Consider the following 72,089-nt stretch of genomic DNA (forward strand, 5'->3'; position numbering starts at 1 on the left):
TTTGTTGCTGTTGTTGTTGCAATTTTAGGTTTTTCTAGCCAGAGACATTTGAAGGCATTTAATATCTCTAAGCTGCAATTTCTTTATCTGCAAATAGGGTTAGTAATTCAGCTTACCACCAAATGGGGGATATTGTAAGGGTAAATGAGATGATGAATGTAAAAAGCTTAGAACTATGCCTGAAACATAGTAAGCAGACAAAATATATTGACTATTATTATTACCGTTGTTTTCTTGTTGAAGTGTTTATTTCTGATATATTGGGTGAATATGATTCTTATATAATAATCGGCTAAGTTTTTGTGAGCCTTGAAACTGGTCATGCTATTGAATAGCGTTGATTGTGTTCCCTATCCAGTTATACAGCGGTGAGAATGTCACAGGCTGTGCCCAAAGGAAACTTTATGCTTAGTAGATTCCAGGAACAGAATTGCTCCCCTGCTTCACAGCCCTGCAGGCTGAGAGACTGAGAAATCCTAGGTAAGTTGTCAGCAAACTTATTGGCTTGTAAGAGTTGACCCTGGATTGGACTTGGCCTTCCAGCCTGGGCAGTCCTTCCAGTGAAGTTTGACTTCCCTGGTCATCAGGCACAATCTCCATCCGCTGTCAACTCTGGGTAACAACCTTTAAGAACCAAACTAAATGCCTGAGTTGTTTGTGCCTAATATGCCAAGGTACTCCTTATATGTACACAAAACCCCTTAGACCAAAAAGCCTGGTGGCTCTAGCTTGCCTTGAGGCAAGCTGTATTGTCCAGAATGTACATGGGCCAGTTTCTGCCAGTAGAGTGTTCAAATGCTCTGTCTGTCTGTCTCTGTCTCCAAAGCTTTGTTCATTGTATCTGGTAGAATTTTGGTCCCAAGGAGTAGGCACTTGCCTTGCTTCTAATAGGAAGTATTTGTTATAGTCCAGTGGTATCTCTCCCAGGTTTGAACTCATTTTGACCCCCACCTAATGTCTTCCTATTTAATTGTATTGTGATTGAACATTTTTGTTTCCACAGCTTTTAATTTCTATGTCCTTATTTCTAAGATCATAAAGTTTTTGAACCAAAGTTGATACTTCTTATATATGTTTTCACAAATAATTATAAAAACTGACGTGTCAGATGAGGGAACTTCTAGGAAAATGCTCTTATTTTCTGCTTTTAGAAGTCAAAAGAATGTCTAATTATTCGGTGCTACCATTGTATATAGGAAGTTTTAGAACAAGAAAACTTCTCAATTGATCCTTGTTAACTTTATTACAGAAAGTGGTAAAACAGCTGTGGCATATAGACCCTGTGAAGATGTCACAGATGCTAGAACCGAAGAGGAACTACAGGATTTAATTCAAGTATGTGGAGATAAAAGCTCAAGGGGTACACAGCCAGTGTAGCCATAATTCAAAACAACCAGCAGGATTTGGAAGACTTCAGCATATCTACTCAGTTCTGTCTTCCTTAGGAAAAGGTGAAACTCTGAAACTGGTTTTGAGGCAGGGAATTTCTAGTACTTCTCCAAGTCCCGGACCTTGTCTCTGGCCACTTATTTGAAGTTTCGAGAGCAGGATTGAGGGCCACCAGTGTTCGTCTACGGTTGTGGACACAGGAGAAGACACAGGCCCTTTAGAACTCCCCTCAAATAGAATTGCAGGGATTTGGGAACAAAGTAACTATGGTCTTAAGTGTGATTATGCTACACTGTTTAAAAACTATTCATGCCTTTCAAGTAAGGTATATTACCCAGATCTCAACATCTCATATGTATCTTGTGTTAAATCTTTTGCCAAAGAACCTTTCTGTAAAACAGTTATATGGATGCCTCGAATTAGGGATTAAGTTGTCAACGTAATTTCTGAAAGAAAACATTAATGTACTGCATATAGGATTTTTATTTAAAAGGAGCAAACAATGTGTTTCATGTCATTGAGAGCTTAATTTTTGGCTAGATTTCTGATTATTTAACTCACCCCAATGTTGCAAAGTTTGTTTTGAAGGGAAAAAAGTAGAGAAAGAAAAGGTGGTTCTGTTCTGAAAAATGTAAAAAATTTGAAAGTTTTTTCCTGTACAAACTAATTATTTTAAATCAATTTAAATCAGTCAAGGGAACTTGAAACGTATCCATGTTTGGGCTTTAAGAAGTCTAGCTTCCTATGAAATGTTAGAGGAAAGGGTTCCGTATTGATACTAAAGATTCTGGAAACCTAATTATAACAACAGATCCACTCCTAAATGAGGCCAATCCTGGAATCAGTTCCATTTAGAAACCATCATGTGCTAGGCACTGGAAATAAGGTGAAGCTCATTCTCTCTTGGAGTTTAGGTGTTAAAGGTGTACCAGACGATTAAAAAGGAGTAAAATTAAATGGATTATGAAAAGGACTGTGAAGAAATTAAACTTCGTACTAGTTACAGTATTTCAAGAAAATTACTTATCATGCTGACTATAACATTGTAAGTGTCTTCTCCATATGTGCACACAGGGTAGACCTCTGAAAAGTGACACTAGTTTTTTCTAGATTAATGGCTCTGTTGGGACAAGTTGGGTTGAGGGAAGTCTTCCCATGCCAATGTAAAGGGCCATTCACTTGGTTTTAGGCTCTCTTTCCCAGAATGAATTGCTCACCCGCCCCAAACCCCTCCTGCAGAAGTTCTGGAGTCATCACTGATTCAGTGGTGACCCCTAATAACAGTGGTGTATGAATAATGAGACGTGAATACTGAGAGTTTGGAGGAAATGGCAACATTTTCGCGTAATTGTAAGGTGTGTTCCCCTCCCGCCACCCTAACTGGTGCTCATTTTGCAGGTCAGCTACTTTTCATGTCAGCCGTGTGGCCAAAGGGAGGAAGAATGTCTCTCAGACTTCAGCTTTGTGGAGGAAGAGTTCAGATTGCCAGAACTGGACTAGCACTTTTGAATTTCCCAGAATGCCAGGTCCTTTGGTTTCCTCGGGAAGCTCTGCATCCTTCCCTCCCCACTCCACCCCTGGGCTGCTGGAGTTTGGGGCCACTTGGGTCTGCAGCCCAAATTCCGCCTCATTGTTTGGGGCCAGGGTGGGCAGGGCAGGGTTGGGAAGAGGGCCCGGCAGGAGGTAATTGTTGCCTTTGCAAGGGGAAGGATGGCTGGCGCCCTGGGGACTCTGGGAAAAAGGCCCACTCTGGTGGCGCGGATTGGATCTCCGCACGAGCCTAGTAACTGTGGCGCAACTAAAGACGTCATAAATAACGGGAGGGACGTTAGGCAGGGGCGGGGTGGTCGGTTGCTAACGTGAGCCGTCGCGTAGGCGCTGGCATAGTGGTTCAGCTCGGATGCAGGATGTGGCTCCGGCTCCTCACTGGCCTGGGTCACTGCCCCTGGAGCCGCCGCATGTTATGTCCCGGCTGCGCCATTGGTTGCCACGGCTCTTCCTCACATGGCAAGGATGGTGGCGTCTAGTCCAGGCAGTTCAGCCTCTGGAGTGGGCCCTGGGCCCCGTCCAGGTGACCCCCAACCCCCCGCGGCTGACAGAGGCTTGGTCTTCACAGGCCTCAGACCCTCCTCCCAAATTGCCCCATGCCCTTACACCCCTGGCTGAAGCCGTGGGCTTTAATTACTTAAAGTCCTTGTCTCCAGTCCAGATGTTGGCCCGCCTCATCAGGAGTTGACTGAGACTGAGGTTCCATACCTGGACACGGATTCGGTTAGAGAGCTGCCCCCAGGGCCAGATCAGTTTGCTGTTCCACATCAGGATCTGAATAACAAGCAAACCCAACATCAAAAGCTCCCAGAGGCAGTTCCAGTGCAAGACTGGGATCAGAATCAGCCCTTTGTTCTCCCTTCTCGACACAAAAGTAAGACTAAACACATAGGTCCAGATGAGGCTGAAGGTCACCAATCATTTGAAATACTTGTTCCACCTCTAGGTAGTAACAGCTCAAAACCAATGAAGTTTATTGTTTCACCCCCAAACCTGAAGAAAGATCTAGTTCAGCATCAACGGCTTGACAAGACTATTGTTGGAAGTATAGGCCAATTTCAAAAAAACACTCAGGGTCTAGAACAACAGTTGCAGGGTGATTATTTAGATCCGAGTATGGATGCCATTTATCCTGAGGAGTGCCTACCTATGGATTTTTTGGGGAGAGCAGATGAACCTACAGAACCCCCTGAGGAAGCTGAAATTTCTCCATCCCAGCAGTATGGCCCAGTGCTAAGTTTGATCACTTGATTAAGGTGGTTTCTTCCATATCTCTCCATTGTAAAGTTATTTTTCCCCTTGGTAATTGATAAATCATATGTGGGGTGATACTTTGGGATCAGTGAAGATCCTACTTTCAAACAACTCTTCACCCAACTGTGCATCAATGATAATCTTTGTCTGAATCAATTATTACACTGATAGTTGCAAAATGACACTTTCTTATTCTATCATCCATTTTGCATTTATTAGCTGACATTATTCTATACAGAAGAGCTCCCCTACATTTCATTTTGAGTATCACTATGAACTCATGTGCTTTTTTTTAAATTAACTATGTTATACCTTATTATAATGATAATGTTATTCTTTGGAATGTTCCTTTTGTCTAGATTTGGCCAATGCGATCTCTGTTATTGTTTAACCACACAATACTTTTTTATTACTAGAATAAATTCTAATATATTACTACTCACAAATGGGAACTGAGAAAGGGATTCCAGAAGTTGCGGTCTTATTCAGACTCTTCTTAGAAGTGTGCCTTCTTCCTGTGTACTCTCAACCCAAAGTGAGGCTTTTGGGTTGGAAGGAGGTACTTCTGAATTAAACTACAGATCAGTGTCACCCAATTCTAATCCCTATTCCCTTTTTTCTAGGCATACCATATCTACTGCCACCTTAATCCTTCTGTTGGGCACCTCTCTCCTCCTCTATATTTATTTACAACAGTCAAGAGCAGCAGTTGGCCAACCGGCCCCTATCCAGTTCTGCAGTCCATACGCCCCAAGAACTCCTTTTTGCACTGGTCTGTGGTGGCCTTGGCCTACCTCTTCTACCTTCTCAAGTAACTCTTTTACCACGAATTTAATTATCTGTGTTTCCATTTATAGGAACTTACCTAGCCATATGGCCTGCTGCCTCTGCCAATTTAAAAATACCATTGAGGTTGTCTGTAAGAGAGTCAACCTGTGTTCTGACAGTGGATGCCTGACAGACTTCACACATTGTGGTGAGTCTCAGCTGCGGGATAATAAGGTTTTAATTTTATTTTATTTTTAATCAATGATGATAATTTTTAAAATTAATTTAAAATTAAAATTAATGATGTAATTTCATTATTTTAATTAATTCATTCAGAGTTCCAGCTCCCTAAGTTTCTAAGAACTACCCTGGTAAGAATCAGAGTCTTGGTTATCTTATTAAGCTAATTGTTGCTCAGTTACGTTGTTAGCTTAATAATGTTACTGATCCACATACATAAAGGGACAAGAGAAAGGAATGGATGGGGGAAGGGAATTAACATTAATGGCCTCATATCCTATGCTGTGCTCTGTGCAAATGAGAACTTATTGATATAGTGCATCACAGTTTGTAAACTGATTTTATATACATAAGGTCTCAAGTACCATTTGTCTTATAGGACAGGTGTAAATATATTTTTGTTTGTTTTGTTTGTTTCTGCAATTTTATAAAGAGTACAAGTGATGCTGTTTTATGTCCTATTTGGAGCCTGGGATTTCTGGTTCCATAACCGGAAGCTGCTACCTAGCCCTTCTAATGTATGGGAGAGCTAGTTTATTCTTAGACTGTCCAGCTCTGAACTTGCTCTGGATCTCAACTTTTCTATCCACAAAACACTCAGGGGCTTTCAACTATTTTTCTATATATTTGATTTATTGGCACTAACTTGGTGACTTCCAAAATGTGCTTTCATGCCCACGTAGCTTGAGTACAGGTCTCTACCAGTGATCTAGAGCACATCATAAATAATAACACTTTGCTACTTATATAAAGACAATATTGCTGATTTTTCAACACATTTTCTTTTGTCTGTGACACACAGCTTGTGGGATCTTAGCTCCACAGCCAGGGATTGAACCCGGGCCACAGCAGGGAAAGTGCCGGGTCCTAACCACTAGACCACCAGGGAACTCCCCCAAACAATTTTTTTACTGGTTGTATTACTCCCTTCTCCCCCAGAAGTGGGCAGAAAAGGCATTTTTAATTTCCTTTTACAGGTGAGGAGAAAGAAGATCATAGTTATTAAGTGCTATGCCCCTAGTGCCCCGATCTCCTCTCCCAGTTTCGGGCTCTCTGCAAGCCCATGCTCCTCCTTTCTCATGACCCTTCCCTCCTCCTTTGACCCTCAGGAAAAATACTTTTAATCCTTTAGGAATAAAAGCCCAGCTACACAATGGTATACATTACCTTCACACAGTCAGAAGCTTTGGATGGTTCCCCAAGTAAAGCTGGAAATATTAGTAGTAAAATGAAATGAAAGCAAAGTAGCCATCTGACAGAAGTTGCTTTTTCCCTTCTGCATTTTGGACCTCAAGTATTATTCCATTGATTTGTTGTACATTCCACGTTGGCCTACAATTGGGCAAATCTGTTATACCCCAGATCCCTGCCCAAATTTTAGCAAAGAGCTCAGGCGAACATAGTGATTTTTTTCTGTATAGAGCCTTCTGTTATGAGGGCTGGGATATATGGAAGCAGGGACTGAGCAAAGGACTCGGTGGGTGAGTGGAGAAGGAAATGTCCAGATGACGACCTGTTAATGGTGGTTGTTGTCGTGGTCATCTGTGATAGTAGCAAGGACACAAGCACACTAAAGAGGTGGATAGAGGAAGGCTCACCCTTCTCTGCCTCTGAGGAGGGACAGGATGGGGTATATAAATTTGAGGAGTCACAGTAGATCTGCAGAGAGTCCAGCTGAGTAGGGGAATATTTGTCTTCCAGCCTTGGATTTTCTTCAGTTCTGGCCCCTGGGAACCAGTGGAGTAATCCTGAATATAGTTAGTATATTTCACGCTACAGAATTTCTGAGTAGATAGCCACTTTTTCAAGAGATATCTTTTTCACATTTTGTTGTTGCCAGTCATAGGCTTACGTGTGTGTTCCTTTTTCTCCTAAGTGGCACTGAAACGTTTGAGTGATTCCTAATTTATTTGGCTGTGGACTGAGTAAAAGCTGTCCCATCAGTCTTCAATGATCAAAAACAGTTATTTTTGACAGATGAAGAAACATCTATAGGGAATGCAGAAGGATCGTTGAAGGTGTTGCAAGCCTGGAAGAAGAACAGCAGCGAGCTGACTATTGAGTCAGAGAGGGCATCCTCAGATAAAGTGCTGTCAGCTTGTCAGGCTTCATGAATGAGCAGCTGGACTTTAATAATAGAAGTGATATTATCAGTGCACTGAATTACATACTGCCTTTTATCTCAGAGGGGAATCTAGGAGATGTGGAATCAACATTATCACCATTCATTCAACTTCTTTTTTCAAATACACAAGATGGAGATATGCCACTGGGCATTTTCAAAATCAATACAAGGAGCCCTTCTGTTAAACCTGTACCCAACAATTCAACTAATAAAAATAAATTGAAGAAACTTCACTTTCTGGAAAATTTTTAGATGCAGAAACTGAAGAAAAATTCGATGAGGTTAAATAAAAAGGAAGAAAAACCTGCCACGCATACGCGTTCCACCCATTTAAGTGCCATGTTTAAACTCTGCATCTTTCAAAAGAAATTGGAAGCTGCCCAAGCACAGAAAGACAGCCTAGCAAAGATTGAGATTACAGAGAAACACCTGCTGAGAGTGAACAGGGGCCTCCGGGGCCCAAGGGGCATACAGAAAATGCACCTCAAAGCAGTGGGAGATGAGAGCGTCAGGAGGAAACAGAATGCCCAGCATCTGTGGCGAACACTGCCGAAGAAAGAAGGCTCAGGAGGCCATCCCCAAGAAAGCTGAAACAGCATCTCATGGTGTAGAGGCCCAGGCAGCTGGTGGGAAAGTCGTCCAATGCAGAGTCTTCATTCATAAAGGAACACAAGGCAGCAGGCTCCTCTTCCCTGAAACAGTACTTCAAGGGCAGGCCTTGTGCCTCCATCCCTCCAAAATCCCCATCTGAGGTTAAAAGCAAATCAAAAGACTTATCCCACACTAGTTTTGTTTTAGAAGCTGTAAAGGCTAGAGTTAGAAATATTGAGGCTCCTGAACTAATCTCACCTTCTGGTGAAAAATACATCTTCCATGAAACTCAGTCTCATCGGGTCCACAGAAAACCCAAAGTCAAAAGGAGTCGAAAGTTCAGGAAGAAAAGTTCACTCAATAGAATGATGCTTGCAAGCTGTCCGTTCTCTGTAGCGAGGAGTCTCATAAATTCCCCTCCACGAGAGACTGTTTCACCTTCAAGAGAAGTGACTTCTCAGGAAAATCCTTTTCTAGCATTATTTTCTCTTTCAGACCACTCTACAGAACACACTACTTCAGAAAACAATACTGCATAAAATGTTTCTGATGAAATTATTTCCAGAGGAAACTCTACTCTGCCAGGAGGAAACGGCCCTGGAAACACTACCCATAGGAACGTCTTCACTGCACATTCTACTGTTGCTGTAGACAACAGTATGCCAACTGTTCAACACACCAACAAAACACAATGGGAGTACCACAACACGGGCACTGAATTATCCTCCGAGCCCACAGGCTTCACTTTCCCGGGGCTCACATCCCCAGGTGATGAAGTTGAAACTCAGCTAAACCAGCAGCTACGGTCCCTCATCCCCAACAATGACATGCGAAGGCTCATTTCTCATGTTATCCAGACTTTGAAAATGGACTGCTCAGAGACACACGGGCAGCTGGCCTGTGCCAACCTCATGTCTCAAACAGGCCTCCTGATGAAACTTCTCAGCAAGCAGCAAGAAGTAAATGTTTCCAAAGCGGAATGGCATACGGACCTGTGGAAAACTGACAACTATATCAGTGAGAGCACAGAAACCCAGAGTGAGCAGAAAGAGCAGGAGTCAAGTGAGGTGAGGATAACCCCTGACACATGGGAGCTGGACTTTTACTCAGTTTAGGACATGCCATTAACGTGCCCAAGCAGGAATACCATGGGCTCCTAGTCTGTATCTTATCTTCAGCCATGAAACTGGCTAAGACAGTGATCTCCCACTTTGCTCGTTTAGAGAGTGTGCCACTATTCCTTGGGTAGACGAGAAAAGGCATAACACAAGATAAATAATGTGTAGATAAATAAATTGTAGAAGAAATTGCTAATGATAAGATTAATAACATTCAATTTGGCTTGTTCTTATAGAAGCTACTCGCCTGAAAGGATTGGGTTTTATAGTATTTTAAGAATAGTTAACTATCATTTAGAATAGGATTAAAAATAGTTAGCTTTCATCCCTTCCATCTCCTTGTTTTAAAAAAACTGTTATTTATTATTTTTAGCTCACAAAAGAAGTTCCAGGATACGGCTATAACAACAAACTCATCTTGGCAATATCTGTAACTGTAGTGGTGACGATTTTGGTTACAATTCTCTGTCTCATTGAGGTAAGGACGATAATTAATTCAGATTCAGAACCCACAAACTGAGAATCAAAGCCACCTTTCCTCCTCCTACTACTTGATTCTTCTCTTTAATCATGAGGACTGAATACACTTCGTTCTTTTACTGAAAAGTATATTCCAAGGATTTTTGTTTGTTTGTTTGTGCTTTTGTTTGTTTTTTTTTGTCTGCGTTGGGTCTTCATTGCGGTGCGCAGGCTTCTCATTGTGGTGGCTACTCTTGTTGTGGAGTACGGGCTCTAGGCACGCGGGCTCAGGAATTGTGGTGCACGGACTTAGTTGCTACGCAGGATGTGGGACCTTCCCAGACCAGGAATCAAACCCGCGTCCCCTTCACTTGCAGGCGAATTCTTAACCACTGTGCCACCAGGGAAGTCCCCACAGGATTTTTAAAGGAACTCCACTCCCAGGAGATCTCTATGGAATTGGATCCATGGTAACAAGCCATTGGACTATTTTGACAAGTGAAGTTTATAAGAAGGCCAGAGTTGACATGATAGTAAAATTTCTTCAACACAAAAAACTATGCTGATTTGTTGTACTCACCAGTCACTCTCATTGTACTGTTGATTTCTTTACTTGTTGGCTGAAATGATGAGAGATATAGGATCTCCATACTCATGGAGCTATCAGTCACCCTGGGAGGGCTAAAAGGACATGCCTAAAAGATAAAAATGTGATCTCGTCAATTCCTTAGGTTTACTTAGCAGCTTTCTTCTCCGATGTATTAGGAATTGTGTAGATATGTTCCATTAAAACACTGCAAGTAAAATCCTGCAGCAGGCTACCCTAAAGTATGTCATATTTATAGTAGCCTATTCCTGGAGGTAGCCTGTTTACCTTTTGCTCAGTTACATAATGGTTTATTACTTTTCCCAACAGGCAGTTGCTAACATTAAAAGAGTGACTTTAATAAGCTGACAATCTTGATTCTACCGTACCAATCCAACCTACTTTATTGACCTTTTCTCTTGTAATGGCAGGCCCCCATTCCAGCCAAAGCAGGCCCCCATTCCAGCCAAAGCAGCTCCTCACTATACGCTAGTTACACCATACCCATTCCTACTTTTGTTTGTGCCTTTACCCAACGAAAATTCCTTTATTTTGCTTTGCCTGTGGAAGTCCTATGAATCTCTCACAAACCAACTCAAGTTCAGATATCTTTCTTCATAAAGCCTTCCCTGAATACTCCAGCCCTCCTGATCCTTGTCCTGTGAGGTTTGTCACCAGTTCTTAGGGGCCATAGCAAAGCAGTCCCCTCCCCTCAGAACTCACAAAAGTGGTAAGCAGTTTTTTAAAAGGCAGCCCCCCAGGAGAGAAACATCAAGGTTAGCACATCGTGGAGCTGAGCAGAGATGTGTAAGGACCAATGGCTTCCTGGCCTATCAGACTTGAATAAAACCTGACATGATGTACTAACTTCTCAAGAGAAATGTGTCTATCTGCAGGAGGGTTGGTCAGTAGTGAAAGCGTAGAAAAGGTGAGGAGAGGCCAACATGGGCAGTGCCCATCCTCACTTGCCCGAGAGTAGAGATGGCACCCTAGGCAGCATAACTGAAGAGTCAGGCCCACCAGCCAGGCTGTGCCTGTTGAGGAGCTGGATGGATCCAGCTACCTCAGGCCTTCCCATTAAATTCTCGATTCAGCTGATTCCTTTTCTAATTCTGTTCTCACCAAGTAGCCTTCGATTGTGTGATTGTGCTTGAGTGTGCCACGGAGGCCTGTCTCCACAGAAGGTAATAATTCACTGATTGTGCAGACACGGATGCCCTGTGTGTAGAACAGATGTATTTCTCATTGTCAGGTAGTAATTTGGCATTCTGAGTTTTGATCAATCCTGTGATATTGATAAAGTGAGACCGCCACAACAGGAAGACATGAGTTCTCTCTTGGTGCGGAAGAGGATGATTTCTGAGCCTCGGAGGCTGGGGACTATCATGGGGTCAGCTTGCTAGTCATTGGCCATTGCCCAGACTGTACTCTCTACATCTCCAGCTGGCATATGTCCTTTTGCTTTTTTACAATTTCTGTAAAGTCCCCTTTTTATTGTTTTTACCTTCTATGTAGTTTAACCTTGCATTTGTTTCCTTTTGCTTTGATTTCGCCTGCGAGATCTTAGTTCCCCAAGTAGGGATTAAACCTGTACCCTCGGCAGTGAAAGCGAGGAGTCCTAACCAGTTTTTCCTCTCCCCACTTATATGATAAGCTTTTTGAGGACAGGGGTCATGCAGTGCTCTTCCTGTGGTAGACGATAATGGTGTTCAACGGAAGAGAGATGAGGCGTTATGTCAATTCCACAGTGAGGAATAATGCAGCCGAATATTTATTTGAAGTAGCCTAGAGTCCAGCAATAGACCCATGTTTTCTTAAGACTTTTGAAATGTCATGTTTTAATATTCGAATCAGTGAAAAAAAATGAATTAATGGTGATAGAATAGCTGCCGAACTATTTGGGGGGTAAATAATAGCAGATCCCCATTTTTCATCTTAAATAAACATATTTCCATAAATGTGAAGAAAGACCACATAAAGGTATTAGAAGAAAATAAAAGCAATATTTTTATAATCTTATGGTGGGAAAGAGCCTTCAGAGCCTGATGCCACAAGCAGAGCCTTTGATATATTCCACCATCTTGTCTGTGACACCAGCTTAGCACTGATTCATGCCAAGCGTAAGAGGAAGAGTTTTCCATATATTGTCTGATTTAATGCCCACAGTCCTGTAAGGATGATATTACTATCCCTCCTTCATAGATGAAGGAGATCAATGTAAGGCCCCAGTGGCCAAACCAAAAGCAGAAGCCAGCTTCAGCCGACTGCAAAGCTTGTGCTCCCTACTCCACTCTTTTTCTTGTCTCCTTGGAGACAAAAAAAACTGGAAAGATTCGAAACACTGAAATTCAATGAAAGCCAGTATTTCTTTACTATAATGAGTCTTTTTTTTGTTTCTTTGTTTGTTTGGGCGTGGCGGGGTTTGGCCATGCTGTGCAGCTTGCGGGATCTTAATTCCCTGACCAGGCATTGAACCTCGGGCTGGCCACAGCAGTGAAAGAGACAAGGCCTAACCACTGGACCACCAGGGAACTCCCAAGAGTTTTATAAGTTAACAAGAAGAAGACAAACAATCCAGGGAAAAAGGGGGCAAGGGCTGTGAAGAGTAGGATGTGTGTTGACAGTCAGCCACCATATCTGCCCGACCTCTCCTCATGGCTCGTGTGCGGTGGGTTTTGTTAGCCAGGCCTTTGTCACCTCATGACGTAAAAATAATCCATAATATTTTCTTCAAGTACTTTAATAATCTGTCTAGAATTTGTTGTATTTGTTTTTTTGTGTGGTTGAGGTAGGGGATCTAACATTTTCCCCCTATATGAAGATCTAATTGTTTTCAAACCTTTCACTGAATGGTTTAGTCTTTCTTCCCTGGTCTAATATACTATCTTTATCTTGACTCTATTCTGTGATCCAGTTATCTTGTCCTGTACCAGTACCAATATCACACTGCTTAATTCCAGTTGCTCTATAACATATGTTATATCTGGTAGGGCAAGATCCTAGTCTTTGACCTTCTTTTTCATACATTTCATAACTATTCTTACATATATTCTCTACCAAATGTCTGCTGGCCAGGTTTTACTTAAAAGTTATTTTGGCTATAAATAGATTGCATTGAATTTGGAGGTTACTGTGAAGAGAATTGACCTCTTTACAACCTTCTAGGAGGATAGTATCTCATGCCATGTAAGTACATCTTCTTAATGTCCTTCAGAAAAGTTTTAATATTTTCATCACATAGGTCTTACAAATTTTTGGTTAAGTTTATTCCTAGGTACGTTATGCATTTCTATTGATATAGTAAATGGGATGTTTCTTCTGTTTCTTAGTTAGTTATTTGTGTTATATGGGAAAGCTATTGAGGCTTATATGTGGATCTCTTGATTTTGTATGGAGCCATCTTACTCATGTTGCTTCCAATAAAATTTCGGTTGATTCTTTTGGTCTTTTTACGTTCCTCATTTCACGTGCAAATATTTTTGTCTCTTCCTTTCCAATACTTCGTTTTTCTTATTGTACTGATTAAGACCTCCTCCACAGTGATCAATAGTAGCAGTAATCATGGGCATCCTACTCTTGGTCTTGACTTTAAAACAATGCTTAGGTTTCTGCTAGATACTTTTATTTTCTTTTCCTACTTCTAAGAGTTTTTATTAGGAATTATGTGTTGAACGTCATCTAAAACAGTCAATAAAATATATCGCCTGCTGCATGCAAGTCCCTATGTTAGGTACTGTGGAAGAGTCAAAGGGTTATTAAACAGGGTAGAATTCCTTTCCTTAAAAACGTTATCATCTCACTGGGTAGATAAGATTTAAAGTAAAAAGGAATGAATAAGGATTTGGAAATAGTTGTAATGGCTAATCATGATCACGTTTTCTTTCAAAACAGATTTATTCTCATAGAATTGCAAAAGAGGAAGATAAAAAAAGAAGCAGAAGGTAAATATTGGTTTTGAAAGCAGAATTTTACAACTAGAGGAGAACTTAGAACTCATCTATTTCAATTTCCTGACCAAAGGCAGGAAGAATGTTTAATTACCCTAATGGTTTACCCTAATTTATTTATTAGCAGAATTAGCTCCCCAGCCCAAGCTGACTTAGAACAGGACTGGCACCGATTCATCTGCTTTCACTAGTCCTTTAAGGAAAGAGGGTGGACGGGGAGAGGTTTTGGTTGCACCTTTTCCTGCTGGCCTGATGCCGGGTTCCTAGGCATCAGGCCAGGCCAGAGGCCTTCTAGGAGGCTCCGGGGTAGGGAAGGCCACATGGTTGGGGATGTAGGGGCTGACCTCATTCAAAGCTGAGAAAAGGTAGAACATATGAGTCCCTTCTGTAATTTGGCAAGGAAATTTCGCTTCTCATCCTATGCTTTTTATGCCCCTACTCTCTATTCCCTTTATCCTAACCTCATAGAATTTTAACTGGGAGAAACGTTAGACAGTAGTTTGTCTCTTCCTTTAATAATAAGGAAATGGAGAAGGAGAAAGGGAAAATATCTTGCCCCATGTTCATACTGCTAGTGATTATCAAAAAGAAGTGTGTCCCTTTCCACTGAGGACTTCTCTGCTGATCGCACTGTGCTTGGGCTGTGAGCTATGTTTTATGTCACAATTCAGTATACACATACTATATGGACATAAGTAGTTTCTGAAACAAACTTATTGCGCACTCTGATGTCTTTCTCTTCTATTTGTATTCAAAAAGAGTATTTTGTGTTTCCCTGCTGGTCATGGCCTTTAAACTGATCCCACAATTCACTGACACCTCAGTGACAGCCTGCAGTATGAAAGTCAGAGAGGTATAGATAACTTTGCTCATTGGTTTCAGGTGTTTACTTGGTGTGATTCAACTTATAGGATAGAGCAGCCAGGAAAGTAAAAGCACCTTCTCCCCACACCCACACCCCCAGCAAATGCTGCATGTGCGACTATGTCCGAAGCGGACTGGTGTGAAGCACATCTAGAGAGTAACGTGTTTCTGCCCAGCGCCGTTGTGCAGTGTTTTCTCTGCACGATGGCACTTGGCCAAAGACCAGGAAAGGGAAGTGGGGCTGAAAATCCTGCCTATACTCCATGCTAAGCTACATGTAAAGGTCTCCCCAGAGACACTAGGGGGCCATTTTGGACAGACAGAGAACTTCTGGAAGGCCAGCATGCGTGCAGTGATTTTCAGGATCCCGGGTCTGTTGTGATTTTGCTCATTGTGATTATGGACTGAGGTACCCATTTAGTCCTAATACGACCAGAGATAACACATTGTGAGAGAGATGAAAAATGACATGTAACACTAACTGTATGTTTTCCTCCAAGGGGCTTTTTTCGATTTCTGCTGCATAAGAGAAGCTCAGGGGAAAGTGAGAGTCAGGTAAGTTTGAGGAGGAGAAAGTACTATGGCCAGTGAAAGCAGGGGAGATGCAGAATTAATATTTCCCTTTCTGTTTCTAGGAGGGCTCTTTCGGGAGAAGGCGGCCACTTTGACATAGGGATATGTATAGGCCTCTCAATGCCACATGCAAGGAAAATATGGCACAAAAGCTACATGACAGGGAGTCTTCTGAGGAGGATATTTCTCCATCCCAGCAGAAGGCCCAAACTCGTCATCCAGAGCTCACTGAGGAGGCTGAATCTTTACCCCAGGAGACCCCTGCTCAGCATCCACAGACCCCTGAGGAGGTTGAATCTTTTTCACCCCAGGCAGAGGCCCAGACTCAGCATCCAGAGCCCACTCAAGAGGTATAACCACCTCCACCTCAGCAGGATGCTCCACCTCGAGGAGCCTTCAGAGGCCCCTGAGGAACTAGAATCTCCCAAGTCCTCCAGAGGCCCTCACCCGGCCTTTAGAGACACTTAAGGAGCTTGTAGTTCGATCAGTAGCACATCATGGGGTAAATGAAGCTCAGCAGTCAAACTTGTACAATTTCACTTTTAAACCTATGGATCTGGCACTTACCATAACTCCACAGGTCACTAAATAGGTTGATCCTTCTCCAGTCCAGCAGGAGACCCCATCTCAGCCTCCAGAGAGCCATGAGGAGGTTGAACCTCCAACAGTCCAGCAGGAGGCACCATCTCAGCCTCCAGAGAGCCCTGAGGAGGTGAACCTTCTCTACTCCATCAAGACGCCCCAACTCAGGCTCCAGGTCTCCCTACTGAGTATGTACGTGAAATTCCAGTGAGTGAAGAGGTGGTATCTCTACCTGGCGTTCAGCGTCACGCTCATTCCAACTTGCCCAGTGTTACACTTCAACCTCTGGATTTGGAACTTACCATCACTCCAGAGCCCACTACGGAAGCTGAATTTCCTACAGCTCAGCAGGAGGCCCTGACTCCACCTCTTCAGCATCCTGAAGGGACAGAATCTTCTCCAACCCAGCAAGAGACCTCAGCTAAGCCTCCAGAGCCTCCTGGCGAGGTTGAGCCTTCAAGGGAGCAGGAGCAACCAGCTCAGCCTTCTGAGCCTCCTGGGGAAGTTGAACCTCCTCCAACCCAGCAGGAGCCCGCAGGTCAGCCCCCAGGGCCTCTTGTGGAAGCTGAGCCTTCTCCAAGTGAACAGGATCAACCGACTCAGCCTTCTGAGCCTACAGAGCCTCCTGAGGAGGTGAAAACAGCAACCCAGCAGGACATTCCAGCTCAGCTTTCAGAGTCTTTTGGAGAACCTGAAACCTCTGCTACCAAGGAGGAAGCCTCAGCTCAGTATCCAGAGACCCCTAATGAGGCAGAATCTTCTGCAACCCAGCAGGAGATCCCAGCTCTGTCTTCAGCAGAGATAGAAACCTCTGCAACCCTGCAGGAGCAACCAGATCAGCCTCCAGAGCCTTCTTCAGGGGAGGTGGAACCTTCTCCGACTCAACAGGAACAGCCAGCTCAACCTCTAGAGCATCATGAAATGACAGTTTCACCTTCAAGTCACCCTGATGCTCAACATTCAGACTTATCCAGTGTCATTGTCAAACATGCAGATGTGGAGCTTACCATAACAAAAGAACCCACTCCAGAGGTGGGACCTTCTCCAAATCAGCGCAAGCCTTCAGCTCAGCCCTCAGTGTCCCTTACTAATGCAGAATTTTCTACAATGCAACATGAGGCCCCCACACTGCCTTCACAGCCACCTGAGGAGGTTGAACTTTTGCCAGTTCAACTGGAGGCTTCAGCTGAACTCTAGAAGACAGTACACATAATAAACCTTCAGTTCAAGAGGAGACCCCAGCTCAGTATCCAGAGCATCGTGGAAAAGAGGTTATACCTGCCACAAGCCAGCAGTAGACTCCAGATAGCTTTCACAGGCTTCTGACGTTGTACCTTCTCCACCTCAGCAGGAAGCCACAGCTCAGCATCCAGAGTCTCATGGTGAGGTGGAATCCTCTCCAACTCAGTCTCCAGAGCTCTCTAATGTGACTGTAGTTTTCTCTCCAGAGCATCCTGTGACAACAGTTTCTCCTCTAGGTCAGGATCAAGCTCAGCTTCTGTAGTGGCCCGATGTCACTGTTAAACCTGTGGATTTGTACTTACCGTAACTCCAGTGTTCACTAATGACGTTGAAACTTCTTCACCCCAACAAGAAACCTCGGCTCAGTCTACAGTGTCCCCTGAGCAGTTGGAACCATTGTCAGTCCAGCAAGAATTTTCAGATCAACATCCAACCCCCTGTGAGAATGTTGAACTTTCTCCAGTTCAGCAGGGAGCCCCAACTCAACCTGAAGAGCTTCCTGAGGAAACTGACCCTTCTCCAAGCCAGCAGGAGAGCTCAGCTCAGCATCCAAAGCCCACTGAGTGGGTTGGACCTTCTCCAGTCCAGCATCAGCACCCAACTCAGCCTCCAGGGGCCTCTACAGATGGTGCAGCTCAACCTTCAGTACATAATGAAGTGACATTCTCACCTCTAGGTCCAGGTGAAGTTGAACATCCAGTGTTGCCTAATATCACAGTTGAACCCGTGGATCCTGCGGTTGTCTTAACTCTAGAGCCCACTAATGAGGTTGAACATCCTCCAGTGCAGCAGGAGGACCCTACTCAGACTCCAGATCCCCCTGGAGGGATACAGCTTTCTTTAATCCAGGAAGAGGCTCCAGCTCAGGCTACAGTTCCGTAGGCGGGCTCTGATATATCTCCTGAGGCCCCTAAGGATGGGTGGTACCTTCTCCCACACAGTGGCAGTTTCAGGCTCATTCATCAGAGCTCCCTGCAAAGGTGGAACCATTTCCAGTCCCTCAAGGGACTCTTCCTCAGCTTCTACAGCTCCCTGAGAATATGGAATCTTCTCCAGTCTAGCAGGAGTTCCCAGCCCTACCTCTGGAACCCCTTAAATAGACAGAATCTTCTCCAGCCAAGCAGGAGGCCCCATCTAGCCTCCAGTGCCACCTAAGGAGGTTGTAGCACAAATTCCAGTGCATTATGAGATAAAAGTTCCAACACTAGGACAGGACCAAGCTCAGCATTTAAACTTGCCCAGGGTCAGGGTTAAACCTTTGGACCAGGGGCTTTCCAGAGCTCCAGAACCTGCAACGGAGCCTGAACATTCTGCAGCCATGCAGCAGACTGCAGTTCCTCCAACATAGCCCAAGGTGACATTTCCAAATCCAGAGCAAGTTCAGGCTCATCATCCAACCTTGACTGAGGTCACTATTCAACCTTTGGACCTTAAACTGACGATAAGGCCAGAACCCACTAAGGAGGATGAAACTTCTCCATCCATGTAGGATAACTTAACACAGCCTCCATAACCACCTAAGGAATTTTTTGTAGCTCAGCCTCCAGTATATCAGAACCCAATAGTTCCAACACCAGATCAGGATCACACTGAGCTTCCAACATCACCCAGTGTCACAGTTCAACCTTTAGACCAGGGGCTTACCACAACTCCAGAACCTACTATGGAGGCTGAACATTCCACACCCCTGCAGGAGACTATAGATCCTCCAACATACCCCTAGGTGACACTTCCAAATCCAGAGCAAGTTCAGGCTCAGCATCCAACCTTGACTGAGGTCACAGTTCAACCTTTAGACCTGGAACTTACACTAATTCTGGAATGCAGTATGGAGGTTGAACCTTCTTCAGCAATGCAGCAGACCCAAGCTCAGCCTCCAGAGCTCATTAAGGAAGTTGTAGCTCAGTCTCCATTGTAGGCCAAGGTGCCAGTTCCAGCCCCAGATCAGGATCATGCTGAGCATCGAACATCACCCAGTATCACAGTTAAACCTTTGGACCTGGAGCTTACCAAAACTCAAGCACCTACTACGGAGTCTGAACATTCTACAGCCCAGCAGCAGACTACAGCTCCCCCTCCAAAACACCCTGAGATGACACTTGCACAGCCAAACCTGACTGAAGTCACAATTCATCCTATGGATATGGAACTTACCGTTACTGCAGGATGCAATATGGAGACTGTACCTTCTCCAATCATGCAGGAGACCACAACTCAGCCTCCAGAGGCACCTCAGGATGTAGTAATTCAAGCTCAATTCCAGCAGGAGGTGACAGTTCCAACTTGAAGTAAGGATCAAGGTGAGTATTCAACATCATCCAGTGTCACAGTTCATCATGTGGACCTAGAGCAAACCACAATTCCAGAACCCACTATGGAGGCTGGACATTCTACATCCCTACAGCAGACTACAGCTCCCCTTCCAAAACACCCTGAGGTGACACTTGCATAAGCAAATCTGACTCAAGTCACAGCTCCACCTGTGGGCCTGGGAGTTAACATATCTCTGCAACCAAGGGCATCTGAGACAGTTCTTTTTCCTTCGACTCAGTATTCAGTATCCACAGGTCTTCCTGGTGTAAAATATACCCCAGAAAAGAAGCAGCCAGAACAGAATGCCACCACAAACATCAGCATATGTGAGCTCTGTACCTGCACAAATGAGACGCTGTCGTGTGTTGGTCTCAGCCCAAAGCAGATGCTCCACGGAGTGCCTGAGCCAGAGCCTAACGCCTACAATGGCACCTTCACCATCATGTAAGAATCGCCTCTCCTCATTTGTTCTCTGCATCCTGCCTGACATGGCAGCCTTTCTTCAGGTCTTCCTGGGTCCTCCTTTTCTCCCCAATCCACATTGACTGACTTTCTGTTTACACCTTTTGTTTGTCAATGATTCCTTATCTTCATTCTCCTTCTTACTACTTTTCCCTCTCCTCCAGTCTTTTACTTTTAATTGCCCTTATTTTTTCCTTCTCCATTTTTTACCCCATTATTTAATGCCTTAACATCTACTCTTCTCCCATCTTTATTCCATCCTCTTTACAGCGACATGTCCCTCTCCCCATCTCATTTGTGGTAATACAGCAAAGTGGTTAAGAGTAGAGATTCTGGAGCCAGACTACCTGGGTTTGAACCCAGGTCTGTCATTTATTAGCTTTATGACTCAATTTCCTCATCTGTAAAATGGGGACTATGGTAGTCATCATCTCATAGTATGACTCCTATGACTCCTCAATCTCCCAATGACTCCAATCTCATTGGGAGATTTAGATGAGTTAATATAGGTAAAGCTCTTCTATCAGTGTGTAGCATATATTTTAGTGTTAGCTATTCTTATTATTCAATCCCTCAGTTATATCTAGAACTCATCTTTGTCCCCTGGCTCTCTATATGTAGCACCCATTTTGTGCCCAACCCAGGGCTAAATTCTCTGGGAGCCACAGAAGTATATGGCATTGTCTCCAGAACATGATAATAACAAGTGGGAAGAAAGGGGATATGCCTTAAAAGGGAGGTAATATATAATTAAGTATTAAGAGAAATACAGATAGGTGCTGTAATTCACCAGAACCTGTAATCACAGGGGTGAGGAGGTCACGGAAGGCTGCATGGATAACCTAAATCTTTAGCTGGGACTTAAAGATTAGCTGTGATTTGTCAGAAAAATAAGAGGCAGTACAGTCTAGGCAAAAGTGTGACTGCAGGGATGATCAGAATTTTATAGATTAGTCTGGCTGAAAATAATTGGGTTAGGCAACAATGAAAGGTAGGATTATAAAATAACGTTGGCTGTCGGCAATGGGTGTTTGAAAGTTACGCTCTAAGATACGGGGAGCCACTGCAAGTTTTCAAGCAAGAGAGACAAATGATTAATATAAGAGGCTTATTTTAGATTTCATATGTAGAGGGATCTAGAGAGGAAAGCTTGATTCAGGGAGACCAAATAGAATGCTTTAGCAAGATCTAGGAGTAAAGTGAGAAGGGGCCGAATTAGAGTGGTTGTGGTAGAAGTAGAAAGAAAAACCTGAGAGTACTACAGAGGAAAAACTGATAAGATGTAGTAATTGACTAGAGTTGGGGGACTGTGGTACAGGAAAGAGAAAACTCACATGTGTTGATGGGCACAATGATGGTGGTATAACAGGTGGAAATACAGCAGTTGGGAAGCAGAGTCAGTTTGAGGGAGATGAGTTCAGTCTTAGGCATCTTTTATTGGTGAGTATAAAGCAAGCAGAAGGCTCTGTTTGAGTGAAAATGTCCCTCAGGCAGATGGTCAGACAGGTATCCTGTTTGACTTATTTCTGACTCTGGTGAAAAATGTGCATATAAACTGAATAGTTACATTGTTGCTGAGGGAAGAGGACAAAGCTAAAGCGAAAGATTCAAAGTCATTCACTGAGTTAGTGGTTGAAACTGAACCTCAGGCATTTAACAGCTTGTCTTAAACATGTCTGATTCATGGATACATTCTCACTGTTTAAAAAAGGAAATGTCACAGAAGTATATAGGATAAAATGTGAAAATTGCACCCCACCTTCCCTACCACCAATAAGGTAACTCCTGTTACTGTTTTGATGTGTGTCCTTCCTTCTGATCTCTTTCCTTTGCATTTTGTTCCCCTAATGAGGTAATAACTTTATTCCTTGCTCAGTGACTTGTGCTTTTCCCTATGCAATATGTTGAGGAGATATTTTCGTATTACTCCCTATAATTTCTAATTGCCTGTATCCTTCTAACTCATGGAGAGATTCTGAGGGGACTGAGCCAAAGCCTTGATGCTTCCTGGCATAGGATTTCTTTATATTTATTTGCTGATATTGATAAATGTTTGCCATTTTTCTCATTGATTTGTAGGAGTCATTTTAGACACATAAGTGATTTTGGAAAAAAAGTAATTGGCATGTATCCAAGAAATTGGACAGATAGGAAGTTCAGGTTCTGAGGAGATGCCTCTTTGTTTTTGCCCGTGGCCTCACAGTATGTTTTTATTAATTGTGCACACTGAGAAGCCGATAAGCTGTGGGAACTGGAAAGCTGGTCTTTTCTGCATTTGAATATTTCCCACTCGGTGGCCCCTATTCTTTTCCTTATTCTCTACATTCTCTTCCTACCTATAAAAGGATATGAACTGTGTTTCTTCACAGAAATTTCCAAGGAAACTCTATTTTTTACATTGATGAAAGTATATGGAAGGCATACTGCTGGCCTTAGAAGCTGTGAGTATACTCTCCCCAAATATGAATACAAAAAGCTAACTGCATTGTAAGATCCTTCTTGGTCCAGAATTTTGTGGTCAATACCTGTGAGAAAAGGTATTTCCCCTTCCATATCCCAAAAGCAACCTAATGATTGAAATTCTGTGTTTATTTTAAAAATTAAATTTGGCAGGACCTCTTTAAAACCAGTAAGAGACAATTTAAACTTATTTTCCATTATACAAGTAATACATGATTATATTCTCAATATATAACAATGAAATAACAGATATAGTGAAAACCCTCCTTGTGCCCTAATCCCTCACCCACTACTTTGAGTTTTGTATTAATCCTTCCAGACTCTTTTCCATACGTTTGAGTACATACATATTTACAGATAGCAAAATAGGTTTGTGTGTTTTTCTTATCTTTTTTATACATAAGTAACATCCTGCAACTTGATTCCTTCATTTCGTGATATGTCTTAGATTTCTTTCCTTCCCAGTACATAGAGCTTTACCCCGTTCATTTAAACTCTTGCATAATATTCCATAGTATGAATGTATCACAGTTTAATAATGCCCCTATTGAAGGATGTTTAGATTATGTCCAGTTTTCTTGTTACTTGCATTGCTGCAATGAATATCCTTGTACATGCATTTCTGTGAGCCTGGTCATTAATTTCTATAGAATAGTTATCTAGAAATGGGATTGTTGGGGTGAAGACTATTTAGATATAAAATTTTAATTGCCCTCAAAAATGTTGTGCCAACTTATACTCCAGTCATCATGCTGTGATGACATTCATTTCCCCACACCCTTCCACCACCACTGGATATTCTCCCTTTTTTTTTTTTTTTCTGCTAATCTGACGGGTGAATAAAAGGAGGCCCATCTGAATTTGAATTTTTCTTATTGTGAACTTAAATATCTTTATATGTTTACTGAACATTTGTATTTTATCTCTGAATTGCCTGTCCTTTGCCCATTTTTCTGTTACTAATTTTTTTATAGATTTGTAGAAAATGTCAGTTTAGATACATAAGTGTTGGAAAAAAAACATTCAAAGTAATTTTTCATAACAGTCTGTGGTCATATCTGTAGCTCAACTTGAATAGGCAAGTCATAAATGACTTCTGAATTAATAATAAAAGACATAACAGTCAATCTAAAAACAGGTATTATGACCACCCTTAAAGAGATGCCTCCTTAGTCTGATATCTTATTGGTAAGGAAAAAAATGCTAGAACCAGGCAATTTTTTTAATATACAGATTTCGTAAATATTATATGTAGTTTATATTTCCCGTGATAGTATCTAACTTGGAGATTTTATTTCCCAAACTTGTAAGAAAAATGAAAATCATTTGGCACAAGAAATAGATAACTTAATTTCCTCTGGGAGTGGAGGGGAGTGGTAGACTGAGGGACAGAGGTAAGAGAAAAAGTTTGAATTGTGTGCTACATATTTTTGGAATTTTGAGATGTGAATATATATTACATATTTTTAAAAAATAAATTGAAATTAAAAAATTAATTTTTAAAAAGCACGTGTTTGGGAGGCGATACACTATAAAATGAGTCTGGTAAGGTTTGAAGATTTCTAAGTCAGCTTGAAGTTTATACCTTATAAGCAGAGGTTCCTAACTTGAGGTCAGTAGTTCCCCAAAGCAGAATTCCTTAACCTCCCTCCTGCTCCCCAGTGTATACCTCTTTGGCAAGCTGCAGAAGCTTATGTTCTTGGGATAATGTTTTAAAATGTATAATAAGCCCAACTATATAGAAAAACAAAGGAAACCAGCTATATTGAAATAGTTTTCAGAATATTTTTAAAATTAGTGAAATAGTAATAAATATGCTTCTCTTAACACATTAAAAAACAAGATACAGTGGTAGGTCTAATAAATATTATAACTGCAGGGTAGTGATGAGAATAAATGATATTTTGAGGTATCTGCAACATATACGTGATATGAAATGACCTGTGATTTCTATTGGGCCCAAATTAACTATACTGCTGATCTACTGTGGTTTGCTGCCTACATTCATAATGGAAGGAAGTGCTGATTTTAGTTAGAGATTTGTGAAAACTGAGATGTACTTTTATTTCCCATCCAAGTTTGGCACTCTGGATTCAGTCTTCTCTCTTCACAGACCTCTGCCCTAAAAGTATGATCCACAAGTCGAAATTGCATGCACACTTTTGCGTGTGTTCAAGAAAGTGCAGTTTTTTAGGGAAAAGAATCATTGCTTTTATGAAATTCTCAAAGGATTCTTGTCTCAAAAGATTGAGTCACAAATGTAGGGGAGAAGAAAGACATTTCTTTTCCTGTACTTATCCTCATGAGCGACGATAAATGGATAATTTGTTTTAAATAAAAGTATCTGATAGTTGATAACTTGTCACTTTCTGAATTCATTCAAAAAATATTTTTCGAGTATCTACTATATGCCAGGAACTCTTTTACGTGCTAGGGTTACAGGCCCAAGAATGAAACAGACCAAGTATCCCAGTTCTCAGGGGGTTTACAAATATATAGAAATAAGTATATAAGTATAATAAATAGATAGATATAATTTCAAGCATTGTTAAGTACTTTGTGGAGAAAGAAAGCAGGGGAAGGAGAGTAGATCAGTTCCAGAAAGGCCTATTGTTTGCATTGTATATATATATTTAACTATATATATAGTTAAATCAATCAAACAAAGAAACCCTGAGACCTCTCAATTTCCTAGAAGTTACAGAGGTGGAAAGAAGGATAATTGTCAGTAATACAGAATCAAGAATGAATGTGAAATTCAGAATATTGCCTTAGACTAGAACCCTGGTCAAAAGTTAGACGTGGATCTTTCTTAAATGTTACTTCATGCCTGGTTTTGATATTTTCATGGTGTGAGAAAGTTTTAGATCTGGCTTTAACTCTGATTCCCCATAGTTTAAAAATTTTTTTCTTCAGTCAAAATGAATATTTGGAATTTTACGGATTAATGTATTTTGTTTCAGTTATTCAGTTATTGCTTATTTGAAGCTCCTTTTTGGGTAAATGTTTGGTGACTAACTCATTCTCAGTCTAAACTTTACTTCTAGGCTGAATTTACCGTTGTTATTTTAAAAAGTTGTACTATACTGTCATCCAAACAACTTCAGAGAAAGAAACCCCATTAATTTGAAATACATACTGTTTGGTTACCCCCTGTCCTCCCATGATATTCAAACTGTAACCAGTCTGATATGGGCATCAGCCAGTCAGAGAAGACAGTGCCATAAAGAGTTGAGGATCATCTCTTTGCTGTACTTACTGAATTCTTGTCAGTGTTCAAAGTTATAATTAGTATATATGAGTTCCACTTTTATGTAGTTTTTTTTCATATACCATCATTTCCTGTGATGTTTGTATATCATGTATGGTGTATACAAACAGTTTTGTTACGCAGTATGGGGAGGTAGAGTTTTTTCCTACCTTTGAAGGTATGGAAAGGGTTACCATAAATGTCGTTGGACATATTGATTTGTTTTTCTTTTCTTTTTGGATCATTTCCATGGAAATATGAAACCACTATTTAGAGGTGAGAAAACAATCAATCTTAGCACCATCTGTTGACCATTCCCCCTAACATGTATTCTGAGAATCACTGCGATTCCTTCTAAAACGGTGAATTTCAAATTGAGGTCAGGGTCTTTGAAGCATGCTCAGGGCTCCAAGAGTTCATTGTGGGAATTGAAGTCTGTTGTGTTTTTGTTTTAGTGATCTTATACAAATGTGTGTGACTATATTCTGTATAATATGAACCACCTTAATAACTGAGTTGCAGAGTTTCCAGGTAGTAATATTTTAATTCTCATAATCTATGAGTAAAGAATTAATTTATGAACTGGAATTAAACTATGAGATGGAATTAATATAAATATGTGACCAAGAGACACTGTGAGTGAAAAGCAGAACGTTTTAAATGCAGAACTCAGTGGAAATAGATTCACAAGGCAACATAGCCTGTGCTCAGATCCCCAAGGCTCCTGAAGGATGTACCACTGTTAATATTACCTGCAAGGAAGGGGATTCTTCCAGGCAAGAGAAACCTACCTTTGACATCTTACATAATTTCTTCTGTACTGGCTCTCTCTACCACTCCCTCACTCCACTCTTGGGATACTGGCTATGTTCCTTCCTGCTTATCAGATATAAGAAACAGGTGCAAAACACCACGCCCTCCTCCCCGCAGCATGTTACTAGACTTTATTGTGAGACCAGCAGAAGCAAAGGGCTTAACATTCTTCATGCAGACCCAGGCGTCAGGCTTGACTGTGAATCGTTCCTGCTCCCTTTCTGGAGAAGTCATTGGCTGCCTCTCTCAGTTTCCTAATTTATTCTTTAACTGTCATTTCTGCTGCTCATATACTGAGTTTTTTTTATTATTGCTAACACTTTTCATTCGTATATTCTTGAGTTGATTAATGGATGCGCTATCTGCTTACATCTGTCTGAGGGTAATAATTGTGCTATCCTAAGGTCCTCTTGTGCTTTGTTAACTCTGATTCATTGGCTATAAGCTCTTATGTTTGTTTTTGTTTTCTGTCCTTAATGGAGTTGACTTTCTCACATTGTTTGGTCATTCCTGAGTGTAATTCATCTTTGTAGTTGAGATTCTACTGCATTTCTTTCCTAGCTTTAGGGGAGAAGTGAAATGAGCTGTTGGGGCCTATTACACCCAATGGGTTCCCCTGAGAATAAGGCAGAGGTGGAAGGTGCTTTCTGGTGGCTAGTTAGGGAGTGCATACCTTTCTTCCAGGGTTCTGGGACCTTGCCCACTTTCTAACACCAGTTGTTCTGCCTAGAAGAAAACACCTTTTGCTGCCTTGATCAAGGAGGGAAGATGTGGGGTTGATGTGTGCTGTAGGCTGCTCCTACCACACTATTCCAACTGATCACCCTGTAGGCAGCTCGGGGACGTTTCTGGTAGGGGAGCTGCTCCCACACATTGAGCTAAGGTTGTGATTTTTAAGTTATATCTTTTCTATCATTCTTAAGGATTTTGGTGGAAGTTGAAGGGGTGGAGACATGACATGCTTCAATCTGCCGACTTGAAATAGCACAACTTCTTAGGAAACAATTTTGTATCCCTATTACATCCTAGACAAACTCAGGCAAATATGTATCAGGATACAAATACAAGAAGTTTCAAAGCAGTATTGTCTTTAATAAATAAAAACTAGAAAAATCTCAGTATACACCAACAGTTGAATGAGTAAAGTGTGGTATAATCATACTTAGAAGTCATATACTTCATCAGAAACATAATGCAAGCCACATAAGTAATCTTAAGTTTTCTGGTAGCCACTTAAAAATAAAAGTAAAATGAAACAGATGAAATATATGTTAATATCTTTTACTTAACCCTTATATCCAAAATATTATCATTTTAACATGTAATCATTACATACATTATTAATAAGCTATTCTACATTTTTTTCATACTAAGTATTTAAAAATATCCAAGGTATTATCATATCTGCATGTAATCAATATAAAAACTAATGAGAGGATCTACATTTTTTTCCCATACTAACTCTTTGAAATCACAATTTGGTTGCTAAATTTTATTACAAATACTTGATTGGTATTTAGATTTCATAAAATTTACAGTCGAAAATGTAGTATCACACATGAAAATTTTGCTAACATAAACATTTTCCAATAATTACATTGAGTATCAGTTTTAATTTTAATTTTAAAATAATTGAAATGAATTAAATTAAAAATTCAACTCCTTAGTCACATTAGCCACTTTCAAATACTCAGAATCCTCATGTAGTTGGACATGCAACACTACATATTACAGGCAAAAATAAAATAATTTTACAAAATAATGTTGAATAAAAAGAGCCATGTGGAAAATAATACATATAATATGATTCCACTTATATAAAGTTCAAGAAGAAGCAAGACTAAACTGCGTTGTTTTTGGCTGATAGCGAAAAGGCAAAACCACATTTAAAAAGCAAGGAAATTATTACTGAAGTGAGGATAATTGTTCCCTCTAGGAAGTCAGAGAGAGCGTTGTGATTGGAAAAGGGCACACAGGGGGCTTCTGGGATGCTGGCAGGATTCTTTCTTGACGTGAATGGCGCTACTTGGGCATATGTTTTGTAATTACTAAATAGTTGAGCAGTTGTTCAATTGAATTATTGAACAGTTATGTATATTTTATGCACATTTTAGTTTTCAAAAAGTTTGTAATGGGGGAAAAATCAGATGGCCTCATTTGCCCTGATACAGTTCTGTGTGGGACTTCTCAATAAGGTTTGGGGAAAGAGAGTAGGGAAGGGAAGCGCTGCAACGTTGGTGCAACCAAGAGCAGGGTTTTAACCGAGACTTCCTGATCTAGAGAGTAGGCATTAACTATATGATTTGGTGGGAAGAGTGGGTGGTGTGCGTGTGTGTGTGTGTGTGTGTGTGTGCGTGTGCGTGTGTGCGCGCGTAAGCACATGCATGATGGAGAGAGATGGACACAAAGGAGGATGTGAAAAGAAGGTTTAAATGGAAACAGAGCAGAAATCACCATCCCTAAATTAAATAAGAATTATGTTGTTTAGGTGGCACCATTACCCAGCTTTCCTCCACATATAGGAGTTAGTCCAATGTAGTATATAGTTGTAGTTATTTTGCATTTTGATCCAGAAACAACCTTTTCATTTTTCAGAATTCTCAGTGAAAATGATTTGACTGAATTACATAAGAACTCATTTGAAGGCTTGCTATCCCTCTAATATTTGTAAGTTAATCATATTTATTTATGAGTTCTTATCTATAAAGTAGATTATCTATACAGTAATTAAGGGGTTCAAGTGAGATAATGTCTTCAATTTATTTTAGCAATTAAATTCTGCAATTCTGTAAGTCTGTGTAGAGCCCCAGCCCATCACTAGCGCTAAATATCTCCTATTCATTTTTAATTTTTTAACTATATAGACAAGGTATAGATAGAAAAATACCCTTTAGTTGTAGAGGAAAAGTGGTAATGAGGTCTCAGCAATTATAGACTCCCATATGAACCTTGTTATATAAGTGTTCATATAGTCTCCATCTGTATTTACATTTTGTTTATGACCTATGGATCAAATCTGGCCCACAGTCCATTTTTATACAGCCCATAAGTTAAAAGTGATTTTTAAAGGGCTGTAAATGAGAAAAAAGAAAAAAGAAGAAAACTATGTGACGGAGACTGTATGTGGCCTGCAAAGCCTAAAATATTTACTTATCTGGCCTTTACAGAAAAGGATTGAAAAAGTTGGTTTAGTGAAATGAGAGGAATTAAAGTTAACCTCAAATTGTCACCTGCAGGACAAGAAAATATAGAACATTTACATTAATATGAATGCCATTAACTCATAGCTTTGATAATTTAATCTAAATTAAATTAACATTTAAGTATTAAATATTTAAGCAGATGAATTATGTAAACAGTATTGTAAAGGGACTTCCCTGGCGGCTTACTGGTTAAGACTTTGTCTTCCAATGCAGGGGGTGCGGGTTCGATCCCTGGTCAGGGAGCTAAGATCTCACATGCCTCATGGCCAAAAACCCAAAACATGAAAAAAAAGAAGCAATATTATAACAAATTCAATAAAGACTTTAAACATGGTGCACATCAAAAACAAATCCTAAAAAAAAATCAGTACGGTCAGGAACACATTAAGTTACCACAAGAAAAAACTGTTGTTAAGGATTTCAATGTATGAACTGTGATACTGATATTAAGAATGTTTAAGATGATGGTTAAATGGTATTTAGAAATGTTCACGCTAAATAAGCATATCAGAAATGCCCCTAACAAAAATCTCTCCAGCCTTTTGTTTTCTGTTTTTTTTGTTTGTTTGTTTGTTTTGTTTTTAGGGCCACACCACACGACTTGTGGGATCTTAGTTCCCTGACCAGGGATTGAACCCACGTCCCCAGCAGTGGAAGCACCGAGTCCTAACCCCTGGATCGCCAGGGAGTTCCCTCTCCAGCTTCTTTATCAAAGAGGAAACGCTTGCCTAGTATTTCTTTTTATTTAGGGATAAGGAGATAACTGTGTTTTTTACTATAAAAGCTCAGTTCTTGTCCTTTGTCCATGGCATCCAAAGCTGTGTATGTCATTATTCCTTATTAGGCCAATTAATGATCCTCTTTAGCAAATAGATTCTTCTTGCAAATATAAAAGGCTTAAGGGAAATGGGTATAAAGGGCCTCACATGACCCGAAAAATAGTTCTTTTAATTTTCAAACATTCCAAGCATTAAGGGGCAATCACCTTTATATTAGTCTCTTCTCTGCCATCTGGGCTCCAAACCTTACAAACACAGTTTGCAGAAAAACAAATAAGATAACTGCTCAGTGGACTAGGCCCTTCATTACTTCTACTATGAAATACTTTATAATCTGATTATTTTATGTTAGCATAAGTATTCTCATTCTTTAAAAAAAATGCCAATCAATAAAAAAGCGAAAAAAGATTATGCTAATACACACCATGCCTACTGTTGTAAACATGAAGATGGGTAAGACAGGATTCCTTTTAGCAACTCATGATCTCATAGGTAAAATGAACATATAATAAGCTCAAACCATAATGACAAAGTGCTATGGAGGCACCATGAAGTAATAAATCTACATTTCTTTTAAAAGAGTCATTTCCTCCTTCTATTCACTCCCCAGCTATTTGTTGATTTTATAAATATTTGAGTTTGCTTCATGTCCACGCATTGGCTTTAAACATGATAGACGATGTACAGAAGCAGGATCTAGTCCATACTTTGAAGGAGTTTATGCTCAGAGGAAATGGGTTGCAAAAATAGCTATATTTAAAGAAAGGAATGAATATGGGGAAAGAGAGCTACAAGTTGGTATTGGAGCACAAAAGAGGGAAAAAAAGACTTCAAATTGGATCAGGGAAGATGTTATTAGAGCAATGCTGTTTAAATGGGAGCACGAAGGGCCATTGGGTATCAATGACAGACATCTTGGGAAGAATAAGGTTGCAAAAGGAAAGTGGGAGAAAGGCAAAACACAGGAAAAATATTCTGAGTACCTGTAGAGTACAAGTGGGAAGAGTAGGAGATTAGAGCCAGATCATCTAGGGCTTTGGAGGCCAAGCCAAGGATAACATGCCAAGCTAGCATGTTACCACAGCAGTGCTTTAGGACAAGCTTTAGCCTGCAACAGAACCAACCACTTGGAGGGCTTGTGAAAACACAAGTTCCACCCCTACGGTTACTGATTGAAGAGGTCCAGAGTTGGTTGAATATTTGTATATTCAATAAGCTCACAAGAGATGCTGGTATTTGAGAACCGCTTCCAAAGAGTTAATCTGGTGATCGTGTGGAGGATGGCTTAGAAAGGGAGAGGGTAGAGATGGAAACACCAGTCAGAAGACAGTTACACCTATCCAGGTGAAATGAGAGACTAAGCTGGAATCAATGGAAATATGATAGTCAGCTATTGTCCAGAGTAGGTATTTTCGAATAAAAGTCAATATGATAGAAAGTGTAATCCTGAATTAACATTACATATTAATGATAGGAGTAACTTCCTTTCAAGTTGTGTGAAAGGTTATCTTTTATTTCTTCTGGTAATGAATTGGCCTAGAAAAACAACTATACTGGGGAGTGTGTAAATATAAGAATATTCCTTTTAATATGAGAAATTATAATATATAGAGATGAAAACTTTGAGCTCATAATCTAGAATTTGATGAGACTACAAAAGGTGGAATCTAATCAATGTTTCTGCCCTCAGAAAAGGTTACCTCCAAAATCTATTGATTTATAGCTGTATATTTAATTTATGAAGATCCTGAAGGTGAGACTCTTAAGAGAGGTGAAGGCAGGGTTAGGGGCTCTGGAAGGTTCAAATAGTAATTCCTAAGGTTCGGAGATTAGACCAAAGCTTCTTATTTATTATTATCATTCTAACTTCTACTAGTTATCGCTACTAATTAGATATCTAATAGCTAATTGAGGCAATATTTTCCTTTTACTTTTCCTAGAGATTTATCCTGCAATAAAATACCATCTATCGAAAGATGTACATTTGAACCACTACCTTTTTTGCAGTTTATGTAAGTTGCAAATATAATTCACTATGTTTGCAAATTTTATAAAGCTTAATTTTTTATAAAATTAATTTGTTACTCATTTTGAAATATTAAAATTACCAGTAAAATTTTGTACCAAATCCTTTTTGTTTCTAGCAAAGATTAGTGTGATAATTATTACACAGATCAGAGTGAATCATTATAGAGCAGTGGTTCTCACCCAAGGTGATTTTGCACGCAGGTGACATTTGGTAGTGTCTGGAGATATTTTTCCTTGTCAGAACGGTATATGCTACTGGCATCTAGTGGACAGAGGCCAGAGATGCTACAAAACATCCAACACTGTACAGGAGAGCCTCCCACAGCAAAGAATTATCCAGCCAAAAATGTCAATACTGCTGCCTTTGTAGAGAAATAAAGATCACTTAACACAAGTATTTAATAAGCATTTACTATTTTGTATCTAATGCACCACATATATAATCATGAAAGTATAAATCATAATATCTTCCACAGTGAGATTTCTTTAGTGTATGGAGAGAGTAGTGATGTTATGTTTCATCATATATAAATTAGAATTATTGCCAAAGGATAAATGTTCTGAAAGAATATATATTTTTCTTCTTCTTTTGCTTGTGTCTTTTTTTGTAGAAATCTTGGTTGCAATTTACTCACAGAACTGAACTTTGGAACATTTCAGGCCCAGCATGGAATGCAGTTTTTCCACAAGTAGTAAGTGAAATAGAAGATGAATACATGTAAAAAACTGTGTGTAAAAGCATCATGCAGTTATTGGTTAGCTGGGTGTAAGCCCAGTATGAACTCTGGAAAGTATGTCTTGAGAGCCATTTATTTAGTTTTTTCAAATGAGGAAACTAAGGAACAAAGAGGCCATGAGACTTGTTTAACTCATATATATGAAACACTCTGCTTTCCATAGTACTGATCTTTGGCATGGGCAATAAAAGGCACCAAGCAAATACACTCAAAGTCGCATTGTCAAGGAATCCCACTGATGCCTCTCCAATATGCGAATGGTCCATGAAGTTCCACTTTTGAATTTAACTTTGATTCCTGCTCATGTGCAAAGTTCCTAACTGCATGAAATGTATGCAACACAGAGCTGCAAAGAACTAAGTTTAGCACCCAATTCTTCAGGGAGCAAAAAGTGTGGGTGCTTCCCCAACATTATTAGCTCTTTTAAATGGTAAAGCAGAAAGAATTCCTGAACACACACCACAGGGCTCTCCCCAGCCACCCAGAACATTATTTTTCAAAAAGCATATATCTCTGAAGTGAATTATCTATGGCCAATAGGAAACTTTGAGGTATGGAGAAGGACATTGTTTGTGTTCAGCTGTAGTGTGAAAAATTTATAGAAAATACATTGCTGTAGCCTAATTCAATATACTTTCTTTGCTGACTACTCTTCAATAAGAAATGTGGGTTTCACACCCCTTCAGCTCAAAAATTCTGTGATTTCTCTTGACACAAGGAAATGATAGTGGGTACGTACAATGGCCCGAAGGTGATTTCAGACTCAAGGTAAAAAGAGCTCTTCTACACCTGGCTTTGGAAAAGACTCTCTTACCTGTCTTGTGGGTCAGAAATCCAGTTTCACGCAGTTCACACATTTTGGGTTAATGAAGGTGTTGAGGCTGTGTCTGGAGCTGGATTAGCAATTCCTACAGATGCCTATTTTTAGCGGCCTCCTTCCTTTCCCTTGTTAGGTTGCTGATGCCTACCTTGGGGAGATAGCACCAAGGGTCAGTTGTTCTTTTGCCTGCACACCGGAGAGCAGGCTCATGAGGTCTCTTCACTAGGAGGTTTTAGTAGCATCAGTACAATGTCTTAAACTCACCACCTTTCCTAAACATCCAGTAACAGCAAGAGTTCCTTATAAGAATCAGTTTCACTATAGTTATGTAGGCAACACAGGACAATACATTGTGGAAATAAATAAATAAATAAATCGCAGTTTAAAAATTAATGAATTCATTCAAAAACATTCACTGAGTGCCATGCCCACTGTGTGTCAGCAGTGTACTGAGTGCTGGGGATACAAAGATGCATAGGGCAGGGACTTTCTCCCCCAGAAACTTTCATACTGAAAGGAGAAAGATGGATGTTGATGGGAAAGCATAGATGAGAGCCATTCTAGCATCTATGCAGCAGGGTAACAAGGTGAGGGAGGTGGGTGATGAAGTAGAAAATGGGTGGTAGTTTAGAAAAGATGTGTAATGGAAGAGGCACCAACTCGTTCCTTTTGTATTTGTGTTCCTCTTAAATGACAGAAAAAGGTAGGGAAAGAATCAACTATCTGGTGTTGGAAATAAATTAGTACTGTACTCCTAAAACTCGTTCACAGTTACTTTCAAAAGATTGTCACAGTATAGTAAGTTTTGGACTAAGTCTTTCTAATAGACAAAGCTAATTTGATTCGGGAAACATTTGCCTTGGTGAGACATAAGCTTTATCGCATCTCTTTCCAAAGGCAAGCCACCAAGGGAAGACACCACCCTTGAGTTAAGTCATTTTACTACCTATAATGACATATTACTCGGGTGTTTATAATTTGCCTGCATTAAATAAGTTTGGAAAAGGGCTCCAGGTTAGGTGGATTTATCATGAATTAAATGAAGCTTAGGGTTCAGGGCTCCTCACTTGCATAGGTCCCTTCCAAGGTCTTGAGAAGGGTCCTAGCGATTTTTGTATTCATAACTTTGCATGTTTTTATTAGATAGGATTTCTCAACGTAGATGAGCCTCAGGCCCCACAAAACCTTGATTCATCACCGGGTTTCAGGTAATTATAAGTCAGCAGGTTTCTGGAATGAAGCCTCTATGTTATTGACAAATATCAGGTGAAGTAGTTAGCAGTGTGGTAGTCTATTTTAAATCTGAAATCTACTTCAAAAATGAGCCAAGAGCTTATTAATTAATAAAGTACCACTTTTTGAATGTTGGTAGTAATCATATCTCTTTCAGCTAAAATCAGGAGTGAAATATATTATGGAAAACCAGCAGTGGTTGATAACCCTAAATGTTAAGTATACTTTTTTTTCTGACTTTAAAATGTTTCTCCTTCATTCACCTATGCAGGTCCAGACTGATGGCTTATTTTTAAAATTCTTTTAGTCACTTCTTTGGTTCTAACAGTACAAGCTCCTAGATTTTAGAAACTGAAGGGCTCTACAATGTACAAAGGCTATATAACTTAATGAGACAGAGAACATTCACATGCTGCCTTGTCTGTGGTACATCAATATTGTACCAAGAACATAAGGAGTAAGAGAGAATAAGAGGAAAATCAAAGCCTTATCCCTATTAAATTATTTACCCCATTGTTGAGAATATCAATGAGGGAGGTGTGGCCACACTATGAAGGCAAATTGAGCTGTCATCACAGAGCAACCCTAATGATCCCCCAGTCAGCTATCATTGGTTTCCTTTAGATAGTTATGTACACACAAAAGCTGACACACTTCAGGGTGCTGTCATCACATTTTGCTATGTAGTAGAATCCTGGCAGCTTCTCAGATTTAGAAAGGCATAAACACTAAAAAGAAAAAAAACTTGGGTCTGCCCTTTGGGGTGATTTAGGGTGGCTGTTTTATTTGTAATAGTTCAAAATTTTGAGATTGTCACACCTAGCAACTACTATGCTTTTCTTCTCCCAACTGCATCTTATTCTTCCCACCTGCAGTATTTTCTCCCATTCTATATGTTTTTTCACTTTCTTGATAGTGTCCTTTGGAGCACAAACTTTATAAATTTTATAAAATCCCATTCATGTATTTTTCCTTTGGTTCTTTGTGCTTCTGGTATATCTAAGAAACTGTTGTCTAAAGCAAGGTGATAAAGATTTACTCCTGTGTTTTCTTCTAAGAGTTTTATAGCTTTAGCTCTTAACGTTTGGATATTTGATCCATTTGGAGTTAATTTTCATATATGGTGTGAAGTGTAGGAGTCCAGCTTCATTATTTTGTGTGTGGAGGTACAGTTGTCCCAGGATCATTTGAAAAAACTGTTCTTTCCACATTGAATTGTTTTGGTACGCTTGTTGAAAATCAATAGACCAAAAATACGAGGGTTTATTTCTCTACTGTCATTTCTGTTCCATTGTTATACATGTCTGTTCTTATTCCAGTACCACACTGTGACTGCAGTAGCTTTGAACGGAGTTTTGAAACCAGGATGTGTGAGTCCTCCCACTTTGTTCTTTACCAACATTGTTTTGGTTATTCTGTTTCCTTGAATTGCCATATGAATTTTAGAATTAGCTTGGCAATTTCTGGAAAGAAATCAGCTGGGATTTTGATAGGAATTGCAGTGGAACCATAGGTCGATTTGGGAAGTAGCGACATTTTAATAAGATTATCTTCCAGTCCATGAATCCAGCATGTCTTTATATTTATTTAGCTCTTCTTCAATTTCTTTCAACAGTTTTGTACTTTTCAGTGGGAATCTTGCACTTACTTGGTTAAATTTTTCCCTAAGTATTTTATTTGTTTTGATGCTGTTACACATGGAATTGTTTTCTTAATTTCATTTTTGGATTACTCATTGCTGGTGTGTAGAAATAATGTTGATCTTATATCCTACAAACTTCCTGAATTCATTTATTAATGCTAACAGTTATTTTCCTACATTCCCAGGAATATATCTTGTGGTCTACCAGTTTCCCAGGAATACATTGGAACATTTAAAAGTCTTTGTGGACATCTCATTTCTCAGCTTTTCTTTTTAAGCTTTTTCGTTGGACTGTTTTTTGCCGCAAACTGATATCCATTGCCTCATGGAACCACCATGTTAAAATATTTGCTTGAAAATGTTTTCCAGTAATGCCACCTGAGAAGCGGCTTTTCTCACTAGACAGCTCTCAGTCAGGTCACAGGCAAGCCTTTCAAGTGAGGTCTTCCAGGGACCACAAGACATGTAAAACAATGATAGTTCTTGGGGAATGAGGCTTTGAAGGCCATCCCAGTCCATGCTTCTCCTTCTGGTACCAGGGATGTGGGCTGTTTTTCAAGGCTACCACTGGCATGGAGATCAAAGGTCAAGGACAAGTGCAAGCAACACAGATCTCATTGTTCTAACAGAAATTAATTTGTTTTCCTTGAATAAATTTCTTCCCAATGTGCAGCAACCTGTTGGTTAAATTTCCAGAGTTCAGAAGAAGTTGATTCTGACCATTTTTGCCAGTTTTGTTGTTGTTGTTATTGGTATTGTTGCTTCTATGGAGGGATGAATTTTCAGATGTCCTTCCTCCATCATTTTTACTGATTTTCCTGCAATGTTTTTTAAAATCTCTGAAGTCTCAATGACCATAGGCTAATTAAATATTTGTCATGGGAGACGATTAAGGAAAAAATAAAAAGAGAAATAAATAAAAAAATAAAATGAGAAAACATAATTCTCATAGAGGCTTTCCCAGATGGGTAGATGAAGTTTGAAAAGGTATTTCTATATTTAGTGCTCTCAAAATTAAGGTTCAAGTAACAGATGTTTAAAACACGCCGACTTTTTTTTCGTTCAGGTTGAACACAGGCTTTAGAGTCAGAACTGAGTTCAAATTCCATCTCTGCTTCTTACTAGCTTGATGACATAGGACAAGTTATGAAACTTCTCTGTGCCTCAGTTTCCTCATTTGTACAATGGGGTAATATATCTATCACATAAGGTTACTGTGCGGATTAACTGTTAAATGCTGATCACAGATCCCTGGCAACCCAAAAGATACTAGTTTTGATAGTTATCTTTCTAATATTCTGGAAAAATACGCTAATAATTCTTGAGTAGAGTTAACCTAAAGTTAGATATTCTTTTCTTTCTTCCTGTTTCTTTTGGGGTTTATTTTCCCCTTATTTGTTTTAAAGAATTAAGAAAAAAAAGAAAGAAAGAAAGAAAGTACTAAGAAGAAAATCCATCCCAGCATTTTGGAATAAAATTTTGCTCCCCAAAATTAATTTGTTTATTTTATTGATATGTAAACAAAATGTTATTTATTTATTCGGGAAACATTTAGTAAATACCTAGTAAATATTAGGCACTGTGTCAGGCAGAGGAATAATAATGACAATAAAGTGTGATCCCTGCTCTCATGTTGCTGACAGTCTAAGAGACTGACAAGTAAACAGGTGATTACATACACAGTAACAAAGGCTGTGATACACGTATACACATGGGAGTATGTGATGGGAGTATGGCTTTCACCGGTTCCTCTTGGATTTATCTCTTCTTCTTAGGCTCCAGAACCAAGGAATTAGCCCTATTTTTGTCTTTAACTGGGTAGTTTAAATCATTAAATTTAAAAAAAAATTGTAGAGTGAAAGAAAAACACCTTGAATTATGGAGGACACTAGAAATAGTACTTTTTTACACAGCGAGGGCTTCCTACCAGCATAGTCACTTTGATGGTTTTGAACCTGAAAAGTTCTTTGGCATATTTTTTCTTTGCTAGCCACTTTTTTCTATTTTCTTCTTTGTTTCTCTTCTCCACTTTATCATCTAGAGACCTGGGTGGTTCCCAATGAAAGAGTGTTTTAAAGATTCTAAGGGTGATTTAGAGGTAAAGACAGAAAATGATTTTTTTTTAACCTTCAAGTTCCATACCAAAAAAAATCAATATAAGCTTTCATGGAAGTAATTGAAAATGCAGATAATTTTAATTCCATTCCATTTTTCAGAATTCTCAATCGTAATCCTTTGACAACAGGTGAAGATTCTTTTTAAATTGCCAGCATTAAAATATTTGTAAGTATTGCAACAGTTTCATGGCTCAAAATATAATTTCTGCTGTTTTTTACTTTCGTCAGAGATTGAGTATTTTGCCTAAAACGTCATAATTTAGATTTTAACTGGGTTATTGAAAATAAGAGTTATTGGCAAACAAAAGGATTAAGAAAGAATATATACGGGTAAGACAGCCAGCAGAGAATGAGGACAGTGTTGAAGAACACATATAGTTATGGAAGATGTAGATGCGTGTAGGAATATTATTTAACCCAGAAAGCAAAAAGGAATAAGGGGTACATTATTTTTTTAACTGAGTGATCAGAGAGGTAGATGCAATTGAAAATGAGAAGTTTGGATAATAAAAAATGATTTTGCTGTTCAGCACCATGGTCATTAATTTGATGATGCAAATTTAAATTTCTTCAGTAAGGGTTCTTTAGAATTATCATCTATGGCAAGTCAGAAGCCAGAATTGAAGTAATCACATGTTAAGTATCTTCTTAAGTTTAGAATTTTTGTCTTTGGGTTTTATATCATGCATGTTTGGGCTTCTCCTTCAGAGACATGGGAACAACACAAGTGTCACTTACAACAATTGAAGGCATCCTCATGATGACCCTTGAATTGGAAGAACTGTAAGTTGATTTTTCTGACATTTATTTTCACTCAATTGTTTTTATAGGTTTGTTTTATTATTTTCTTAAGTCAGGTTTATTTATAATTTTCATTTCACAAAATTCACTATTTTTAAATATACAGTGTGATGTGTTTTGACAAATGTACACTTCTGTAGCCACCACCACATTTGAGGTAAAGAAGACTTCTGCACTCCCAAAAGACCCCTCATGTCCCTTTGTAGTCAATCCATCCTCCTCCCACTACCAGCCCCTGGCAACCAACAATCTGATTTTTGTCCGTATAATGTTGTCTTTTCCAGAATATCTTATAACTGAAAGCATGTGTTATATAGCCTTTTGTTTTTGGCTTCTTTCACTTACCAGTCTCTTTGGAGATTCATCTGTTTTGCTGCACCTGTCAGTAGTTCATTCTTTTTATTGCTGAGTAGTATTCTAGTTGTGTGGATACACAGTTTGTTTACACATGCATCGTTTGATGAACATTTGAGTTTTTTCTAGTTTTCTGGCTATTATGAACAAAGCCTCTGAAAACACTCACATGTGTGTGTGAACATATGTTCTGTGCGATCATATGTTTTCATTTCTTTGAGGTAAAATACCTAAGGGTGGGATTGCTAAGTGCATATTTAACTTTTTAAGAAACCGCTGAACAGTTTTCTAAAGTGCCTGTGCCATTTTGCTTTCTCACTAGCAGTCTATGAGAGTTGCAGTTGATCCACATCATCACCTGATCCTTATATATGTTTTTTAAAAATAATTAGCATTTCTAGTAGGTGTGTAGTTGCATCTCGTGGTTTTTGCCACATTTTGCATTTCTGTAATAGCTGATGATGTTGAGTGTCTATTCATGTGCAAATATCTTTTTAAATGAAGTGTCTGTTCAAATCCAGTTTTTAATTGGATATTTATATTGAGTTTTAAGAGGGCTTTATATAAAAAGCAATGGAAAAAGTCCTTTCTTTCAGAGATGTGTTTAGTAAATATCTTCTCCCAGATTGTGACTTATCTTCATTGTATTAAAGTGTCTCTGAAGACTAGAAGTTTTAAATGTTTGATGAACTCTAATTTAGCAATTTTTTTCATATTTATTTAATTTATTTGGTTGTGCTGGGTCTTAGTTGCAGCAGATGGACTCCTTAGTTGCGGCTCATGGTCTTCTTAGTTGTGCATGTAAACTCTTAGTTGAGGCATGCATGTGGGAACTACTTCCCTGACCAGGGATCGAACATGGGCCCCCTGCATTGGGAACTGGGAGTCTTAACCACCAGGGAAGGCCCTTAGCAATTTTTCTTAGATGGTTTGTGCTTTTCTGTGTCTTATCTAAGAAATCTTTTTCTGAGACCCCATTGTGTAATCCAAAATCATAAAGATTTTCTCCTGTGTTTTCTTCCAGAAGTTGTATAGTTCCATTTAGGTCTATGATTCATTTTGAGTTAATTTTCATATATGTTTTGAGGGAAGGGTCAACTTTCATTTTTTTGCAGTTTAAAAAACTATTTCTGTAGGACCCTATTGTGACAGCTTATTACACAACTTACTGCACCTTAAATTGTGCCATCACCCCTCCAATATGGCAAGCTAATAGAAACTTTCTCTTATGCCAAGGCTAGTTAAGGGGATTGCATGAGATTAGTATGTGGAAAGGGCCCTGCATTTAGCAGTCTGTTCCAACCGTCTTTGTCAGGTCAGCTGACAAATGAGTGTCTTCACCACGCCATCACACATTGGTCACTGCTCTAACCTCATCTTCCTCAGCCTCCCACAGCATCTGCCACAATTGCGATCCCTCTCTTGTCAGGTAGATACCCTCCTCTCTGGATATTAAAACTTATTTCCCTATGTAACTACAATACTGTTAACACACAGTATTGAAGAAATTAAATTCCTACACAATAATATTACCTAATAAAGACTTGCTATTCAAATTACCCCAATTGTCTCTCTCATATAATATCATTTGTTTTAACAGCTTTTTGAGGTATCATTGACATACAGTAATCTGTTTTCACACACACACATACGTACACACCATGAAGACATCACCAAAATCAAAATGTCCATCACGTCAGGAAGTTTCTTAATGTCTCTTTATAATTCTTCCTTCCTATCGTTCCTTGCCCTTCCCAATCGCCACGCAACCATTGATCTGCATTCTGTTTGCATTTTCTAGAATTTTATGTAAATAGAATCATACACTGTATACTTTTTTCTAACTGGCTTCTAACTCAGCATGATTATTTTAATCTTCATCCATATTGATGTATATATCAGTAATTCATTTCTGTTTATTGCTGAATAGTATTCCAGTATATGGATGAACCCCAATTTATCTATTCACCATTGATGGACATGTGAGTTGTTTCAGTCTTTGTCTATAACAGATAATATTGCTATGAATATTTGCTTACAAGTCTTTGTATGGATGTATACTTCCATTTCTCTTGGGTAAATACCTGCAAGTAGAATGGCTGGATCATTGGTAAGTGTATGTGGTATTTTTTTAAAAATACCTGTTTTCCATACTGGTCTGATCATTTTACATCTCTACCAGCAGTGTATGAGAGTTGCATTTTCTTCACGTTGCGGCCAACACTTGCTATGCTCAGTATTTTTAATTTTAGATAGTTTAATAGGTGTGTAGTTGTATTTCACTGTAGCATCCCTAATGATTAATCATGTCAAACATCTATTCATATGCTTATTTTCCATGTGTATATCTTTGAATCTTTTATCTATATTTTTCTGGAGTTTTGAGAGTTCTTTATATATTCTGGAAATTAGTCCTTTATCCAATATGTAAGTTGCTAAGTATTTTTTCCCATTCTGTGACTCATCTTTTCGTTCTCTCAGGAGTGTCTTTTGCAGGGCAGAAATTTTTAATTTTGATGGTGTCTAATTTATCTATTTTTTTCTTTTATGCATTATGTTTTTGGTGTTGTATCTAAGAAATTTTGCCTAACTCAAGGTCATAAAATTTTTCACCTGTTTTCTTCTAGAAGTTTTATGTTTTCCATTTAGATCTCTGAACCAATTTCAGTTCATTTCTGTATATGGTTTGGATGGAAGTTCTTTTTTTTTTGGTTTGGTTTTGCACCTGGATATTCAATTGTTCCAGCATCATTTGTTGAAAAGACTATCGTTTCTCCACTTAAATGCCTTTGAACCTGAAAGTCAGTTGTCCACATCTCTCTACTTTTGAACTTTACATTCTGTTCCTTTGATTTTTTTTTTCTATCTTTACCCTACTATCACAATGTCTTGAAAGTGTAGCTTCATAACCCTTGAAATCAGTTACTGTTAGTTCTTCAACTTTGTTCTTTTTCAACGTTGTTTTAGTTATTCTAAATTTTATTTCCATATGAATTTTAGAATTAGCTTGTCAATTTCTATAGAAAGGCCTACTGGGATTTTGATCTATAAATCAATTTGGGGAGAATTGATGTCTTAACAAAATTGAATCTTCAGATCCATGAATACATTATATCTCTCCATTTATTTAGGTCTTCCTTAATTTCCCCCAGCAATATTTTTCAGTTTTCAGTGTGCAAGTCTTTTACATCTTTTGTCAGATTTATTTAAGTATTTTATATGTTTCATTCTATTATAAGTAGTATTAAAAAACTTTGATCTCTGATTGTTGGTTGAGATAAATTAATCTTTTTGTATGTTGATCTTGTATGCTGCAAACTTGATAAACTCATTTATTAGTTCCAGTAGCATTTTTGTAGTTTCTATCAGGTTTGCTACATAATCATGTTATCTGTAAATAAAGATAGTTCTACTTCTTCCTTTCCATTCTGAATATCTCTTATTTTTTGTTGCCCTATTGCACTGGCTAGAACCTTCAGTGCAATGTCAAATAGAAGTAATGAGAGTAGACATCCTTGCTTTTGTCCTGATCCTGAAGAGAAAGTACTTTGTCCTTCACCATTAAATATGATGTTAGGTTTTTTTGTAGAAGTCATTTATCAAGTTCAGGAAGTCTCCTTCCATTCCTATTCTACTGAGAGTTTTTTTTTCTTTAATCAGGAATGGATGTTAGATTCTCTTTTCTTGCATCTATTGCAATGATTATGTGATTTTTCCCTTCTTTTCTTAATTTGTTTATTTATTTTTGGCTGCATTGGGTCTTCATTGCTGCATGCAGGCTTTCTCTGGTTGTGGTGAGCAGGGACTAAACTTTGTTGCAGTATGCTGGCTTCTCATTGCGGTGACTTCTCTTGTTGCAGAGCACAGGCTCTAGGTGAGCAGGCTTCACTAGTTGCGGCACATGGGCTCAGTATTTGTGGCTCACAGGCTCTAGAGCACAGGCTCAGTAGCTGTGGTGCACGGGCTTAGTTGCTCCGTGGCATGTGGGATCTTCCCGGATCAGGGCTGAAACCCATGTCCCCTGCAGTGGCAGGTGGATTCTTAACCACTGCCCCACCAGAGATGTCCTGCGTTTTCTTTTTTATAGTGTACTAAGTTAGGTAAATTGATTTTCAAATATTAAACCAACCTTTCTTTCCTGAGATAAACCCTACTTGGTCATGATGTATCATCTTTTTATATATTACTGGATTTGATATGCTAAAATTTTATTAAGAATTTTTGTCTCTGTGTTCATGTGAGGTATTGGCCTATAGTTTTCTTGTAATGTCATTGTCTAATTTTGATACAGTGAAAGTTGGCCTTATAAAAAAGTTGGGAAATATTCCCTTCTCTTCAACTTTCTGGTAAAGTTGTTGTAGCATTGGCATTATTTTATTCCTTAAATGTTCGGTAGAATTTATCAGTTAAGCCACCTGAACTTGAAGCTTTCTTTGTTGGAAGGCTTTAAACTGCACATCCAATTTCTTTAATACCTTTATTCTTTAAGAAACTTCAGTAGTGCATGTCTTTCAAGGAATTTTTCCATTTCATCTTGAATTTATTGGTATAAAGTATTCTGTAATATTCTCTTATTATCCTTTTAATATCTGTAGTATTTTTCTGTTTTCCATTTTATTTCTTTCTACCTTGATCTTTATTGTGTTCTTTCTTCTCTTACTCTGTGATTAATTTGCTCTCGTTTTCCCAGATCAAGGTGGAAGTTGAGGAAGCTGAGTACAGCGTTAGCAATATCCCACATGTTGACATATTAGGTTTTCAGTTTCAGTGAATTCAAAATAGTTTCTGATTTCCCTTTTGATTTCTTCTTTGACCACAAAGTTATTCAGAAGTGTGTTGTTTAGTTTCCAAATAGTTGGAGCTTTTTCAGATTTGTTAACTTCTAATTTATTTCCATTGTGTTCAGAGACATATATTGAATGACTAAAATCCTTTAAAAATTTTTTTTAAGTATTTTTAAAAATTTATTATTTTGCTGCGTTGGGTATTTGTTGCTTTGCCTGGGCTTTCTCTAGTTGTGGCAAGCAGGGGCTGCTCTTCGTTGCAGTGCATTGTCTTCTCATTGGATAACTTCTCTTGTTATAGAGCACAGGCTCCAGGTGCATGGGCTTCAGTAGTTGTGGCACACAGACTTTAGAGTGCAGGCTCAGTAGTTGTTGGCTATGGACTCAGTTGTTCCACGGCATGTGGGATCTTCCCAGGTCAGGGATCAAACCTGTGTCCCCTGCATTGGCAGGCAGATTCTTAACCACTGAACCACCAGGGAAGTCCCTATTCCTGTATTCTTAATCTTCTGTGTAGATCCATATTCCAATCTGGTGTCATTTTCCTTCTGCTTAAAAATACTTATTTTAAAATTTCTTATAGTGAAATTCTACTAGTAATGAATTCTTTCAGCTTTTGTATGTCTGAGATAGTCTTTATTTTGCTTTTGCTTTGACAGATCTGGGTATAGAATTCTAGCTTGATAGAATTCAATTCACTACTTTAAAGATGTTATTCCACTGAGATCTCATTTACATTGTTTCCAACAAAAATTCTGCTGTCATTGTTTTCTTTCTTCCTCTGCATGTATTGTGTAGTTTTTTCCTCTGGCTGCTTTTATATTTTTCTCTTCATTGCTGGTTTTGAGTAATTTGATTATTTTTTGTGCCTTTGTGTAGTTTTGTCCATATTTCTTATGCTTAAATTTCATTGATCTTCTTGACTTTGTGGCTTTATAGAGTTTACCAATTTGGGAAAATTATGGCTATTATTTCTTCAAATTTTTGTATTTCTCCTCTTCTTCATGGACTCTAAGTACACATGTATTAGGCGACTTGAAGTTGTTGCACAGCTCACTGATGCTCTATTCATTTTTGTTGTTGTTTTGTTTTGTTACTCTTTTTGTTTTATTTTGGATAGTTTCTGTTAACTATGCCTTAATGCTCACTTACCGTTTCTTCTGCAGTGTCTAATCTCCCATTAAGCTCGTTCAATGTCTTTTTCATTTACACATGGTTTTTCACCTCTAGAAGCTCAATTTGGGTCTGTTTTACATTTTCCATGCCTATACTTAACATTTTCAGTGTATAGTCTGGGTTTTTTTAACATATGAAATACAGTTATAATAACTTTTCTTCATGTATAATAACTTTTTAAATATTCTTTAACGTCACTTCTAACATCTGTATAGATTTTATGTTAGTTCTGATTGATTGCCTTTTCGCCTCAGTATGGGTCATATTTTCCTACTTCATTGCATGCTTGACAGTTTTTCATATGATCCCAGATATTGTGAGCTTTAGTTTATTGTGTGATATATATATTTATATTCCTGTAAAATGCTTGGGCTTTGTTTTGGGTGAAATTAAGTTACTCAAAACAATTTTATTCTTTTAGGTCTAGCTTTTAAGATTCGTTGGGTAGGAGTCCAAGTACCCTTTAGTCTGGAGCACATTATTTGCAACTACTGAGACAAGTCCTTTCTGAGTATCATGAGGTTTTCCAGTCTGACTTGTAAGAACAGGTACTATTCCTACAACCTTGTGTGATATCCAGTTATTCTTATTATTAATCCTTTCATGTGGTCCTTTTCCTGGTATCAAGTAATTCCTCACACAAATGTACTGACAAATACTTTGTTGAATTCTCAAGAGATCCCTCTGCATATCTCCAGAGTTCTTTGTCTGTGCATTTCTTTTGTCTCTGATACTCTGCTTTTTGAACTCTAGTTACCTTGGTTTTCCCAGACTGTCAGCTCCATTTCGTCAGTCAGGGAGTCCACCAGTCTCTGCCTGGACTTCTCTTTCCTGTACGATGACCAGGGCACTCTCTCAGAGAAGTAAGTTAGGGCAATTATAGGGATCACTTCATTTATTTCCCATTTCCTGGGGATCACTGAACTTTATTGCCTGAGGTCCAGTTTCTTGAAAACTGTTGTTTCATATGTTCTGTCTGATGTTTTCATTGTTTCAGGTGGGAGGTTAAATGGTCCTTGTAACTTCATCTTGACCAGAAGCCAATAACATTCCTTAAGTCTGTTTTGTTTTGATACAGGGTCCAATTAAAGATCAGGAATTGCATGTCATGCCTTTGTTTCCTTTAATCTGGAATATTTCCCTAGCACTTTTTTTTTTTTGGTCTTTTATGACATTGGTGTTTTTGAAGAATCTAAGCCAGTTGTCGTGAAATTGCCCCACAATCAGTATTTGTCTGTTTCATCATTAGGTTCAAAGGAAATATTTTGGGGAAGAATACTATATAGGTGATGTATTCTTCATACTTCATCACTTCAGGTGTCCCAGTACTAAGTTTGATCACTTGATTAAGGTGGTATCTTCCATATCTCTCCATTGTAAAGTTATTTTTCCCCTTGGTAATTGATAAATCATATGTGGGTTGATACTTTGGAATCAGTGAAGATCCTACTTTCAAACAACTCTTCACCCAACTGTGCATCAATGATAATCCTAGTGTGAATCGATTATTACATTGATAGATGCAAAATGACATTTTCCTAATTCTATCTTTCCTTTTGCATTTATTAGCTGACATTATTTTATAAAGAAGAGGTCCCCCACTTTTCATTTTGCGTATCATTATGAACTCATGTGCTTTCTTTTTCAATTAACTATGTTATAACTTATTATAATGGTAATGTTATTCTTTCGAATGTTCCTTTTGTCCAGATTTGGCCAATGTGATCTCTGTTATTGTTTAACCACACGATGCATTTTTATTACTAGAATAATTTCTAATATATTACTACTCACAAATAGGACCTGAGAAAGGGACTCCAGAAGGTGCGGTCTTATTCAGACTCTTCTTAGAAGTCTGCCTTCTTCCTGTGTACTCTCAACCCAAAGTGAGGATTTCGGGTTAGAAGGAGATAATTCTGAATTAAACCACAGATCAATGTCACCCAATTCTAATCCCTATTCCCTTTTTTCTAGGCATACCATACCTACTGCCATTCTAATCCTTCTGTTGGGCACCTCTCTCCTCCTCTATGTTTATTTACAACAGTCAAGAGCAGGAATTGGCAAACCGGCCCCTATCCAGTTCTGCAGTCCATATGCCCCAAGAACTCCTTTTTGCACTGGTCTGTGGTGGCCTTGGCCTACCTCTTCTACCTACTCAAGTAACTCTTTTGCCACAAATTTAATTACCTGTGTTTCCATTTATAGGATCTTACCTAGCCTTATGGCCTGCTGCCTCTGCCAATTTAAAAATATTATTGAGGTTGTCTGAAAGACAGTCAAGCTGCGTTGTGACAGTGAATGCCTGACAGACGTCACACGTTGTGGTGAGTCTCAATTGCGGGATAATAAATTTTTAATTTAATGTTTTAATTTTTATTTTTAATCAATGATGATACATTTTAAAATTAATGATGTAATTGCATTCTTTTAATTCATTAATTGAGAGTTCGAGCTCCCTAAGTTTCTAAGAATTACCCCCTGGCTAAAAATCAGATTCTTGTTTACATTATTAAGCTAATAATATCTCAGTTACATTGTTAGCTTAATAATGTAACGGATCCGCATACATAAAGGAACAAGAGAAAGGAATGAAAGGGGGAAGGGAATTAACATTAATGGCCTCATATCCTATGCTGTGCTCTCTGCAAATGAGAACTTATTGATATAGTGCCTCACAGTTTGTAAACTGATTTTATATACATTAGGTCTCAAGTACCCTTTGTCTTATAGGACAGGTGTAAATATATTTTTGTTTATTTTGTTTGTTTCTGCAATTTTATAAAGAGTACAAGTGATGCTGTTTTATGTCCTATTTGGAGCCTGAGAATTTCGGGTTCCATAACCAGAAGCTGCTACCTAGCACTTCTAATGGAATGGAGAGCTAGCTTATTCTTAGACTCTCAAGCTCTGAACTTGCTCTGAATCTCAAGCTTTTCTATCTACAAAACACTTAGGGGCTTTCAACTGTTTTTCTATATATTAGATTTATTGGCACTAACTTTTTAAAAAGCGCGGGCACGCGTTCTCTGGCGCAGTCCGCTTGCGCCCTGAGCCGCGCACGTGCTGTGACGATAGGATGGTGCAGTTGGTATCTTTTGCGGTTCCCATTGGGGGTGACAAAACCCTGCTGCTGTGGGAGCTGAGCTCTCAACCCACAGCCAAGGCCTTGCAAGTGAGACGAGCCGGAGCAGAGGGAGAGGTGGAGGAAGCCGCCCCGCGCCCCAGTAACTGGGCTCCCTGGGGTACTGCTTCAGTACCTCATTTGCCTGTGGTCTCCGCTGAGAGGAATCTTAGTTCTAGAGACGACCTGAGCAGTCAGCTCTCCCCCATAGACTTTTGAGAGATAGTTCCCAACAGAAGTCTTTGCCTCCTAATGCTTCTCGAAGCTTAGGATTTCAGAGGGAAACTTGTTCATGAAATGAGAAGTGTTTGGAGTTCCAGGCTCACCACAGTTACCTGTGCGAAGGGCTGGGGGAATATAAGGGAATGGGCGGTTTGGTTTCCTGGACCTGAAATTTACTGCACTTTCTTAGCGTGGGACCGCCCTGCAGCATTCTCTCTTCACAGTCTTCTCCCGGTTTGGCCTTCTGTATTCGGTCTGAGTCTTCCCAAACGCAGCAGTGGCCTGTCCTGTGTTCTCTGCCATCATCAAGTTTTATTCAGCAAGGGATGCCCACAGAGCCCAAAAGGCATGCGACCAGAAGCAACTGTTTCACACATCTCCAGTGAAGGTGGGTCCAAATGTGGAATTCCCCACTCTACTGGGATGATGTGCTGAATTTAAAACTAATAGGCCATCGGGAATTCCCTGGCTGTCCAGTGGATAGGACTGTGCACTTTCATTGCTGAGGGCGCGAGTTCAATCCCTGGTCTGGGAACTAAGATCCCAGGGGGAAAAAAAAAAAGGCCAGCGTTTGTACAGCACTGTGGTGTACAGAATGCTCTCAGATGCACTGCTCCACTGATTCCCCAGTTCCCCAGTTGTTTCTTTTTTGCTAGATGAAGAAACTCGAACTCAGGATGGTTAAGTGACTTACTTAGGGTTCATGACAGTAAACGTGGAAACTAGAGGCCAAACCCAAACTTAACTGATGTTAAACCCCATGTCATTTTATGCTGCCCTTTAATTTAAGAAATCTTCACAGGAGTCTTCCTTTTATTTACTTTTATGTGGATTTTAAATGTGTGAGGTTGACAATTTTTTAAAAATTAATTAATTTATCATTTTTTTTGCTGTGTTGGGTCTTGTTGCTGCGTGCCGGCTTTCTCTATTTGTGGCGAGCGGGTGTTGCTCTTAGTTGCCGTGTGTGGGCTTCTCATCGTGATGGTTTCTTTTGTTGTGGAGCACGGGTTCTAGGCACGCGGGCTTCAGTAGTTGTGTCGCACAGGCTCAGTAGTTGTGGCACACGGGCTTAGTTGCTCTGCGGCATGTGGGAACTTCCTGGACCAGGGATCGAACCCGTGTCCCCTGCAGTGGTGGGCGGACTCTTAACAACTGTGCCACCAGGGAAGTCTCGAGCTTGACAAAGTTTGGTCAGATGTAAGATAAAGGAGTCTTCATCATCCTCATCACTCTCAAACTGCCTATTCAGAACTCCCTTCAGATTCCAGAAAATGGTTAAATATTCTTTAATGCATTGTAGAAACCTTATTCCATATCAACATGCCATCCAATTTTACTTCCCCAGAATTAACATTTCATTATGTTAAGGACCTTTTCAATTCCTCTGAATAAGTGAGTGAGGCTTAGATTTCCCAGACCTTTCCCTTTATAATTGTGTGTCTTCTCTGATTGGCTTCTTGCTCTAGCTACTTCCTACTGACCTCGCTGCCTATTCTCACCCATATTTCTTTTCTCACTGATTTCACCTATATTGAATCTGAGAACTCTCCTCAGATGGGACTCCAGGTACACTACCTCCCACCTCTGTAATCTGTTTAACACCCTCTTCAATCCTGGCTGTACTTCCTGGGATTGAAATGATTTTGTGTCAGACATTCTTTAGTTTGCGGACCCTGCAGCCATTTCACGTACCACTCAGATATTACAGATGGTCCTGGAAAGAGTATGAAACAGTTACTTGGTATCAGTTGTGAGTAATGAGTTCTTTTCTTATATTGGACATTAAGACCATTCCAGAAGCATAGGTTGTGAGATTTTCATAGCATAAAGCCCGTCACTGATAGAGTACTGAAGAAAATGTTCTCCAAGTCACTATAGAGTTGAGAGGAAAGGGCATTCGTATTAGATTTCTTTATTTAATGCAGAGCCTTAGTTTACTACCCACACCCCCGAAATTGTTTCCTTATTTACTTATGGGTTCTTTTTCAATTATATTTATTTATTTATTTATTTGGTTGCACTGGGTCTCAGTTGCAGCAGGCAGGGTCCTTGGTTGTGGCTCAAGGGCTCCCCCGTTGTGGCATGTGGGTTCCCCATTTGCAGTAGGCAGGCTCCTTCAGTTGTGGCTTGTAGTCTCCTTAAATGTGGCATGCGAACTCTTAGTTGCAGCATGCATGTGAGACCTAGTTCCCTGACCAGAGATCAAACCCGGGCCACCTGCATTGGGACCAAGGACTCTTAACCACTGCACCAGCACGGAAGTTCCAATTATGTGTTATTTTATTCACTGGCAGCTATTATACATTCTTCTTAGCTTTTTTCCCCTGTGTTTTTTATAAATACAGAAAAGAGAATAACATCTTAAAATGAAATGAAGGAAAGGCCTAATGTATCTGAGTTTTTCTCAGTAGCACGAAGGGAAATGTTTGACAGCAAGAACTGTGGCAAGGTTATCCCAGATGTGAACTGTCTCTACTACCCAGTGGCTCAGAGCCCTCCTGAAGATTCCTAATTGTCCAGGACAGCTCCATTTTGACTCACCGCACAGGACCTAGCGTCCCACGTGACACTCAACATTTAAAAATTAGTCTTCATTTCTCCTTCCCTGCAGGCAGCTTCAGTTGGAGAAAGTAATTTCATTTTCTTATGTATTCATTCCTTCACTCAGTCAACAGACCATCACTCCTCTATTATATGCCAATATGTATTCTTCTTTCTGGTAACAAGGAAAGAATAATATATGGTTTCTTCAAGCACTTAAGGAGCTCATAAACTAGTGACAGAGGAAGATGCACAAACAAATCAATAAAGAATTAACAATGCTTTGACTTTATTTGTATTATTTGAATTTTTATGACTATATTTATATACTATACCCTGTTCAAAATGGAAATAGATATTTAAGAAAGAACTAGTGATGTAAAAAAATCCACAGTAATATGTAAGTTCTTTAGAGAGTTAAGAATGGAAATATTTGCAGTCTCAAAGAAGCTTGTTAATGCATATGAACCTCTAATTCTTTTCGTTGCTTCATTTACATTTATAGAGGTAGAAGTATTCCCTCTTCTAACAGGGGTTAGTAACTTGGGGAGGGGGTGCTACAGATTAAGGTCCTAATTCAGTGGCAGGTCCATCTTATCTCCTCTTCACGTCATATGCTCAAGCAAGAGCTACAGGATGAGACGAGTAAAACAGTCCATTCCTTTGCTTACACCCAGCCCCTTAATAGGCTTCTGCTGGGCTTCCTTGGTTGCTTTCATCATCACTTTCACTACCAGAGGTCAGGGAACCTTCCGGTTAATCAGGGGCCCTGGAAATGATGCAGAAAAGTACTGACTTAAAAATAATAAATAACATTTATTTAGGGCTCACTGTGAACTCATTGCTTAAAATGTCCTACTTAATCTTCACAACCACTCTATAAAATTGGTATTGATAAATCTCAGGTATATCCAAAATAAGTCTCTATGTAGGGTTGTGATATTTTTAGGTCTTTTATGTCTTTAGGTTCATCTCGGCACCAGACATAAGGCGGTTGAACATAATACGCTTGCCCTAAACAGCTCCAGATGCCAAGAATTGGCAAATTACTACTTTGATTTCCATGGGTGGTCAAAAAGGATCATCAAGGTAAACTCTGTAGATTTTCTTTCTCTAACAAGACTCTTTTCAACACTGAACTCCTAGACTTTAGAGAGAAGAATAGAACAGGGCTATGGGGAGGAGATGTGGGAGGCTTCCACGTGGAAGTATCTGAGCGTTGGCCTACCACCTAGAATTAGTGCTAATCTCAATGACTTGGATGGTGGTGTCCATAATTTTCTCCAGTATTTGTATGGTATATCATAAAGGAATAGTGGTCCATATGTAGTCATTCATTTGCAAGTCTCAGTTGATTTTGAAGGGATAGCATACCTAAACTATTACCTGGGATTGCTACAATTTAGTTTTTATTTCTAACAACAGTATATGTTGAAGTCTAGCCTTTAATTCAAAATCCTAACAGCTTCAGGATCTTTCTAACCTTGAAGAAAGGGAAAATGAAGATATTGTGACACCACTTCAGAAGCAAAGCCTGAAGTTCTTCTGTGCTTTAGAGGTGGTGTTGACCTCCCACGAGTGCAGGAGTCCCTGAATTGGCACGGCTGAGGAACCTTTGGATATGTTGGAGGAATATCTGCTTTCCAGTATGTGTGTGAGTGGGGAGGTGAGGAAGTGGGATATCTCTTTTTTCCTTTCTTTCTGAAACTCAACTTTTCAGATACATCATCACCTTTTCTAAGCAAGTAAAGCCCTGGGCAGAATTGTTCTACCCGACAATATAGGTTTTTATCTTAGGCAATACCTGACAGCACCTTAAACATTAGAATTTTAATACTGACTGCCTGCCAAGAAGCTTAGGAGGAGGGAAAATTAGGGTTTTTTTTGTTTTTTTTTTTGGGTTTCTTTTTTGGTTAATAATTTGTTTTGGGCTAAAATAGTCCTTCAAATGCACATATCTTCTGGCCTTCAGTTATCCCAACAAAATCTTTGTCTAAAGATTGAAATAAACTCATGTGTAAATGTTCAGTCCTTTGCTTCCTGTAAAAGGGCCTGAGCAGAATAGGTAAATGTAGATCCCTAGAAAGGGGATTCCGATTGATACTGAGGTTTTTCCTAGAATCCATGGCACTTGGGCTTAGGGTTTTAAGTCAGAGGCAGGGCTGTTAACGAATGGAGTGGAGGAGGCTCCACCATCCACCTGAGTGGGTGATGGTTGAGTAGAGGCCAGATCATCTGCACTACAACCAAATCTATCTCACTGTATGAGTCCAGCCCTTTACGCACGGGAGAGCAGGGTCTGTAGCAGTGTAGCCTCAGCTTGTCTATTTGAAATCTGTGAGTAATATGAGATTTGTGCCACGTCCTTGGTTTGCATTTCCCGTGTAGTATTTTAGGAACTTCCAGAATAGATCTGAGCAGTATAAATGTGCCATGCCAGTGTATACCTGCAACGGAGACATTCACCCGTACCCCAGTGTTGTGCCTGCCCTTAATCATTAAGATAATGATCTAAGAATCACAGATGCATTTTTAGTTTTAAACATATAACCTAGAAATCAGTTATTCATATAGGCATTTTAAATTCATCTGTTTTGGTTGGATTTAGGGTCATTATCATTCCTTATGGGAAGGAAGGTAACCCAGAAGCTTGCTATTCAGAAAGCTATGACAGATGCATTCCAGAAATTGCTGATCGTGGTTTTAGGTAAGACATTTTTGAATGTCGTTGAATTGCTTCAGTTTCAGTGAGCAAATAAATTTATTTGAAAAGTTAATTGGATGAAAATAATGGTTATCTAAAACATTACATATTCTTTCATTCACCAGATGCTTTCACAGCAGGAGCCTTAAATTTGTTTTTTGTGGCATTTATGAGAAAAACGACAGCAAATATTATTGTCCCCAGTGCTTAGATGTAGAATCACTTGCCTCAGTTCGTACAGAAAGTGTTTGATCCAGTTCTTCCTCAATTGCTTGCTTATCATACAGAATAGGGTAGTGATTATAAGCCTTGGACACCTGTGTTTGAGTCCTAACTTTGTCTCTTAGATTTTGTTGTTGTAGCAATTTTAGGTTTTTCCAGCCAGAGACATTTGAAGGTATTTAATATCTCTAAGCTGCAATTTCTTTATCTGCAAATAGGGTTAGTAATTCAGCTTACCACCAAATCGGGGATATTGTAAGAGTAAATGAGGTGATGAATGTAAAAAGCTTAGAACTATGCCTGAAACATAGTAAGCAGACAAAGTATATTGACTATTATTATTACTGTTGTTTTCTTGTTGAAGAGTTTATTAGATTATGTTTTTGGAATCAGTTTAATTTCAGTTTTCATTTCTGATATATTGGGTGAATATCATTCTTATATAATAATCAGCTACGTTTTTGTGAGTCTTGAAATTGGTCATGCCATTGAATAGCGTTGATTGTGTTCCCTATCGAGTTATGCAGCGGTGAGAATGTCACAGGCTGTGCCCAAACGAAACTTTATGCTTAGTGGATTCCCGGAACAGAATTGCTCCCCTGCTTCACAGCCCTGCAGGCTGAGAGACTGAGAAATCCTAGCTAAGTTGTCAGTGACCTTATTGGCTTGTAAGAGTTGACCCTGGATTGGTCATGGCCTTCCAGCCTGGGCAGTCCTTCCAGTGAAGTTTGACTTCTCTGGTCATCAGGCAGAATCTCCATCCGCTGTCAACTCTGGGTAACAACCTTTAAGAACCAAACTAAATGCCTGGGTTGTTTGTGCCTAATATGCCAAGGTACTCCTTATATGTACACAAAACCCCTTAGACCAAAAAGCCTGGTGGCTCTAGCTTGCCTTGAGGCAAGCTGTATTGTCCAAAGGGTACATGGGCCAGTTTCTGCCAGTAGAGTGTTCAAATGCTCTGTCTGTCTGTCTCTGTCTCCAAAGCTTTGTTCATTGTATCTGGTAGAATTTTGGTCCCAAGGAGTAGGCACTTGCCTTGCTTCTAATAGGAAGTATCTATTATAGTCCAGTGGTATCTCTCCCAGGTTTGAACTCACTTTGACCCCCACCTGATGCCTTCCTATTTAATTGTATTGTGATTGAACATTTTTGTTTCCACAGCTTTTAATTTCTATGTCCTTATTCCTTAGTTCTTATTTCTAAGATCATAAAGTTTTTGAACCAAAGTTGATACTTCTTATATATGTTTTCACAAATAATTATAATAAAAACTGAAGTGTCAGATGAGGGAACTTCTAGGAAAATGCTCTTATTTTCTGCTTTTAGAAGTCAAAAGAATGTCTAATTATTCGGTGCTACCATTGTATACAGGAAGTTTTAGAACAAGAAAACTTCTGAATTGATCCTTGTTAACGTTATTACAGAAAGTGGTAAAACAGCTGTGGCATATAGACCCTGTGAAGATGTCACAGATGCTAGAACCGAAGAGGAACTACAGGATTTAATTCAAGTATGTGGAGTTAAAAACTCCAGAGGTACACAGCCAGTGTAGCCATAATTCAAAACAACCAGCAGGATTTGGAAGACTTCAGCATATCTACTCAGTTCTGTCTTCCTTAGGGAAATGTGAAACTATGAAAGTGCTTTTGAGGCAGGGAATTTCTAGGACTTTTCCAAGTCCCGAGTCTTGTCTCTGGTCCCTTATTTGAAGTTTGGAGAGCAGGATTGAGGGCCACCAGTGTACGTCTACGGTTGCGGACACAGGAGAAGACACAGGCCTTTTAGAACTCCCCTCAAATAGAATTGCAGGGACTTGGGAACAAAGTAACTATGGTCTTAAGTGTGATTATGCTACACTGTTTAAAAACTATTCATGCCTTTCAAGTAAGGTATATTACCCAGATCTCAACATCTCATATATATCTTGTGTTAAATCTTTTTGCCAAAGAACCTATCTGTAAACCAGTTATATGGATACCTCGAATTAGGGATTAAGTTGTTAATGTAATTTCTCAAAGAAAACATTAATGTACTGCATATAGGATTTTTATTTAAAAGGAGCAAAAAATGTGTTTCATGTCATTGAAAGCTTAATTTGGGGCTAGATTTCTGATTATTTAACTCACCCCAATGTTGCAAAGTTTGTTTTGAAGGGAAGAAAGTAGAGAAAGAAAAGGTGGTTATGTTCTGAAAAATGAAAAAAAATTGAAAGTTTTTCCTGTATAAAATAATTATTTTAATTTTAATTCAATTTAAATCAGTCAAGGAAACTTCAATTGTATCCATGTTTGGGCTATAAGAAGTCTAGCTTCCTGTGAAATGTGAGAGGAAAGGATTCCGTATTGATACTAAAGATTTTGGAAACCTGATTATAACAACATATCCACTCCTAAATGATGCCAATCTTGGAATCAGTTCCATTTAGAAACCATTATGTGTTAGGCAGTGGAGATAAGATGAAGCTCCTTCTCTCTTGGAATTTAGGTGTTAAAGGTGTAACAATTAAAAAGGACTAAAATTAAATAGATTATGGAAAGGACTGTGAAGAAAGTAAACTGGTGCTAGTTACAGTATTTCAAGAAAATTACTTAATATGCTGACTTTAGCATTCTAAGTGTCTTCTCCATGTGTTCACACAGGGTAGACCTCTGAAAAGTGACACTGTAGTGTTTTCTAGATTAATGGCTCTGTTGAGACAAGGTGGGATGGGGGAAGTCTTCCCATGCTAATGTAAAGGGCCATTCACTTGGTTGTAAACTCTCTTTCCCAGAATGAATTGCTCACCTGCCCCAAACCCCTCCTACAGAAATTCTGGAGTCATCACTGATTCAGTGGTGACCCCCTAATAATAGAGTTGTGAATGAATCATGAGACGTGAATACTGAGAGTTTGGAGGAAATGGCAACATTTTAGCACAACTGTAAGGAGTGTCCCCCTCCCGCCACCCTAACTGGTGCTCATTTTGCAGGTCAGCTACTTTTCTTGTCAGCCATGTGGCCAAAGGGAGGAAGAATGTCTCTCAGACTTCAGCTTTCAGGAGGAAGTGTTCAGATTGCCAGAACTGGACTAGCACTTTTGAATTTCCCAGAATGCCAGGTCCTGTGGTTTCCTGGGGAAGCTCTGCATCCTTCCCAACACCCCTCCACCACTGGGCTGCTGGAGACACCCATTAGAATGGCTCAAATGTGGACAATGACAAGAACAAATTCTGTAGGGGTGGTGGAATAACTTGTTCACAACATAGGCCTGGTCCTGTCGGTATTAGGATTCTTTAATTTTGGCGTCCTGAGTTAGCAGCTCTTTTTAGTCCTGAGAAGGAACAGCTCAGGGGTGTAAAACAATTTAGATGAAACGAACTAATATTCAATGACTATCTCTAAGTACTCGGTTGTTGATTTCTATTAGTCATTATTCTCCTGGTTTTTGCTCTGATGTGGGGATTACAGAGGAGTCAACATTTAAATCTTCATAATCTGTGTATTTGTAGCTTCAGTATCATTACTGACCCATAGTTTTTTATGGTTTGGGAAGAGTTATTGATTTCATGTATCATGTAAAGGATTCACAATGATGATAGAGCAGCTAAGATTACAATAATGGCTAGTAAATTGTTCACATTTTCTCTACCTGTGCATCTATTGTATATATATGAGTTAGTTTAGATGTCAATATTAGTGAAATAATATAGAGGACTGGAGAACTTATTTTAAAAATCACTATTGTGTGATGATGAAAATGTAAAAGTTCTTCCATAATCGGTGATGCTGTGTCTTGAGAGCCTAGATGAAATTGATATGCCTTAGTGATATACAGGATTTTAGCCTATGATTTAACTTTGACAAAGCTACATCACTTTTTACTTTTATCTCATTTATTGAGAAAGACATAATTGTTATGGTGTTGGCTTGAAACTGGTTGAAAAGGACTTGAGTCCTTCCTTATTTTACATTTACATAGGTAGGATCTTGAAACATAGGATATGATGTAGGGCATTCGTGTAACCATTCTAGGTTAGGAGTAGCAGTTTCCACTGCTAAGACTTCTTGTTTAGGCGCAAATGCTTTTCAAAGTATGAAGATTATTAGCATTACCGCTGCTACTGAGATGAATGAGCCTAAAGACAAAATACTTCATGTTGTGTGTGCCTCTGGGTACTCAGACTAACGTAGTGACCTCCCTGAGAGGCCGAGAAAGTGCTGCAGGAAGTCATATTTACTACTACAAATATACTTGTAAAGTGAATTTTTGCTCATGCTGAGTTAACTGTATAACCTGAGAATAGTGGGAATCAGTGTAGGAAGCCTCCTATAATAGTGAAGACTGCTCCCATGGACATTAGGTCATGGAAGTGTGCTACTACATAGTATGTATCCTAGAGGACAATGTCTGGGGATGAGTTGGCTAAGATGATTCCTGTCAAACCACCTACTGTAAAAAGAAAAACTAAAGCCTAAAACTGATAATATAGTGGGAGGTAATACAGTATTACCTCCGTGAAGAGTTGCTAACCAGGGACTTCCCTGGTGACGCAGTGGTTAGGAATTCGCCTGCCAATGCAGGGGACACGGGTTCGAGCTTTCGTCTGGGAAGATTACACATGCTGCGGAGCAAAAAGCCCGTGCGACGCAACTACTGAGCCTGCCCTCTAGAGCCCGTAAGCCACAACTACTGAAGCCCACGTGCCTAGAGGCCATGCTCTGCAACGAGAGAAGCCACTGCAATGAAAAGACCGCGCACAGCAACGAAGAGTAGCTGCCGCTCATCACAAGCAGAGAAAGCCCATGTGCAGCAACCAAGACCCAACGCAGCCAAAAACAAAGAAAAAAAGAAAAATTAAAGAAAGAGTTGCTAATCAGCTAGATACATTTACTCCTGTAGGGATAGAAGTAATTACGGTAGCTGATGCAAAGTATGCTCCTGAGTTGACAGCTATCCCCATGGTAAACATATGATGGGCCCACAAGAGAAATCCTAAAAAGCCAGTAGACATGACTCATACTATTCCCAAATAGCTGAAAGGCACTTTTTGTCCTAAATAGTATGTAATGATATGTGAGTTTATAACAAACCCTGGTAGGCCATGAATGCAGACTTCAGGGTGACCAAAGAATCAAAACAGGTGTTGGTATAGGATTCCTCCTATAGGTCTCCTCCTGAAGGGTCAAAGAAAGTAGTGTTGAGATTTCTATCTCTTAACAGTATGGCAATTCTGGCTGCTCGGACTGACACTGGTAATTATAGTAATATGGCTATAGTCGGGGAAGATTAAACAAATACTGCTGTTTGGTATTGGGATATGACTGCTGGTTTTGTATGAAAGACTATAGTAATAAAAGTAATAATACCAAGAGTTACAGAGACACGGGCTTAATGTAAGAAGAAATTGGTTAGGTCGACAGAGGCTCCAGCGTGGGCCAGATTGTAGGCTAGAGCTGAATATGGCATTCCACTGGTACCAGAACCTGCTTCTACTATCGGTGATATGAGTAGGAGTAAGAATGATGGGGGAAGTAGTCAAAATTTTACATGATTTTTTTGGGGAAATGCTACATGAGGTGTCCGAGTTGTTAGTGGGCCAAGTCAGTTTTCAAACCCTGCAATCATAATGGGTACAACTATAAAGAAAATTATTACAAGTGCAGGGACTGTTATGACTACCTTACAGATTTGGGCATCTCCAAGTAGCGCTCCAGGTTAGCATAGCTCAGCCTGGATTAATATACTTAAGGTGCTGCCTGCTACTCCAGCTCAAGCACCAAATAGTAAATATAAAATGCTGATATCTTTGTGATTTGTTGAAAATAATCAGCAGTGTATGAACAGAGGTAAAAAGACTGAGCTAGCATTCGACTGTAAATGTAAAGACAGAGATTGAGCCCTCTTTCTCGCAAACCCTGTGCTGAATCAACAAATTGAATTGTAATTTCAAAGAAGCAGCTTCAATTCTGCCAGAGATTTTCCTGTCTTTTTTCTCTTTTTTTCTTTCTCAAATGAAGGAGAAGCAGATTGAAGCCAGTTGACTAGAGGACTGGCCTGTTAACTAAAGTTTCCTGGGGTTAAAACTCATCAATCTCCTAAAGATTTGGCTAAATTACAATGTTTGCTTTGCATTCAATTGATGTAGGATGAAGGCTTGCAATCCTTATTTTTAGGAATTAAGTAAATTTTACTTGTTTAGGGTTATGAAAGCTCTTGGTCTGAACTAACATAAATTCCTAGTCCAGCACTGATAGAATGGGTGTTATGTGTAGTAATCGTGTGGATATTATGATTGGTAATGATAGGAAGGTTATTTCTTTGTATGTGCAAATTGTTTTATTTTTGTGTTGTTTAACGAAGGGAACATAGTTAGTGATGTGGAGTATGTTAGCTGCAAGTAGAAATATATGTTGAGGACTGCTATGATGGCTATTAGTGTTGGCAGAAGGATGTTATCATTTTTGTTATCTCTTGGATACTCATTTGGGTAAAAACCCTGATAGTGATGGGTGATGTCCTAATGATACTATAATGGTGAGGAAAAGGATTGTGATGGGAGGAGTTTTATCTCATGTGTGTGATAACGATACTCTTGTAGTACAAGATCTGGGCATAAATAAGAAGAGGGTGTTGTTATGATATAACTTAGTATGTTTAGGACTGTTATAATTGGAATATACTTTATAATAGCTGTCATTCATCCTATATGGGCAATTGATGAGGAGGGCGTAATTTTTTCCAGGTGAGTATGGCTAAGCCTGCCTCAGCCTCCAGCTATGATTTATAATATCACTATGATTTATAGTATATTTAGCTTGATGGATGGTGACATGTGATATAAAAGTGATAGGGGTGCACTTTTGTCAGGCTGATAGCATCAGGCCTGCTGTTCATGGGATGCCTTGTGTGACTTCAGACACTCAGAAGTGAAATGGGGAAAGTCCTACTTTTGTGACAAGGGCGATTGTCATGAGGGTGGATGCTGCTGGATTAAAGATTTTTGTTATTCTTTGTGTTCTTTGACCAGAGTATATTAGATTAATGATAATAGCCATTATAAGTAGTATTGATGTGGTGGATCGTTTTAGGAAATATTTGTTGGATGCTTCTGTAGCTTATGGGTTCGTGTTTTTTTATTAGAATGGGGATACCATTAACCAGTGTGAGCTTGTTATACAATTATATTTCCTGAGATAATAGTCAGTAGAATGATAGTAAAAACCATGAGAGTTTATTAGTACAGGAAGGATATACAACAACATTTTGAGGGTATGGGCCTGAAGCTTACTTAGAGAACCTTACTATATAGCATGTGGTGTAAAGTGGTAGCATGGAGAATGTAAAATTCTTAGGAAGAATTCAATTCCAGGAATAAGAGCATTGAAACCTCTATGATTTACTCTATCAAAGTAACTCTTCTGTCAGACATAGTTCTTAAGTTTGTGGTGGGTTGCCTGGTATGATGACAGGTAGTGAAAAAAACTCTCATATATATAGGGCTAATGTCAGTAGTAAAAGAACTTTGTATAAGAGGTGTATACGTTGATCATATCAAAATTCTGGGTAGGATGCTCAAATTCACAGAAAGGAGATTGTTAGATGTGTTTTAATGGTGACTTGGGCTGTATATAATTCTGGCACCTAGGGATTGTCCAATGCTCCTAAAAATAGAGTGTTGTGGAAATGTTTATTATAAGGAAATTGACCTATTCTATAGGAAGGACGGGGTGAATGGGCCTGCTACATTTTCTACATTGAAGACATATACAGGTTTTGATTCTACTTCTGTGAAATCAAGTGGGGCTTCACTGGATTTCTGCTACTGCGGAGATAATCAAATTCTGGGTAGCGGTCAGGAGAAGATTAGTCATAGGTGTTCTCGTGTAATAATTACTGTTGAAAGTGTAAATGATCCATTTATCAGTAAGACTGAGAATGGAATAACTGCTACATTACTTCATATGAGATTGTGTATGCTACTGTCCCTAGAGCTCCAGTGAGTGAGTATTTTGAATGTGAAGCTCATCCAGATCTGAGGATGGAATAAATGGCTAGGTGTGATATGGCTAATATAAATAATATGCCTACATTTATATTAATTAGTGGATAAGATATGGGAAGAGGAATTCATGTTGTGAGAGACAGGGTTAAGGCTAGCATTGGGGCAGTAATATATAAATTGATGATGTTGATGGACATAGTGGTTCTTTAATAAGTAATTTGAATGCCTCAGCAATGGGTTGTAATAATCCATGGGGGCTGATGATTTTTGGCTCTTTCTGGATTTGTATATAGCCTAGGATTTTCCATTTAGTTAATATGAGGAATGCTATGGTGAATTAAATTGGATCATTTGTGAAAGAATGTTGATTATAAACATATTCTTAGGAAGAGGACTTGAAACAGTGCAGATAAAGGTTTCAGTTTTACATAATTACTGGGCTCTGCCACCGTAACAAACCCGGTTCTACAGTAAGGTATGTATAAATTAATTGAATGTAGATTTTATCATCATTTAGCTTGCAGACTTTTTGTAAAGTAAGCCGTATTGCTCTTGTCCTTTCATACTGGAAGAAACCTGCAATAGACAGAAAGCAACCAGGATGACTCCAGTCTGAACTCAGACCATGTGAGACTTTAATCGTTGAACAAACAGACAATTAATAGCAGTTATACGATTGAAATGTCGTCATCCAGCATCAAGGTCATAAAGCATATTGCCGACATGAACTCCAGAATACAATTACACTGTTATCCCTAGTAAAACTTGTTCTGTTGATCAGTGTTTTTAGGAACAGGTGATAAAGCATTTTGACTAGCTGGTCTAAATTTTAATCACTCAGTGGTGGTTTTACTATCCAAAAACTAAATGGCACACGGAGTCAAGGTGCACCGGCTTCATTAGTTGTGGCGCACAGGCTCAGTAGTTGTGGCCCACCGGCTTAGTTGCTCCGTGGCACGTGGTATCTTCCCGGACCAGGGATCGAACCCCGTGTCCCCTGCATTGGCAGGCGAATTCTTAAGCACTGCATCACCAGGGAAGTCCCAGAATCGCAGTCTCCCTTTTAATATACCTTAAGCCCAAAGAATCCATGGAACGTTGTTACAGAAAATAAGACAATAAAATATTGTAAGGACCATAACAGAAGCATATATAGTACACAGTTCATATAGACACATCCCAAGCAGTTACAAAGTATATGAAAAGGGAGGCTGCAATTTTATTTTATTTTTTATTATTTTTTAACATCTTTATTGGAGTATAATTGCTTTACTATGATGTGTTATTTTCTGCTTTATAACAAAGGGAATCAGTTATACATATGCATATTTTCCCATATTTCTTCCCTCTTGCATCTCCCTCCCTCCCACCCTCCCTATCCCACCCCTCTAGGTGGTCACAAAGCACCAAGCTGCTCTCCCTGTGCTATGCGGCTGAGGGAGGCTGCAATTTTAAAAGAATAAGATAAATTATACCCACAAACTCCCAATATTTCCTGAAACATTGCAATCTGTAACCCTACTGTAGGAAGCAGAAGATTTCAGGAGACATTCTACAAATGAAGGACTCTAAACGCTGTGGTTGAGCGTTTAGAGCATAAGGAATTCTGGAAGGAAGGTATCCTCACCCAAGGAGAGCAGGTTCCTATACTTCTCTAACATCACATCCCTGTACAATTCCCACTGATCTTGGTCCAGGCATTCTCACTCCTCTTGAGAGAAATCTATGGCCATGTCCTGGAATGTCAGCAGTCCCTGAAATTAAAAGTACACATGCCATGTGGCCACGAGAAGAGTTCATAATGTGACCCAAGAAGAAAACAGCAAGTTAAGAGAACTGGTTTTAATTTAGAAGAGTGTCTTGAATTATCCCCTAATTTTATATATATATATATATATATATATATATATATATACACACACATATATTTATATATTTATATATTTATATATATATATTTACAAAGTAATTTTCTCTACCTTATTTCTAACTACAAGAAAAGAGTGTGGCATGTGATCCACAAAATCAGTATAGAGACTATACTTATCTGGAAAAGAAATGATAAAATGATGGTTTCAACACAGGCATATGCATTTTTGAGTGTTTTATTTATATCAAACTGGATAAAATGTGTGTATTTCTCAGACAGAAAAGATACGTCGAGGTAGGAATGTATCTTTCAGCTATTCATGGGTACACAAGTACACTGGGGAGATTGTAAAAGTGCAGATTGTGTATGATTGAGGAGGTCCGGTGGGCCTGAGTTCTATTTTTTTAACAAGCTCATTTTTAACTAGTGATGCCACAGTCTCTGATCCATTAAGGACAATTTTGAATAGCAGAGACATAATTAGAAAGGTAAAAATTCATATTTAATTCTGAACTTAAAGTGTTTTATGGATTTTACACCTTTAATAGGACAGTAAGCACAGCAGCAACAATCATTTGTGAATATTTACTATAGACCGTGTATCTTTATAACTTTTTTGTGTAGGATTCCAGGAAAAAGGCCTGGGCTTCGGTCACAGTCGGGGGGCCCCCAGGCCGGGCCTCCCCTCCAGGAGCCCCGACGGGGCCCTGCGCTCCTGGTGGCTCCCTCCCCCGGCGCCCCCCTCCCTCCCGAAAGGCCTCGGGGCAGAGCGGTCCCACCTTCTGCGCCCAGAACGGAGCCCGCGTTTCCGCAAAGCTGGAACTCCCGCAGTTCGTGGTCTCTTCCCTACGCCGTCACAGAACTCCCCGGAGGCCGAGGGGAGGGCGGCCTCACTGAAGCTGCCGGTTCTAGAGGGGCCCCGGCGGCCGAAGCCGCGACAGTCGTGCGGACGGCGGGCCGGGTAAGTGGGCGACGACCCTCCGCCTGGTCCGGTGCCCGGGCGACAGCGCAAGACCAGCTTCTGAGGGACAGGAATTCGCTGCCACCCGCCGCTGCTGTGCAGAAAGAGCGGCCCCCAGCGTCTGGTCCCGGGGAACTTCGGTCCCTCCTCTCGCCCCTGGCTTCGGCCTGGCTCGCGGGGCCTGTGGGGCGTGGGGAGGTGGTCGGCCTGAGCGTCCTGAGGGGAAACTGGGCAAGAGTGGAGCAGGGTCCGGCTGCTGCCTCAGCGCCCCTCCTCCCGACTGCGGGGAAAGCGGCTGAAAACTCCTCCCGAAGCTCGCAGGCCCCATATTCAGCCGAGTCTCTCTGCGCTTCTTCCTCCCTGAGCTACAGTATCGGGGGGGAGGGGACAGGGCGGGGGACTGGCGCAGGTAATGGGGAACATTAAAAGGTGATTTTTAACTAAAGAAAACCAGCTCTCCCAACGTGAGGAATGTAGCGCTTTTTTTGTATAGGAAGATGCCAGAGTCTGGGCTCACTGAAATCCTTCCTTTCATATGCACCTCTCTGGGGCCTGCATTCTCTATTTGCATATCCTGAATTACTCAGGGCCCGCGGCTCACACTGGAGGGCTGCAAGTGCTGATGACTGTGACATCCTTTGTTTACTGAGCTGGCAAGAAATATTCCATTTCTCACAGGCTTGAGGGGCAGACAGTGAAAGAGTCGGAGAATCTCACTCAGCATGTACTTTGGTTTACATATAGGTAATATTTATACTTAACTGTGCTAATAGAGGTTCTCAAGTCCAATCAACTTGTACTACTGCCCTCTAGGTATTCATTTCATCAATATTCACAGGATAAATGCCTATAGATTTGACTTAATCCATTTAAATAGGATAATGATTTTTAAAGGAAACATAATAGAAATATAACAACAAAACCTTTATCACTAAAGGCTGGGTCTGGAACAGCCTACATAAATGTTCATTGTTAAAATATTGAAAGGTGTATTCAATAGAAATATCAACAAAAATGACAAATAATGGCAGCAGAATGCTGAAATGTTCTATCTTTATCATTAAGGTGGCAGAAAATCATATATTAGTAGGCACTGGGGGCAGAAGATACCTGATTTTATATCTTTGTCATATTTGTACAGTTGTTTCAACAAAGTAATGTAAAGACAAAATGGAAAAACAAGGAGGTTTGTGCCTGAGATCATGTTGATGTGAAACCAGGGATGGCCAGCTTGTGCCAGGTGAGTTAAGTTTACCTGGCAGGTAGAAGGCAGAGCTCCTGAGAAGCAAGGGTTGTAATTTATCTGCTGGGTGCCCCTTAAGTTCTGTGACTTGACTGATTGTCATGTTTTGGGAAAGACCTGATCACAGGAAAAGGGTGGGAATAGAGTGATTTGGGGAGCAGCTAACAGCATTCATCGCGGCTCAGGGCCTGAATGAATTTTAAAGAAACAAGAAAACAAATGCTTCTCATGGAATCAGAGAATGTGAGGGCTGGACAATCCCACAAAATGAGGAGCACCCGTCCCATTTTCCAGATGAGAAAACAGAGGCCCAGCAAGGTGAAATCCCTCACCCAAGTTGCACCCGTCTCTCCTCCCCACTACGTGGTGCATGAAAGCAGGACTCTTCCTGTCGTGATCATTGCTGAACCCCAAAGAGGGCCGGGCATCTAGCAGGTTCTCCAAAAATTTTGGTTGACTGTAGGAGCAGTGCTATTCCTTTCTTTCTCACTCTTATTCAGGATTGTGCCAAGAACTCCCCAGTTTTCAATGTAATTCGATAAATGTAAATATTAATTGAGTTTTGTTGTGATGAGGACTTAGGCTTTGAAGGTAACAGACTGGGTTCAGATCCTGGTTCTGCCACTCAATAGCTGTTTGGCTTTGGGAAAATTACGAAACCTCTCTGAGCTTATTTCCTCCTTTGTAAAGTGGGGATAAATGTATCTGAGCCAGCAGAGAACCTGCATGAGAGATGTGGACTAAATATTCGTCTTTCTCACTCTACCATGCCATCTCTCTGTTCTTCCCAGAGAAGTTGTACAGAAGGATATAGTACTTTAAAAAAAAAAAATTAATTAATTAATAAATTTTTGGCTGTGTTGCCTCTTCGTTGCTATGCGCGGGCTTTCTCTAGTTGTGGCGAGCCGGGGCTAGTGTTTGTTGCGGTGCACGGGCTTCTCATTGCGGTGGCTTCTCTTGCTGCACTTGCTGTGGTGCACCGGCTCTAGGCGCACGGGCTTCAGTAGTTGTGGCCTGCAGGCTCAGTAGGTGTGGCGCATGGGCATAGCTGCTCCTCGGCATGTGGGAACTTCCCTGACCTGGGCTCGAACCCATGTCCCCTGCGTTGGCAGGCACATTCTTAACCACCGCACCACCAGGGAAGTCCGGTATAGAACTATATAAAGAGGGGTTTTAATTTATGTCAGATAGTGTACACGTTTCTTGTAGAAAAGATTATTCCACTCTAGAAACTTTAACACGCGATACGACTACAAATGTAGTATTCTATGGGCTAGATCTTATCAGTAAATTTCATAAGTAATTGGGCAAATAAGAAAGCAGTAGGTACTGGGGAGTAAGAAGACTGAAATCTGGGGTGCCCCCACCCCAATTTAAAGAGCATGGTGTGTTTTTCAAATCCATATTTCATCTGGTCTTTGTTTCTCATCCATCCTCGGTGTCTGCCTTTCTCGAGAAGGCTCAGATCCTCTGCTTTCACACCTTCCTGGCTGACTGTGCCCCAGCTCCCGCCCTGGAACCTCAGCATGCATGGGTGTGCCCGCTCTCCCTGTGCATCACCAGCTTTGCCAGGGAGCTGCTGTATCGTGCACTGCTTGCTGTACCCCAGAGTACCTAGAACCTTCAGGTCCATGAAGTACACTCTCATCACCATGAGTGCACGCCTATCCCCTTATCTTATATCTTGCCTCTAAGCCAGGCTTGGGGGTGACTCCAGTGTGCATTCAGCTATGTGAGCTGCTGGGATCAAAGTGAAGTTCCCAACTTTAGAAGTTGCAGGCTTGAGGGGCACACAGTGATTTAAAGTCGGATCACCTGACTTAAAGGGGGGGGCTGATTGATTTAAAGCCATGGCAGCTGACTTAAAGCCTGCGTCCCTCAGCTGCAGGAAGAGACCAACTTTGGGGGTGCACGGGTTCGCTCCAAGCCAGCACTGCTGTTCAGGAAGAGCTTCCAGTAGTGCCTTAGTACAGGGGGACTTGGTGCCTTGTCTTGCCCCTGCCCTCAGCGGGGGGCCTCCTGCTCTTTTGGAGGAGAATCAGGGAGGGGAAAGTGCAGAGTCCCTGCTGGAATTGTGGCACCCCTTGTTTGATGACAGGGAAGGGGGAGCGGGGCTGTGTGGTGTCCTGGGCCTGGACTCACCAGGTCGGCTCAGCCTCCTAACCTCCCCACACGCACCCCACAAGAGTTTCCAATAATATGTAATTGCGCCTTAGGTTCTCGGTCTTCAAACTCATACCCAGACTCCCAGGTCCCTTGATTCAGCCAATTCCTCTGTGCTCTTTCTTCTATTAGATACAGTCCGAGAGGGAGGGGCTGGGGGATGGGACTGGAGGGTCCCCGGCAGCACTGGCCTCGGCTGACTAAATACATCCGGGGCCTGTGCTCTCACATATGTCCGAGGACCCTTAAGGCGGAATCCAGGGGGCCAGTTAGAGGCAGTCCTTGCTGCCTCAAGTGAGTATGGATCACCATCCGGTGGGGAGCACGCTGACCCCTGAGACGTACTGTTAGGAGGATGTGTTCCTCCCTCGGCTTCAAGGACGTGGGTGGACTTCAGGGCTTCAATTCCCCTCCAGGCCTCCAGGTCTGACTGCACCCCAGCGGCCTTGCAGACCTGGCTTCCTGTCCCAGAACTTTCCAGGCTCCAGGAAGAATCCAGAGTGCAGAGATGGTGCCTGAGGGCTCCCACTTAAGAAGTGCTGCCCCTGGGGACCCAACAGTGGAGCGTCGAAGGGTGAAAGGAGTGTGGGCGTGGGGTAGGGAGGGGTGGCTGCCCTGGGAGTTGTTGAGAGAGAAATATTTCCTCCCACACCCCATGCCCCCTGCAACTGACGCATTGATGCCATAGGATCTCGGGGCCTTTTAGTCAGAGATGCCTCTGCTTCTTTACTCCTGTGTTCAAAACTATGCAAAACAAACTTCATCCTCTTGCTGCCTTGCCAGGACTTTTAAAGCACTGTTCTTTTGAAGCACTCGTTCCCTAAATTGCAGTTTGGAACTGTCCCAGCTATTTAAAAGTTTTCTCCTTAAACTGAGACTAAATGCTACTCTTTTGGAAAAACAACCTTCACTTCAGAGGAGATCGTCTTTTCTGCCCATTCCTTCCTTCTACTTCCCTCTTAAGAACCCCTGTGCTCAAAGAGCTTGGTGATTTATTTTCTGCTTGATGCCAAAAAGAAACCTTCCTCATGCACCCCCAAAGCTTTCCTTGAACATAGGTGTTTCAAAACCATGACAGTGTTTTGCAATTAGTATACACTGGGTAGACTGCCTAGCAATCCCTCCAAGAGCCAGAGGTGAGCGACACCTTTACTTATTTGATTGGATGCCCTTCAAGTTTAGGAAGGTCCCATTCTTATGCCCCAGCAGATAAGACAGAGCCCTGGGTGGCTGTGGCTGTGATTAGATAGCTTCTGATGATTTTATTTCCCTTACTGAGCTGCTGCTTCTAGGTTAAATTCATTTTATTACCTGTCCATTTTTTTTTTGCAGTACGCAGGCCTCTCACTGTTGTGGCCTCTCCCGTTGCAGAGCACAGGCTCCGGACGCACAGGCTCTGCGGCCATGGCTCACGGGCCTAGCCGCTCCACAGCATGTGGCATCATCCTGGACCGGGGCTCGAACCCGTGTCCCCCGCATTGGCAGGCGGACTCTCAACCACTGCGCCACCTGGGAAGCCCTACCTGTCCATTTTTAAAGAAAGGCTGACAAGTGCACCTGGGAAGCCCTACCTGTCCATTTTTAAAGAAAGGCTGACAAAGTCACTGTAATAGGTCAGGAGTCTGAGCTCAGGGTTGGTCAAAGGTACTCACAGGGAGGAAGGTGGATAAAAATAGGTGGGTAAAATAGGCGGGTTGGCAAGTATAGTCAGGACAGCCGTGTTCACCGTGCATACTAATAAAGGCCAGAATCTCCTCATTTATCTGTGGTGGGAAGTTCTGCTGCTTTCACAGGATCAAACTCAAATCATATTCAAACTAGGGGGCTTCCCTGGTGGCGCAGTGGTTGGGAATCTGCCTGCCGATGGAGGGGATGCGGGTTCGTGCCCCGGTCCAGGAAGATCCCACATGCTGCGGAGCGGCTGGGCCCGTGAGCCATGGCCACTGAGCCTGCGCGTTCGGAGCCTGTGTTCCGCAACGGGAGAGGCCACAACAGTGAGAGGCCTGCATACTGCAAATAAAAATACAAACTAGGGGATTTCCCCTGAGCATAAAAGTAAGTATCCACCCCTTGCAGGAGTCGCTGCTGAGGAATAAAGAAGCAGATGTAGAGAACGAACTTGAGGACACAGAGAGGGGGAAGGGTAAGCTGAGATGAAGTGAGAGAGTGGCATCGACATGTATACAGTACCAAAGGTGAAATAGATAGCTAGTGGGAAGCAGCTGCATATAGCACAGGGAGATCAGCTCAGTGCTTTGTGACCACCTAGAGGTGGGATAGGGAGGATGGGAGGGAGATGCAAGAGGGGGGATATGGGGGTGTATGTATACGAATAGCTGATTCCCTTTGTTATACAGCAGAAGCTAACACAACATGGTAAAGCAATTATACTCCAATAAAGATGTTAACAGCAACAGCAAAACCCCCCAAAAAACTAAGTCAATCAAGCCAAGGGAGACATTGTATGTGTTTACAGTTCAAGAAATCCAGAAGAGAATCCTTTACTCTGTATGCAAAGAATGGTCCATTTGAAAAGAAAAAAACTTTCTGAAATGTTGTTTTTCCATTTATTGTTCAGAGCATCATTTTTATACCTCTGCATTTCTTACTATTCAAAGCCAAGTCACGTGAGTTACAGGGAAGCTGATTGATTTAAAGTTGGGTCATGTGATTTAAAAAGCAGTGGCAGTTGATTGATTTAAATCCCGGTCATATGACATGAGGAGGGAGTGCTAAAAACTGCTTTTTCATCTCCGGCTCAGAATATCCTATTTACCTTGGTTTTTCTTACGATTCA

The 72,089-nt window shown here is 40.2% G+C and overlaps 2 protein-coding genes and 1 pseudogene across 2 annotated transcripts; all 3 read left to right on the top strand.

Annotated features, from left to right (window-relative positions):
* The first annotated feature begins 8,574 nt into the window (after nt 1–8,574).
* Nucleotides 8,575–15,557, top strand: LOC114903828 (leucine-rich repeat-containing protein 37A-like). The gene is made up of 5 exons (XM_029237098.1): nt 8,575–8,982; nt 9,407–9,511; nt 13,970–14,019; nt 15,390–15,444; nt 15,525–15,557. Exons 1-5 carry the CDS (start codon nt 8,575–8,577, stop codon nt 15,555–15,557), a joined length of 651 nt encoding a protein of 216 aa, XP_029092931.1.
* A 45-nt stretch (nt 15,558–15,602) lies between these two features.
* Nucleotides 15,603–48,623, top strand: LOC114903829 (annotated as a pseudogene).
* A 714-nt stretch (nt 48,624–49,337) lies between these two features.
* On the top strand, nt 49,338–58,144 carry LOC114904797 (RAD52 motif-containing protein 1-like). The gene is given in 7 exon segments (XM_029239101.1): nt 49,338–49,433; nt 49,813–49,992; nt 53,112–53,234; nt 53,611–53,777; nt 54,752–54,852; nt 56,499–56,584; nt 58,043–58,144. Coding segments are annotated over 7 exon segments (855 nt in total).
* The last annotated feature ends 13,945 nt before the right edge of the window (nt 58,145–72,089 follow it).

Source organism: Monodon monoceros, unplaced genomic scaffold, assembly GCF_005190385.1.
Source record: "Monodon monoceros isolate NGI ecotype Baffin Bay Population unplaced genomic scaffold, NGI_Narwhal_1 Super_Scaffold_21, whole genome shotgun sequence".
Classification (NCBI taxonomy): domain Eukaryota; kingdom Metazoa; phylum Chordata; class Mammalia; order Artiodactyla; family Monodontidae; genus Monodon; species Monodon monoceros.

What these genes read in the sequence shown, in the direction of transcription:
- LOC114903828 (XM_029237098.1), top strand. Translation starts at nt 8,575, where the DNA reads ATGCCAACTGTTCAACACACCAACAAAACACAATGGGAGTACCACAAC. An exon ending in GATAAAAAAAGAAGCAGAAG is followed by an intron (nt 14,020 to 15,389) that starts GTAAATATTGGT and finishes TTTTCCTCCAAG; the next exon opens with GGGCTTTTTTCGATTTCTGC. An exon ending in CAGGGGAAAGTGAGAGTCAG is followed by an intron (nt 15,445 to 15,524) that starts GTAAGTTTGAGG and finishes TTCTGTTTCTAG; the next exon opens with GAGGGCTCTTTCGGGAGAAG.